The sequence below is a fragment of the Taudactylus pleione genome, unplaced genomic scaffold, assembly GCF_031769625.1.
Source record: "Taudactylus pleione unplaced genomic scaffold, aTauple2 ptg000563l, whole genome shotgun sequence".
NCBI classification, from domain to species: Eukaryota; Metazoa; Chordata; class Amphibia; order Anura; family Myobatrachidae; genus Taudactylus; species Taudactylus pleione.
The window spans coordinates 397,267-469,355 of NW_028284965.1; the positions used below are offsets into that span (position 1 = coordinate 397,267).

Below are 72,089 nucleotides of genomic sequence, written 5' to 3' on the forward strand. Positions count from 1 at the left end.
TAATCACTGTGGAAAGGAAAACATAGTCCAAATGCACACACAGAAGTGTACAGCCAGTATGATTTAGAGCAGATCTCCCAGGGGTATTGCACACACAGATCCATGGACCTACCCTACAGAGGTTACCTGGATATGGTGGGTGGGCCCATAACCTTGGCCAAGATTATGCTAAAAACCTCTATTGATTGCAAAATTTTATTGCATTTATATATTATTAATAATTTGGAGTTGTGCCCCTGAGATTTGTCTGTTTTTGAGCCTGCAATTTGTCTCATCAGGTAGCACCTCTCATTATATATATATTCAGGGTGTGCAGTCCAGAAATCTTTCCCATATACTCCATTTAATGCGCTTTATTGCACACCTGAGGGAAAGGAGACGCCCTCAGTCTGGATTAGCACACCTACCTTATTGGTTTAAAAGCATGGAGTCTTGTGATGAATATGCACACTAGTAATAGGCACAATTCTAGGTAAGTCCTGCAAGTTTTATATACTGTAGTACAACTTTGGTTCATTTTTGGGGAATGGGTCCCCCTGGATTGCCTTTGTTGATCTGTTTCAGGGCACCGCATTATAACACATTTTTCTTTTATAACACATTTTAACCCTTCACTGTTTGTTTATTATATATGTACCTCACTTTTTATTTTCATTCTTTATATTCAGCAGCAGCTGCTCCTAACTATCTCTTTCACACTGCACTTTTCTTACTTTGGTGGTGCCCTGGGATGGCTTAGCTGGGCTAGTTTGGGTGTGTCCTGTGCTCTGGATTTGAATCGTAGTATGCTAGGGACCTACCCTACAGAGGTTACCTGGATATGGTGGGTGGGCCCTTAACCTTGGCCAAGATTATGCTAAAAACCTCTATTGATTGCAAAATTTTATTGCATTTATATATTATTAATAATTTGGAGTTGTGCACCTGAGATTTGTCTGCTTTTGTGCCTGCAATTTGTCTCATCAGGTAGCACCTCCCATTATATATATATTCAGGGTGTGCAGTCCAGAAATATTTCCCATATACTCCATTTAATGTGCTTTATTGCACACCTGAGGTAAAGGAGACGCCCTCAGTCTGGATTAGCACACCTACCTTATTGGTTTAAAAACATGGAGTCTTGTGATGAATATGCACACTAGTAATAGGCACAATTCTAGGTAAGTCCTGCAAGTTTTATATACTGTAGTGCAACTTTGGTTCATTTTTGGGGCGTGGGTCCCCCTGGATTGCCTTTGTTGATCTGTTTCAGGGCACCGCATTATAACACATTTTTCTTTTATAACACATTTTAGCCCTTCACTGTTTGTTTATTATATATGTACCTCACTTTTTATTTTCATTCTTTATATGCAGCAGCAGCTGCTTCTAACTATCTATTTCACACTGCACTTTTCTTACTATGGCGGTGCCCTGGGGTTGCTTAGCTGGGCTAGTTTGGGGGTGTCCTGCGCTCTGGTTTTCTGTGTATGTCAGGTATTGCTGTTAGCAGGATTTCTGTGTATGCCAGGTATTGCTGTTAAAAGGATTTCTGGGTATGCCAGGTATTGCTGTTAGCGGGATTTCTGGGTATGCCAGGTATTGCTGTTAGCAGGATTTCTGGGTATGCCAGGTATTGCTGTTAGCAGGATTTCTGGGTATGCCAGGCATTGTTTTTTGCAGGATTTCTGGATATGCCAGGTATTGCTGTAAACAGGATTTCTAGATTTGCCAGTTAATGCTGTTAGCAGGATGACTGGTCTGAGAACCAGCAGGTTTTCCAGATGCCCCAGGGGTTTCTGCCAGCAGGAGCCTGGGATACACTAGTACATAGAGAGACAGATATAGCACAATCTGTACACCATGGGAAGTAACAAGATGTTCAGGCCGAGAATGCTATCATATACCATGGGTCTGGCAGGAATTGGTGGATATGGTCAGGTGGTCTGGTAGTAGCACTCTGAGTGGTGGAGGGCACAACATGCAGAGGGAGCAATCATCTCTTCAGTACTGAGATTCAGAACTACACCTGCAATTTCAATCAAGGCTAGCAGTGTTCACAGACAGAGGAGGGCCCAGGTGAATAATCACTGTGGAAAGGAAAACACAGTCCAAATGCACATACAGAAGTGTTACAGCCAGTATGATTTAGAGCAGATCTCCCAGGTGTGTTACACACACAGATCCATGGAGCAGCTGGCAGAGGTAAGTCTCAAGGTGAAAGGTAAAAACTAGCCAGGGTTGTGACATTCTGCTTAGAAATAAGATAAGAAGCTGGAGGTTACATCTAGATTTTGTTCTTGGTTGTGCACAGCCTGGCATTGGAATGTGCATGCAGTGCTATCCTTGAGATTGCTTCTCAGAGATAGCTAGCAAGTGGGTGAGAGTCTCTAATCTAAGCATTTCTATACATTTCTTGTCTCTTGCAAGTCATTTAGCTGACAGTGAATAGGTTCATAAATGAAATGTAGCACTAAATAGTACAAGATGGCGGCCGATATAACAAGATGGCAGCCAGACATACAGAACATAAGTTAACTTTATTACTGCCCAATATTTAATTAAAAATCTTGGTTAGCACATCAATCAGGCGATGTGTGGGTATATCCTCGGTGATACCCCATACTCGGAGGTTGTTTCAATGCCCTCTGTTATCCAGATCATCCATTTTCTGTTGCAAACGGAGCATACCTCTGGCTTGAGCATGGACTGTGCCCCGAAGGCTTTGTATATCCTCAGCTATAGACTTCCTGTTCTCTTCCAGAGATACCAATCTGGTTGACAAATGTGAGATGTCAACCCAGGGGCGGATTGGGCCACCGGGAAATCGGGACAGTTCCCGCTGGGCTGGTGCTGACCCAGAGGAGCCATAGGCCTCCCTCTCACAATCATGGATGAAGATAGGATGGATCATCCCTGTCGTTATTATGTGGTCAGTAACAAAATCTGCCATGATCTCGGAAGTGGAATTTTGAACAATCCAAAACAAAAAATTCATCAGAGAAATTCTGCTACTTTGTTTCCTTACATGGCTGTGTATAGCCACTTCTGTCGCTGTATAAGTTACTGTCTTCAGCCAATTCAAACCTACTCTTTGGGGATAATCCATTTGCAGGCAGGATATGTAAAATATCCCGAGGCGCTGGGTTTTTCCTGCAGCTGCTCGGTTTTCATGTTCAATAAAGGGACTGAAAATAAGATGCAGTGATTTCTATAGAAAGCACAGCATCTTTTTTTTCTACAGAGCACGTCTGATTTCTTCTAAAATCATTAACTAGGAAAAATCAGCAGGATTTGCTCTGAAACACCGACGGAACCATTGAGAACTAATTAAGAATTTAGAAGTTTCCAATTAGCTAATTACTCACCTTCTGAAGCTGGGTGAGTATGTGAGTGTGTGAGCCAGCCCTTGCACCACCCAGCAGCCCCCTCCCCATGTTAACAGTAGCAGTGGAGACTACCGCAGTATGTGAGTATTTTTTTTATTTAATTTTTATTATGTGCTCCAGGGTTTTCAGCTCTGAAAATCCAGCAACCACTTTTTAAGATTGGATACCGCTGGTATCAGGAGCACACACACCAGCAGTAATCCAAAATTGGGCACAAGGGGCTAAACCTCACCCCCATTTGAAAATGCACCGTACTCCTATTCCCTACTGCTAGTCACACTGACTCATTTGATATTCTAAATCAGTGTTGGCTAACCTTGACACTCCAGCTGTTGTGGAACTATATATCCCAGCATGCCCTACCACAGTTTTAGCATGCCCTAATAGCAAAACTGTAGCAGTGCATGCTGGGTTATGCAGTTCCATAACAGCTGGAGTGTCAAGGTTAGCCAACACTGTTCTAAATGATGAATGAAGTCTGTTATAAAAGAGGTCAAAGGGAAGACTTGCCAAATAGCAAACTAGGATGGAGGACTTTGGCATTTACAAATAGTTCCAGTTGTTTGGTTTTAGTACAAAGCAACAGGATCAATGTCCCCTTTTCCAAGCACCACTTTCAGTAGACTGGATGCAGCTCAACAGAGGGGCTATTTAGTAACATGTGACAATCCTTTTATTAGGCTTGTGAGAATAGAGTTTGCATTAAATCACTCATGGTAATGTTATAACGTAATTTTAATGCTATTTCAACAGTAATGTCATGTAACAGATATAGCAGTAATGTACAGGTGACTAACAATCTGGCAATTTGCAAGGTAATGTTCCCGAAGCAAGTATCTAGGGGGTAGTTTTACTAAAGTGAGAGTTTTTTTAGAAATGGAGATGTTGCCCATAGCAGCCAATCAGATTTTACTTAACAAAATGAACTAGCACCTTTTAGAAAATAATAGCTAGAATCAGATTGGTTGCTATGGGCAACATCTCCACTTCTAAAAACTCTGATTTTAGTAAATTTACCCCTAGGTCTCTAGTCCCAAACGATATAGTCTTCCACTAGAATTCTAAGAATAGTTTTTCTCCAACTTACCTCTAACATCGGTCTCTTTCATTTAAAAGGAAAATCCAGGTTGACTTTGCCTTTTAAAATGACTCCTACTATAAAACATTGGGCAGTCTCTTGCTAATGTCTGCAGTCCACAGGCTATTACATATACCCTAGGGTCTATAAAAGTATTTGAATGTGTTGCTAATACAACACATTCATTCACGAGGTACGAGGTATGGGGGAGCAGTGAATTCTTTCTTCAAAAGAATAATTTAAGGAACAATAGTATGGGGAAAGGGAGCATACAGCTCTTCAATAAAGAACGGTAAGCTACACTTACTAAAGCTTGAAGCAAAATCCTTATGCCATCTAAGGTTGGCATACAGTGCAGAAATTAGGGAAGGACATTGATATCCAAAATACTGCTAATAAAAATAAAAATATCCCAAACCACTATAGAATGATAGTTTAGTTGTATCGACTCACTCAATACATCATGTGGATTGATTTTCCTGCAATGATATATTATTCCCATCATAGCTCTCATCTCAGAGCAGCAACCCCTTGCCCTGAATCTGCTGTAGACTGGAACTACGCAGAAGCAGATATCTGTACTTAGAAATATCAATATTATTTTAAAGATACATATAATGTATCATTTTGGATATACCGATACTGTATCGGTCCAGCATATTGATATGATGCTGCCGAATGGCCATCCCTCGCAGAAATCTTGCTGACGTGAAGTGAAAAGCAGTGAAAAATTACTACTTCCTGCTTTCATCCATCATAGATTATAGCTCTTCCCTAAATCTTTAACCAGTGGCCATTGCCAATTAAATATGTATGAACTGCAGTATACAGATGAATCCATATAGGTGTCATTGTCTATGGATATACATAAAGATTACTAGGGAACCTCAATAACAGGATACGGTCATAATCACGACCATGGGGATTCCGGTGCTTAGAATGCCAGTGCCGGAATCCCGACACCTGTCTGAATCCCGGAGCCAGCATCCCGAACCGCCGGAATCAAATTGGTAAGTAGCAGGGTTAGGGTTAGGCACTAGGGGGAGGATTAGGCACTAAGGAGGAAAGGTTAGGTTTAGGATGAGGGGGAGGTGAGGATAGGTTTAGGCACTAAGGAGGAAAGGATAGGATTAGGATGCGGGGAAGGGGAGTTTGGTGAAGGCACTAGGGGGGAGGTTAGGTTTAGGCACCAGAGAGGGAGGAGTAGGGTAGGGAGAGGGGGAGGGTAAGGATACAAACCAACAGGTGTTGATATCCTAACACTGTGGGGATGCCAGCACCGGGATTCTAACCGCCGGGATCCTGAGTACCATTTGTGTAGGTAACAGGTAGTGGCGGCAGAATTTTTTTTTGCATGTCCCAGACATTATTGGGGTGCATTGTAGGCTGAGTCTGCGATCTCATACGCAGATAAAGTGGTTCTGATGTCTCAGCTTATGTGGAATCATAGGACTACTCTGATGGACAATTATTGAATGATTTGTGACAACGGGTCCATATTTGTACTCAGTTGCCTGGGTCTGCGAATCACATTTCCAGCCAGGTACAGCTACAGCATATTTTCATACACCAGCACCGGAAGCATCTAGTACAATAACAAATGACCTTCTTACATAGTCTGATAGAGGTTTATTCTGGTTATTGAGGCTGATAGGGAATGTATCTTGTTCAACTGAAAGGCAAAGATCTCCTCTTACAAAATTTAATTTTGCATAAGAATTTACTCTTTATTAGAGATGTGCGCTGACCTCCGTGTTTTGGTTTTTGATCTGGATTCATCTTTGTGTTTTGGTTTTGGATCTGGATTATTAAAAAAAAAAAGATAAAAAGTTTTTAAAAAAAGCTAAAATCATGTAATTATTGTAATCCATAACCCCAAATTCTGAATTAAATCCGAATTCCGAACCACTGGAAGTTCAGAACTGCGACTCGGATTTATCCGGATCTCCTCAGGAGATTTGAACTGCGACTCGGTTCATGAAATTTGGGTGGATTCGGATTTCTGGAGAACAAAATTACACATTTCTACTCTTTAAACTTTTTGTATCTACGCTTAGTAAGTTACAATATTTACAGCTATTTTTGTTTTTCACAGGTTCTCCTGTGCAATATATAGCTATTCGTGGTTGTGGCGCTACACATACTAGCGGAAGTTTTGGCCTGCGCAGCAGTACATCTTTTTCCTTTATTCTTGCTATTGCAGTAGCTAAAATTGTGTATTTTTGAACAGTCATTTCACATCCATCCTCATGTTCTGTATCTAAAACATAACAAAGTCCTAAACATTTAAAAATAAAAAGATTTAAAATATTTTTGTCCGTTGTATTTTTTAAATGGAAGTGATTATTTTATTGAAATTATACTAATACATTAGAATAAAAGAATGAATTAATTAGAGTTATCTTTTAATTACCCAGCTGTAGGGCCTGATTATGAATCTCACAGAAAGTAAGAACAATTGTGTATGTCTGCTCAGCCAGATTTATAACTATACGCTAATGCCAGCATCTGTATGTCGTTAAACGGAAGGCTCGCCGGTTGCTATTTTTTAGCCCGCAGTCTCAGACGTCATCATTATCAGCAAGATTCTGGGTGCAAAAAATCAGCCTGAAAAAGTCCAAATAGTGTAATATATTAACAAAAACATATCAGGACATAGTAAGTGTGTGCTCATATGTTTCTATTATTGTGTGGAGTCAGATATTTTTGGTACTTTGGTGATTTGCTACTTTATAGATTATTATTTAACAAATATGGGTCATACCTTCCTTAACCCAGGCAATCCTCATCTGTAATGGGCTAAATTTGAAAATAATTCTTAAGGTGCATACACACAAAACGATTTTTTTAACGATTATCGATAACAATATCATTTATCGTTCAATCGATGAAAAAATCGTTCACTTTCTGAGTTAAAGCGATGAATGATTATCGTTCATGCGAGTTCACGTTTGTAGTTTGTAGTTCAGTCAGACTGACCAACTCAACGATTTTCAGAAAGGGAATATGCAAAAATCGTATGTAGTTCAAAAAAATCGTTCATTACATTTAGTAAATGAACGATTTTAGTAAACGATTTTCGTTAATTTTTTCCTTAAAAAATTAACTAAAATCATTTACTAAAATTGTTCATTTCCTAAATCGTTGTGTGTGTATGCAGATTAAAAGATAAGTTTGGAAAGAACATATTGAAGATAAGACACCTGCTCAGATCCTGATTGGCTGTGTTTTATATTAAAGATAAAGCATAGCTCCTGATTGGCTGACTGGATACTAACTAGCTGAACAGTCTAAAGCAAATAAGTCAAGCGCTTCCTATGAACGTGACTAAGCAGCTTCCTTATAAACAAATAAATGTTTTACTATATCTCATGAAAGTGATATAAGTGCTTTCTTTTTATGAGATATAGCTGAACATGGGTTCAAACCAGGGACTAGAGAAAAGAAAAGTATTAAGCTAGGGACACTTTTTCTTTTTAATTTGAAGGTAGCATTTATTTATTTTTAAAGTAATGGCGTTGCTATTTTACCTTTATTAATTTATCTGCACTATTTTATTTTTATAATATTTATTCTTTTAAAAGTCGGATCTACTTGTTATTAGTAATACTTTTAGGATGAGGTTTTATGGGACTATTATTCATTTTATAGGGAGGCACAGTATTTATTAAATTTACCCTGGTACTCAGAGACCATGAGTAACATAAAGGGCCAAATGGTATTCAATATAGGGTCCAGTCACCTCTAGATGGATGGTGAATATAAGGGGGATTTTTATTAATTTTATTTAGTATGAAAAGCCCGATAGCAGATGGTGACAATATTTGAACTCAACTCTTATTACTTAGTACTAGCCGTTGCCCGTGGCTTTGCCGACAATGAAATCGCTGCTTCCAACATTTTTTTATTTGAGATGTTCTAGTTGTATTGTTTTGCATAGGGGCCCTGTCGTGGGAGTGGCCCATGTGACCAGCAGCACTATACAGACTGGTGGCAGTAGCACCTTCACCCACCACTCACACCAAAGTCACTGTGTGCCCTGTGCACAGACTGCTATGTAGCCTATCCTATTCACCTACCTCTCACATCAATGTCACTGTGTGCCCTGTGCACAGACTGCTATGTAACCTCTCCTATTCACACACCACTCACACCAATGTCACTGTGTGCCCTGTGCACAGACTGCTATGTATCATATCCTATTCACCCACCACTCACACCAATGTCACTGTGTGCCCTGTGCACAGGCAGCTATGTAACCAATCCTATTCACTCACCACTCACATCAATGTCACTGTGTGCCCTATGCACAGACAGCTATGCAGCCTATCCTATTCATCCACCACTCACACCAATGTCACTGTGTACTCTGTGCACAGACTGCTATGTAGCCTATCCTATTCACTCACCACTCACATCAATGTCACTGTGTTCCCTGTGCACAGACTGCTATGTAGCCTATCCTATTCACCTACCTCTCACATCAATGTCACTGTGTGCCCTGTGCACAGACAGCTATGTAACCTCTCCTATTCATCCACCACTCACACCAATGTCACTGTGTGCCCTGTGCACAGACTGCTATGTAGCCTATCCTATTCACCTACCTCTCACATCAATGTCACTGTGTGCCCTGTGCACAGACAGCTATGTAACCTCTCCTATTCACCCACCACTCACACCAATGTCACTGTGTGCCCTGTGCACAGACTGCTATGTAGCCTATCCTATTCCCCCACCACTCACACCAATTTCACTGTGTGCCCTGTGCACAGACTGCTATGTAGCCTATCCTATTCACCTACCTCTCACATCAATGTCACTGTGTGCCCTGTGCACAGACTGCTATGTAACCTCTCCTATTCACCCACCACTCACACCAATGTCACTGTGTGCTCTGTGCACATACTGCTATGTAGCCTCTCCTATTCACCCATAATGATACTGAATTTGAACCTCTATACGCTCCTACCTATACCTTCTAAAGCCTGCCTATAAAACTCTAAGATTGACACTTATTTGCGTACGCAGTCATACAGTAAATAAAGACTTTAGACCTTGAACATGTGTTTCCAAAGCAGAAAGTTTTATTCAAGTAAAAGTACAGTCAGTTACATGCTGTGATCTAAGTACAATTTAGCGCAAAGAATTATACAGGCCCAAGATACAGTTATACATACGCATGCACTCTGGACCAGATACCGGCATCAGCAAGAAACCTCCGTCAATCAGCATTCAGCAAGAAGACTCCAGACTGGGGTCACAACACACACATTTATACCCTCTCAGAAACAGACAACACAATAGAGAAGTATGTTGCTAATCCCATTGGTTCCCATGGCGAGTGCATATGTTACAGGGCATTTAACAGGTCGATTCAAATAGACACAGTCCGACCTCCGACAGCCTTTTGACTCCATTTTTCCCGCCTCATGCAAACATTCACAAAAATACATTTTGGTGTTTTAAGTCTCTTTGGTCCATAAGTTGAGAATGCATGTTGCGATCTTCACACTGATGATACCGGAATGCTGTTGAGAAAGTGCAGATCAGTATAAAATCAAACATGGCTTACTTATCATGTATTAAACCTCAGCTACCAAATAACCTTTATTTCACAGCAATTATAATATATGAATAAAACTTGGATCTTATACTTTAAACTATGGAACCTTTTATGAAAGTGTGCTTTATGGAAGTATTTAGGAACATGGGTAAAGACGCTAGTTAACTTCAGGCAGATGCGTGCGCATTAAGCTAATAACAAGCATTTTCATACTGAGCCTTATGCATTCGCTAATATGCGACATGTTAGCGCAACTGTGTGTATTAATGTGTGTATGAGGTATGATAAAAGATGCAATCGCTTAATACTAATAGTGGCATCGCCATATGTACATAAGTGTCAGTTTAGCTAAAATGGCACTGGGCGGCCATTCGCAAAATGGCGCCTTGCCGATCTCATTTCCAAAATGGTGTCTTGCGGCCATTCGTAAGATGGCATCATTTTGATCTTATTTTAAGCTGATCTTGTCTAAGCCAATTATCCAGCTTCGACACCCACCACTCACACCAATGTCACTGTGTGCCATGTGTACAGACTGCTATGTAGCCTATCCTATTCACCCACCACTCACACCAATGTCACTGTGTGCCCTGCGCACAGACTGCTATGTAACCTATCCTATTCACCCACCACTCACACCAATGTCACTGTGTGCCCTGTGCACAGACAGATATGTAACCTTTCCTATTCACTCACCACTCACATCAATGTCACTGTGTGCCCTGTGCACAGTCTGCTATGTAGCCTATCATATTCACCCACCACTCACACCAATGTCACTGTGTGCCCTGTGCACAGACTGCTATGTAACCTATTCTATTCACCCACCACTCACACCAATGTCACTGTGTGCCCTGTGCACAGTCTGCTATGTAACCTCTCCTATTCACCCACCACTCACACCAATGTCACTGTGTGCCATGTGCACAGACTGCTATGTAGTTTATCCTACTCAAGTGAATATGGGCACAAAGCACCTCCCCCCCAACGCTTACCAGCCACGCACATGGTGCCACACCTATCTCTTGCATTGTTGATGTCAATGCATTTTGTTTTTTGTTATTGCTCAGCTTTAACTTGACGGATCGAGGTAAAACATAATGAAGGTTATTTCAAGGGGTTTCCAATACAAAATGATGTAGTTTCAGGTTCAGTAGTTTTTTTTGCCAACTTGGAATGACAAACAGACACAACATTCTTATTATATCAGTATAGATAATGACTTCTATTAATTGCATTAAATAACTGAGATGGTGATTTACAAAGAATTTTTAAAACCCTTTTAATGCTGTTTTTTTTCCCTAGTGACTTTGTACTTATTACAGCTAGCGGTTTGTAACTTGCCATAAAAATCTTTAAAAAAATTTATAATTTTTTTGCAATTTGCAGGTAATTGCTTTTCCCCCTGAAGATGCAAAAGATACTTAGCAAGCCATAAGTTGCATTTGCAGAAATATAACAAAAATGTTTTTGTGCTGTACTGCCATCTAATGAATATTTTATGTACTAACTCTAGCTTTTGATTGCAGGAACTTATACTGTATGTTGGAAATAGTAACAGAAGACCAACAGATTACATTTTGCCATGCACCCTGTCTGTCAACCCAACTCAATGGGGTAAATTTGTTGGATTTGGGCATTTTCTGTGATATCCCTCTATTTGGCAAATCAGAGAGTTACTAAAAGTAAACTTGCACTGTAATTGTATATCAAACAAGTCTTTAGATGCCAATAGACTTCATTAGACCATAGGGCCAAACATCATATACAGTAGTTTACATAGAAATGAGTAGAAATCATGGATTCACTAAAAATCATGTTGTCAAAAATGATCAAAATCCCAGAGAAATTGCAGCACAATAGAAGAACTCAATAGACAACCAAATCAGTGGCGTGTTTGGATGTGAGAAGCTTCTCTATTCACTGAGGATTAATAATAATCAGGGGCGGATTGGCCGTAGACTTCAGCGGGAACTTTCCCGGTGGGCCGACAGCTCAGGGGGCTTCTAGCTGCAGATTTTGTGCTTTTATACATATATACATAGTAAATGTTTTCCCCTGGCCCTGATGATTCGGCACTGGCTTACAGATGCACTTCCGTAGTGCTGGCTCCTCCCCAGGGACCACCCACCAATAGGAGGATCCAGGAGGGTGGCACACAGGCACATGCTGAGTCCCCTGTCATTTCTGGCTCTCCTTGCAGTACGCTACAGCCTGCCGTGCCCCACAGGCCAGCAACAACGCAGGGAGAGGTGGTCCGGCCTGGGTGGAGGAGGGTGGACCCTTCCTTTACCTCCCACTTTCTCCCCTCCCTACCCTCCTCTTACCTTCTCCTCTAGACTGCTTGTTGCCAGGGCTATGACGTCAAGATCTAGTGACCGACCCCAGCATGAAAACCAGAGGAGTCTGAAGACTTGGCCTGCCTTCCTAGTTAATGCTCATGTCATGCTGGCTGGTCCGGGTCTCCTCCATCACTCATTAGGCTCACACTTTGCCCCTGCTGTGTCGGCTGTTACTGTGTTATTTATCACAACAGGATTGGTGCCTGGGTAAAAGGTCAGTCCTTCAATAGCAACATCTTTCTCTCTTCTCCCTGTCTCTCTTCTCCCTGTCCTTGTTTCTCTTCTCCCTGTCTCTCTCTCTTCTCCCTGTCTCTCTCTCTCCCCTCCCTGTCTCTCTCTCTCTTCTCCCTGTCTCTCTCTCCTCCCTGTCTCTCTCTCTCTTCTCCCCGTCTCTGTCTCTCTCTTCTCCCTGTCTCTCTCTCTCTTCTCCCTGTCTCTCTCTCTTCTCCCTGTCTCTCTCTCTTCTCCCTGTCTCTCTCTCTTCTCCCTGTCTCTCTCTCTCTTCTCCCTGTCTCTCTCTCTCTTCTCCCTGTCTCTCTTCTCTCTGTCTCTCTTCTCCCTGTCTCTCTCTCTCTTCTCTCTGTCTATCTCTCTCTCTCTTCTCCCTGTCTCTCTCTACTCCCTCTCTCTCTCTTTCTCCTCCATCTCTCTCTCTCAATTTTCTCTGCTCTCTGTCTCTCTCTCTCTTCTCCCTGTCTCTCTCTCTCTGTGTCTCTCTCTCTTTCTCTCTCCTTCCTGTCTCTCTCTCTTCTCCCTGTCTCTCTCTCTCTTTCTTTATTTTTCACCAGTGACTGTATGGAATTACAGATCCCTGCATGCACTTTTATTTCCGTGTGTGTGTGTGTATATATATATATATATATATATAAAATAAGAGGTGAGAACAAGCACCTTATAGTGTAATATTTGATTACAATGCGGCACACTCTCTCAATAATTAGCATGCGTACCATAATAACCTAGAACAACAAGCATTTGGTTATTAGTCCTTTTCCTGGCTTCACTGGGTTGTTTCCCTTAACCATCAAAAGGAAAATGGCAATATACTTCAAACATAGGGTTCAAAAAGAAAGAGAACACTCTCATAGTGTAGTTAATTTCAAAACGATGTTTAATACAAATACACACAATACACATAAAAAAATGAAGAATTACATTTATAAAAGTTCAAACAAGCTTATCTGATAGTAGCTGGTCAAATAGTCTAGGGGTACACCCACGGTCCTCAACGCATTTTGTCCTTTATGCAGTTAAAGCTGGACTTCTTCAGGAGGATTCATATAGCACCCTAAAGCACTGTCTTATATACCTTAAGAATAATTACTAGTGTCCATAGATGGTGTTCCGGTGATCGCCGCCATTTTGTCCATTACTGCGCATGAGCGGGATTAGCCAACACTCGCGTGTGTCTTGGAGGTATAGGACACCATGTGTAGACCACGGCACAATCTTGTATTTACCCGCGCATGTGCGGTAACACAGTGCCGGGGACATAGTGTTTAGACACGGGGATCAGCGCTATTTCACTGCATCTAAGCTGTGGGCATTACTAGTTTTAACGCATCGTGCCCAGTGCTCACACCGTTTGGAGCTTGTTGTTTATGTATATTTTAGGCTACCATGGCAACTTGACAGGGGCTGTAGCACTACCCCTATGTACACTATTACTGGTGTATTGCTGTTCTAAATTGTCCCACCTACAGTGGCCATTTTGTTGAAGTACCTCCATTTATATAATAGCGGTGTTGTATAATCCCACTCATGCGCGGTAACGGACAAAATGGCAGCGATCACTGGAAACACCATCTATGGACACTATCAATTATTCTTAAGATATATAAGACAGTGCTTGAGGGTGCTATATGAATCCTCCTGAAGAAGTCCAGCTTTAACTGCATAAAGGACGAAATGCATTGAAGACTGTGGGTGTACCCCTAGACTCTTTGTCCAGCTACTATCAGATAAGCTTTTTTCAACTTTTATAAATGTAATTCTTCATGTTTTTGTGTGTATTTAGTGTATTTGTATTAAACATCGTTTTGAAATATACAACACTATGAGAGTGTTCTCTCTCTTTTTGAACCCTATGTCGGGGTGTATTGCCATTTACCTTTGGATGATTAAGGGAAACAATGCGGCGAAGCCAGGAAAAGGACTCATAACCAAATGCTTGTTGTTCTGGGTTATTACAGTACGCATGCTAATTATTGAGAGAGTGTGCTGCATTGTAATCAAATACTACACTATAAAGGTGCTTGTTCTCACCTCTTGTTTTTCATAAAATCTGGGATCATGCAACTACTGGTTCTTCTGGAGAACATACAGCTGCCACTGCAAAAACAGGATTATTGTTGAATAGTTGCTCATATTTTTATAAAACAACCGCATTTACACAGAAATATACGGGACTGAGCGTTATTTCAGTACCATACTGTAATATATATATATATATATATATATATATATACAGAAGATAAGAGGCAGCACTCGGAGACTAGTACAAATGGTGTACTAGTCTCCAAGTGCCGATTCTCATCCTCTGTTAGCGATATTGAGGGTGCTGACCCTCTAGGAGGGCACTGGAGCAGGATACATTGGATATACATCTAAGGGCTGCAGTCTCCCCGTACAGCCCCTCCTGGTGCGCCAGGTCCTTTGCTACTCTGCTAGCACTGTGCATCTTTTTTGCATATTCTTTGATGGAAATGTGTCTTAACCGCAATGCAGTGTGACTAGGATGCACCAGGAGACTTTGCTGATTAATTTAAAATGCGCCACTTGTATACCTGTGTGCAAATCGCTCTCTGAATCTTCATCTGAAGTGCTACAATGCGTCAGCTGGGGCTTTTTCCATGGCAAGTTCCGTTGTGGTCGTATACAGACTCAGTTGCCCACAGATATACAAATGTAGCATTTAAAATTAATCAGAAAAGTCTCCTGGTGCATCCAGTATATAGCTTTGCGACTAATATGCATTTTTGCAAAGCCACAGATGCTTAAAAGATGCCAGTCGCTGATCTTCTTCAGGATATTGACATCAGCCTTTTGCCAGGTGGTGGGATTCCGGCTTCAGTATTTCAGCAGCCGGCATCTTGTCCACTGGCAATATAACTACATTCCCCATGTACAATCGAAACCTTCAGTGTTTTAGAGCTTCATAAAGTTGAAATCCATGCACAATATTGCTCTGTAAAAGTCCCTCAGGAACTATTGTAGCAGTTATTTATCATCTAATTTTAAAATCACCAATGGCACGATGCAGGGGTGATACTTGCTCTAGCTATAGAGGTACTCACTGAGAATTAAGAAACTAACTTTATTATGGGTTATTGGAAACGTCCATCAAACAATATATTACTATTTATGACCTACACTGAGTTGTCTTTCACAGCATTACACCAAAATCTTATAGATTATTCTTTCATTTTAACAAGTGAAATACCTGCAAAAGTCATTCCATTGACATAAACATGATATCAAATATAATTGGCAACCTTCTTACTTGACCTATTTGGATATCAGTATCCCGTCTAATTTCATTGACTGTAATCAGGGATGTAGCTAGAACTAGTCTAGCCTAGTCTAGAACTAGTCTAGCTCCCACCCTCCACACACTTCTTACCTCCTGACTACAATGGGCAGCTTTTTATTTCTTAGTAGTGTGATGCTGCAGCACATATGCTGTCCCAGGATTCCAGCTGTCTCTGCTTCTCCTCACTGATGCTGGTAGGCATGGCATGGCCATGGTCCAGCAATGTCCTAGCAGGTTCAGCACAGCCATGCATCCTCCCAGAATCAGTGTGGACTGAGCACAGTTGTATGAGAAAAGGAACTGGGGATGAGAAAGTTGCTCTTGGTCAGTCAGGTCAGATACTGTAGTGTAAAGACAGCAGAGCAAGACATATCAGGTAGTCCACCAGCCCTCCTGTTATGAGTTATGAGGGTTATAAGCAGGGCAAGGTGAGGGGGCTGCACCTTGTAGGATTAAGTCAGTACCCACACCTTGTCCTGCCCCTTCCCCCATCCTGTTCCCTCACTATACACATCTGTCTGCATTATTTACAGATACCCAAACACACACCCCCACCCTCTATGTTGTCCGTTGTCCACATGGATGTTCATGTGTCTTCCATGTGTTGTTGTCCATGTACATTACAAATTAATACTCTCATCCATAAGCTGGCTTATATATATATATATATATATATATATATATATTTCATTATAGGTAATTGTACTAATGTTCCATTCTCACATATTGTGCATAGTTGCTTATCCTGTATTTATTGTAAATATCAACAAAAATATGGATACTTTTTAGTCACATTGACAGGGATCAGTTAAGCATTAGACAGGTTAGTGCTAGGAAGCACAGCACTGTGCATTTTGCAGGTAACACAGGATGTGTGTCATGAGCAGACATTCAAAGCAAAGAATGTCCTCTGGTAACTTGACAATTGTTTGGAAAAACACTCACACTGATAAAGAGATACAATGAGCATATACCCAATACAGACAAACTGATTGGAGAATTGTCTGATAACAGAGAGCAGACAATTACAAAGACACTCACTGGGTACTTATTTAGTGACAACATTGCATATTTTGTCATTGGTAAGCAAACTCAAACCCCAGAGTGTTTCTTGACAAAATCTTATCAATCAATGTATTTGAAACAACTGAAAGATGCACAGTTACCAACGGCAAGGCAGAAACTCTCATGTTGATTGCTGGAGAGATCAATGCAGATAAATTGCTTGTGCATAACAGAGAGGCACAGAAACAGGCTTTAATATATTGAATATAGTACTCACAGGAAAAGGGACGCTTGAGCGGTATACATCAGACACTTGCTGGACTTGTTAAATTTAAGCCAATATAGAAAGAGATAACAGAACCATCTACATTGGATTTCTCTGCAAGCAAAGCTACAAAGTGACAGGATTGATTTGAAGATGGGGAGAAGAATGATTATGCCACATTGACAGATGAAGATCAAGTGTGGATTTCCGCTGCAGTGCTGCAGCAATCTTTTCAGACTGTCCTACATCAGACAGCAGGAAGACAAGTCATTAAGACAATAAACCCAGTAAATATCTGCACTGAAACTGGACAATTGTCAAGATTATAGGTACTTTTGCTGACATGGGACATGCTGACACATGCCTATCACTAATATGGTATGCAAGACCCACAAAGACCACACTGATGGTGCTGTGATGCAGGATACAAGTACTGTAATGAACTGCCAAGCCATGAAAGAGTTGAAGATTTATTACAGAAAGATCAAATCAAAGGGATTGCCTTAATTTAGATCATGGTTGTCATTACACACACGGGACTTCCCGGTGCGGCAGTTACAAAGACCGCGGACTCAGAGTGAGCATCTGGGAAGATCATTCTCCTGACACAGAGGTACAGTCTATGCAGCCCCAGTTTATTGCTCCATCTATAGCATCTACACAGGTCCTTGCAATACTAACTGAATTAACAGCTGAAAAGTGAGTCTATTACTGACAATATCATCAATTCTGCTCATTGCTGACCGTTTAACTAATTTTCGAGTCTAGATACAACTTGATACAATCTACAGTGCTTAGCATTTCCATTATGGACCATTTTACTACAAAATATTGGATGCACACCATTGTGTTTAATTGCATCATACACAACAAAACGGCATCCTGTGGAACATATATATATATTTATATATATATATATATATATATATATATATATATATATATATATATATATTATATATATAAAGCAGATACTGACACAAGCTTTTTTAAGTGGCATCACACTTCATAAGGAATACTAATTACAGCAGATTCTAAATACTGAATACAATTTATGGTGGCCAGATTTACAAGTCTTTGGCTGTTACAACAATTGAGAACTGTTGAGGGAGAACTAATCATTTTTATTCACAATTTTTTGTGCTTTATTGTTTTCCAAATTAGCCAGATGTGGCTATATTAAACTATTTGCTTTTACCTTTTAAGGGCTTGTATCTGCTTTGTTTGAAATGTAACATGTCTACACAAAGAAAGACACATTGTTGACAAAAAATGAAACATTGTGTTATATTATAAACTAGAGATGAGCGGGTTCGGATCTCAGAGATCCAAACCCATCCAAATTTTAAGATCCTGGGCAAGAACCGAACGTGCATTCAGTTCCCCCACCGGCCCAGGATCTCAAACCAACGCAAAACCATAGAGACGAAATCTCGCAGCTCGCGAGCTTTCATCTCTGTGTATATAAGGGACCATGCGGCAGCCACCATTTCACTCTGGCTGTGGAGACTGAACAGGGAGGGTGGGTAGTGTAGGGCTGGGAGAGGTAGTACTTACCTGTGCTAGTGCTGTGCTGGTGCTGTGCTGTCTGCTGTGTCCTGGGCTGGTACACTGCTGATCCATCTGGTGCTGTCACTGCTATGCTGTCTGTTGTGTCCATCTGGGCTCGTGCTAATCCATCTGGGCTGGTGCTGTGCTGTCTGCTGCGTCCATCTGGGCACAAATTCTTTTTATTTTTTTCCTGTGTGTCCAAGTTAGGCTTAGCCGCACAAGATACAGCAACACGACCTAGTGTTGCCTGACTCCAGTCATCAACAGTCTGTGCTCTTGGCCCAAGTTCTTGACCACCCAAAAAATAAAACAAATAGTGTCTTGTTTTGTCTCATTTTTTTCTGTGAGTGTGTGCATGTTAGGCTTAGCCACACAAGAACAAGATACAGCCAGCAATGCAAGTTGCAGCCTAGTGCTGCCTAACTCCAGTCATCATCAATCTGTGCTCTTGGCCCTAGTTCACAAATAGTGTATTTTTTGTCTCATTTTTTTCTGTGTGTCTGTGCGTGTTAGGCAGTGGCATATCTATAATGGGTGCAGTGTGTGCAGGGTACACGGGCTCCCAGGTCCAGGTGGGCCCCGCACCACACACCCTGCACCCATATTATTTTAAACGTACTAGTTCCTGGAGATTACTAATGCTCTGGTGGCTGGCCAGCCACGTCAGTCAGCTGCTGGCCACTAGAAGGGAGGGGAGGGCACACGGGCTCTCTCCTCTCTTAAGATGCCCTGGTGTTAGACTTAGCCGCACAAAATACTGCCAGCAATGCAAATTGCAACCTAGTGCTGCCCAACTCCAGTCATCATCAATCTGTGCTCTGGACCCGAAAAAAAATAAAACAAATAGTGTCTTTTTTTGTCTAATTTTTTTCTGTGTGTGTGCGTTTTAGGCTTAGCCTTACAAGATACAGCAACGCAGCCTAGTGCTGCCAGTCATCATCAATCTGTGCTCTGAGCCCAAGTACTGGACCCCCCAAAAAAAGAAGTGTCTTTTGTCTATTTATTTTCTGTGTGTGTGTGTGTGTGTTAGGCATAGCTGCACAAAATACAGCCAGCAATGCAAGTTGCAACCTAGTGCTGCTCGACTCCAGTCGACATCAATCTGTGTTCTGGGCCCAAGTTCTGGACTGCAAAAATAACACAAATAGTGTATTTTGTATATTTTTTTTCTGTGTGTGCACGGCTGCACGTGTGTGAATTTTGTAACCGCACCTTAGCTACACTATTGGTTCTTGTGACACTGCTTCAAGACTGCAGAAAATATGGAGTACTGTCACATAACAGGAGAGCATGGCCAAGAACCACATGTTGTAGCTGCCGCCAGCAGTCATCATGATAATGCAAGTCCGACAACTTCCTTATCCTCTATCAAGGCCCATGCCCCAGGGCTTAAGTCATGCCATGGATATGGTAAAGCTACTTTTACTGTAGAAAAGAAAAAAAATTGAAAGGCAAGCCTTTAGATAAACAAAAAATTGGCAATATGGCCATGGCCTTTATTTATGTTGACTTCTTGTTCTGATAGCCCTTCTGCTTGTAGTAGTAGTAGTGGTGGTACCATTAAAAAACTGAAAGTTGTTAAGAAGAGTAAGACAGCTTTGGAAAAACAAGCTGTGTGTCCTGAGAAATCAAAATCACAAGTCTCCGAGGAGAGTGCAAGTGTGTCCACGGTTGCCATGTGTGAGCCAGACCTAAGTACTAGTGTACTGGAGGATCCTCCAACATTTGTGTGCTCTCTGTAAATGTGGGGAAGGGCAGTCAACATCTTGCAGACATAGTCAGTGAGGATGCTTCTGTGGAGTTGCACATGGAGGAGGAGGATGTTGATAATGAAGATGTTGGTGATGAGGATGTTGATAGGATGTCCTTTGTGTAATTAAGGCAACAGCTGTTGCCCATGGATTGAAAAAGCACATTGTTGTCATATCAGGGCAAAAGACAAAAAAATCCACTTCTCACGTGTGGAATTATTTCCACCCCAATCTGAACAACAGTTGTCAAGCCATATGTAACCATTGCCAAGCAAGAGTGAGTAGAGGGAGGGACCTAAACCACATAGGAACTTCCTCCTTGTTACGTCACTTGGAGCGCATTCATCAAATATCAAAGTGTATGCCACCAAGTTCCAAAACTCAAAACGTAACAAGTCCATTCTCACCTACCTGCTCCCTCTCTATGGGATCCAAGTGCTTTCAATCTCCACCACAAACACCTGCATCATCAACATCCTCATTCCTCATCGGGAGTAGTCCTGCTGCATCCAAAGTTGTTATTTGAAGCATGATTGACTCCTCTCCTATCCGTGATTCATCAGATGGATCCTTGATGACTACGCCTGTTGCTGCTGCTGTTGCTGTGAGTGGATCTTCATCCCAGAAGGGGACCAGGAGGAAGACTACTTGTAGTGTATCCTCCAAAATACAATTAACTGTCAAACAATCATTTGCAAGAGCAAACAAGTATGACAGCAATCACCCAGTTGCACAGCGGATTACAGACGCCATAACAGCTATGCTGGTATTAGATGTGTGTCCATGATCTGCCATTACTGCAGTGGGTTTTCAACAGTTAATTGAGGTCCTGTGATCTCACTAACAGATCCTTTCTAGATTCCACTTTGCTAGAACAGCAATTCCAAGTCTGTACAATGATATTAAAAAAAACCTTATTAATGTCCACAGAAATGCCAATGTACCCACTGTCCATTTGACCACTGATATGTGGACAAGTGGGACAGGGCAAACTAAGGATTACATGACAGTGACAGCCCACTGGGTAGGAGTATTGCCTACAAAAGCAACAAGAGCAGCAAAATCTTCCAAAAGACAGCTGATACAGAGGCAGGCTACTCTTTGTATAACTGGTTTCACTAAGAGGCATACCGTTTAGAACCTCTTAGAAAACCTCAGGGAAATCATTGCTAAATGGCTTACCCCACTTGAACCCTCCTCGGGATTTGAGATTTTGGACAATGCCACCAATATTTTGAGAGCATTACATGTGGGTGCATTCCAACACGTCCCATATTTTGCTCACACAATTAATTTGGTGGTGCAACATTTTTTTTAAAATGACAGGGGCATACAGGAGGTCCTCTCGATGGCCTGCAGAATATCTGGGCACTTTAGACATCTTGCAACCACTTGTCGAAGATTGCATGACCAGCAGGTACTGTAAAATTTGCCCTGCCATCAGCTGAAGCAAGTGGTAGTAACTCGGTGGAATTCTACCCTCTATATGCTTCAGCAGATCGAGTAACAGCAAAAAGGCCATCCAGGGCTATACAATGGTATATGACATAGGCCATGGAAGTGGAATGCACCTTACTCAAGTGCAGTGTAGAATAATTTCTGTGTTGTGCACGGTTCTCAAACCCTTTGAACTTACCACACGTGAAGTTAGTTCAGACACTGCCAGCTTGAGTCAGGTCATTCCACTCATCAGACTTTTGCAAAAACAGCTGGAGAAACTGAAGGAGGAACTGATATGGAGCGATTGTTGGACTGGTGGATCAAGCCCTTGATTCACTTCACCAGGATCCAAGAGTCATCAATCTATTGAAACCTTAAAAACATATTTTGGCGACCAATATGGATCCTAGGTTTAAGTCCTACCTTGTGAGTTTTTTTCCAACAGACCGAAATCTAAAACTATGCAAAGAGCTGTTGGTAAAAAAAATTGTCAGCTGCAGCCGCTCGTGAAACGCCATCATTTCCTCCTTCAGTTTCTGCAGCTGCCAGGAAAAACTAAATTTTCCTTACAGAATGCCTGCTGGTCTTGCAGATTGTTCACCAAAAAATTACATCTGGTCGGGTCTAAGACAATTGCCTACTAGTGACATGTCTTCTACCGTGACTATGTGTGATACGGTCTCCATTCACAGAATGGTGGAGGACTATTTTAGAGATAACATCCTAATAGACATGTCAGACAGTCCCTTTCAGTACTGGCAGGAAAAAAAGGCAATTTGGAGTCCCATACACAAACTGGCTTTGCATTGCTTAAGTTGCCCACCCTCCAGTGTGCACTCTGAAAGAGTTTTCAGTGCAGCTGGCAACCTTGTCAGTGATTGGCATGGGAGGTTACTTCCTCAAAATGTGGAAAAGATGATGTTCATTAAAATGAATTACAAATTCCACGAGGAACACCTCTACCAACAATTACATCAAAATGTGGTGGATTCCAGCAGGGATGAATTAATATTGTGTGAAGAAGAGGATGTACACACTGATGGGGATGACGTGGACGAGGATGATGACAACTTGTAATGTAAAGCCAGTTTGTGTATGGGATCATTTTCATTTCCATGTCCAATGCAAATTGGCGGCTTGTTTTATGGGGGTTTAAACAAACCAATAATTTCAGCCACAATTGACAGTCCTTGTTGCTGAAATGATTGGTTTGTTAAACTGTGAATGTCCTGTTTCGTATACAACATAAGGGTGGGTGGGAGGGCCCAAGGACTATTCCATCTTGCACCTTTTTCCTTTCCATTATGTGCTGTTTGGGGCATTGCTGCCTGACATGGTTGGTTTGGGAACCAGTAATTTGTTTTTAAAATAATTTATTATCAATTTAACAGCCAGGGGCTGCACCAATGAATTGTTTTTAAATTTATTTATTATCAATTTTACTGCCAGCGGCTGCACCAATTAATTGTTTTATAAATATTTTTTTAGCAATTTTACAGCCAGGGGCAGCACCAACTATCAACTATCAATTCTTCTATCCTCAAGGGTATCCCAACCGTCATCTTTCCACAGTCCGCAACCCTATTAATAATTATATCAAACAGATTTGAGCCAGGAAGCTGGATGCAACCTTTTGGCCCTTTAACTAGATGAAAAAATCTATCTTGTGAGCTGTGAGGTGATCAAAGTTGACTGGAAATGAGTGGAAATAAATGACATTGAGGTTATTAATAGTTTAGGAACAAAAAAGGCCCATTTTATGTGATTGTAGCTGTTTTTTTTATTTTTTAAGAAAAAATCCAGATTCAGAACCAAAACCCAAAAAACAAAACACAGAGGTGAGGTTTTGGTAAAACCAATCCAGATCCAAAACCAGAGAAGATCCAGATCCAAAACCAAAACACGGGGGTCGATGCACATCCCATATATATATATATATATATATATATATATATATTATATATATGTATACATATATATATATATATATATATATATATATTTATATATATGTAAGAACAAGTGACCAGGCAGCACTCCATGGACTTAAATAGATAGACGTAGGATCAAATAGTAAGAGCAATGTTTCAGATGTTTTAATTCATCTTTCTTCAAGACCTGAAGAAAGATGAATTAAAACATCTGAAACGTTGCTCTTACTATTTGATCCTACGTCTATTTATTTAAGTCCGTGGAGTGCTGCCTGGTCACTTGTTCTTTCTTAAGCCTGCACGCATGTGTCGGTTTCCCTGGATTTTTTGCACCCCGGCTGTTGGAATCCTTAGAGGAGTGCCGGTCAACAAAATCATATATATATATATATATATATATATTTTAATGCTTGTGATAAACTTGAGAACTACTTAACACACAGACACCAATCCTTTCTCCCCACCTGGAAGCCTATATCACATGACGTTTCGGTCCATAATCACACCTTTTTTAAGAAACTCAGCATATCAGCATACATTTCATAGGAACAAGTTCAGCTCACCAAATACTACTAGGTATATACTATATATTATAAAATAAAAGTAATTTGGGCACTATACTGGCGTATAACAATATGTGAAATGAACCAATAATACAAATAGAAAACACCCCATATGGGTATAAGTATTTGGAAAGTCTGTGTTTTGTGCCTAGAAATATCCACTCATATTGGACGAGCAAAGCTCCATTATTTTAATGGGAATCCAAAATCCATAAACCAGAAAAATAGACATACAGCTTATCTGTGAATCAGCATACAGCAAAGACAAGCTGTGTTTTACTACTGTATCTCTATTGCACAAGCATTTATTTACAATATTGAAGCTCTGAAATTGTAAACTGTATTACACTATGTACAGTATGTATTTTTATGTTTTTATGGATTCCCATGAAAACTGTGAAAAACACTACTGATGTCAGTGACCTTATGAGGATCTTCACAAAAGACATGAGATAAGCTGTCAGAATTTTACGCACATAGTACGGGTTCACGCCACGCCCTCTTCGCACAATTTTGGTGTTGTTTTCACAGTAATTGCACTAGGAAGTGCTCTAGTTTTTTATTATTTTTCATATATATATATCTTATAAAAGTAAAACCAAGTGGTTTATTGAATATGTAGCAATGCAAATACCAGCTTTGGGCTGATGCTACATTTTAAACTCTGTTTTCTTGGGGTCAATCATTTTTTGGGGTCAATCCAATTAAGTGCAAGTTGGCTTGTGCTAGCATTTTTTATTGCAACTCCCAATTTTCCAGGAGAATTTCACAGGTTTTTTAAACACCCCCCCCTAAGGATATAATAAAGGTAGGGAAAATCTTTATTTTATGAGAATTCCCCCTCCCCCCCTTAATGACTAATTAGGCTTTTGGAAGTTTTCAATTAGCTTAATTGGCCCAATAACGACATCATATTTTTAGTTGTTAAAAAAAATATCCTCAAATTAGCCCAAAATCAACTTTTTCATTAGTTTAGACACATCATATTTAAAGTATTTTTTAAATGAAAAAGTGCCCTGAAATTACCGCAAAATCAACTTTTTCTAATTTTGACTGTTTAGTTTGTTTGTGATTAAATGAAAAAACTTTGCTTTTTATCAGTCTATTTATTTTTTAAAAAGCACAATTCAGCCATTTGACACTATTTAAAAATCTGCATCACTTTCCTTATGCCCACTAAGAGTCTATGGTTCTGTTAACAAAATTGTCAAATTTTTAGGGTCCAGGACAGTGTTCCCTATTTTTCATGTAATTCTCCCAGATCGCATTCTGCAGAAAAATAACACACACTTGCGCCGATTACCACGAATAGACGTTTCTAATCGAATCTCGCATTCGTGCAGTATTTGCGAGTTTCATCAAACAAACAAACTCACTTTTGCAAACTTGTACCTAATTGAATTGACCCATTTGTGCTTTACAGAGGCTAAGGGACTCCAGGCTCAGATCTCTGCACAGGAGCATGTTGCTAAGCTAAAATTGCCACCACATTCTAAAGCCCCATACACACTGGGTGATGTTTTTTAACGATTTGAACAATAACAACATCTTTGAACAATTTATCGTTCAAATCGTCCAGTGTGTAGGCACTATTCAATGAACGATGCAAGCTCCCGTGGGTCGTTAACGATATCCCCAGTCATTTGTGCCTGCAGTAGAATCTGGAGTTTTCGTTAATGATTCCATGCTGCCAAATGCAGCATGGCGCCACCCCCTGCCATCGCCGGCATCAGCAAGTGTGTATGCAATTACTGATGCCGGCACCACCGCTGGGTCCGCTGCATCCAACATCGCTGGGTACCAACATCGTCTAGTGTGTACCTGGCTTTAGTTTCATTTCTACAGAATCAGTTCAGGAAAACTCTTATCTACAATTTCATCTAACGTATAGAATTTGGCGTATTGCCAGGTATTGCAGCCCCACCTTCCTCCAGATCTATATAATAACAGGACCTGGCTGGTTATCCTGCAGTAGACTGATGCCTCTATTCATCACTCTCAGGTCATGATGGGATCACTCCTCGGATTACTGTGTGTCCTCTCAGCTCTCACAGCAACTGGTGAGTCTGTGTACAATCCATACCGGGAAAAATCACCTGTTATATCTCCTGGTTTACTGTAGAAATGGGTTTAGTATTATATAATAATATAGGAACAAAAGTCCTAAATTGTTTTAAAGTGAGAGACTGTCAGGGCGGTACCAGGGGTGTGACAAACCCTTTCTATGACACCTTATAAACTTACTGTCTGTTATTATACTGCTATACTTATTGCACCCCATAAAATAAATATGTATGCTTGAGACATGTTTTCAGGATTTGCCTTAGGAAATTAAAAGAAAATATTATACTATGATGGGATACCCGAGTTATGGTAATTATTCAGAATAAAGTGGTAAACTATGAAGCTAGCAATATATAAAAGAAAAAAGATGTTTCTTGGTTGGGGCACTCGCCTACATTTGTTAGCAGATCATCAGTATAAAACTTCACTTTTAATGACAATAGGTGAAAAATGCTATCTCAAAGAGAATAATTACAAAACACAAACAGACACACAAATATTGTACTAAAAAGTAATTGTTATAAATAACTTGGAACAAGCACAAAGTCTCACTTGCTGAAAAAATACAATAACAGGTTTGTACACAAATTATCACAGTGTGTGAAATGTAACCAACACCTAGTAAAGTTATTCAGGTAGAAATCCAACCTCTGGATTTTTATACCATGATAAAATAAAATCACAGGCCCTCATTCAGACCCACTCGCTATTTGCGGTCGTTCGTTCTAAAACAAGGGGTGGCTATTCAAATGATCCGTTCGCAAATTGCAGTCTGTTCACACCTCTAAGTCTGAACGAGCGAGCAAAACATACGCTCGTTTATTTGTTAAAAACGCCCCCTGGCCGCTCGCACCATACGTCATGTCCGCTATTTATTAGATTAATCGAGTACATCGACCAGCGTATGAACTGCTCGCTATTCTTGTGGTTGGTTTTTGCTACCACAATCTTGCGAGCAGTTCTGGCTATAAAATAACCCAGTGACGTGGTCAATGGCGCTGCTGTATTAATTATGCACACCCATAAAACGCCCGTTTTGACCTTTAAGCACGCCTGCGTTCGGATCTCCACTCCCCATTTTCAAGCACCTTCCCCTGTTACCACCCACATACGCCTCATTCTGTCACTCAAAATAGCAGGCATTCGCTATATTGCGAGCACATGAATTTCGGCCGCACTGACTGGTTCGCGCATGCGTATAACGATCCGTACGCATGCGCAGATGTGCGAACATCGCTCAGAATGAGCGTACTGCTGCTAGCGAGTGGCTCTGAATGAGGGCCACAATTTGTAAGTATTAATTATTGTGATATTTCAGGATATTAATCAACCCCAAACAGAATTATTAGGGTATTAATCCAGCATTGATGTTAAAAAAAACAGTAGTAATTGTACTAGATTATTCCAATTTAGTGATCTAGGGGCCTGTTTACCGTACCAAGCAGATTTTTTACATAACAGTATACTGAAACTGCAGTTCCTGTATAATTTTATGTAGTGTAGCTATGTACTAAAAGCACAATGCAGGAGGTTTCACAGAAATCTCTGGCAAAGTGCTAATCAGCTTTGCAGATCACAGTCCCCATTATTATCAATGGGGACTATGATCTGCCCCTATGTACTAAACTCCAAACATCGAAGCTTTTCGGAGTTTAGCAGCGGTAGTTTACACCATCTTAAGATCTTAAGATGGTGCAAACTACTGCTAGCCTATGGGGGCTCCAGGGGCAGAAGAGAGATCTTTCGGTCTCTCCCCCGCAGCCCCTAGCCGGACCCGCAAGCTGACAGATAAGTCTTTCATTTCAGTGAAAAACTACTCCTAAAGCCGGGGAAATAACTTGTGGGGCCAGCGTTTTCTGCAACCGCTGTCCCTGCAAGTTCTCCTTGGTACATAGCCGGGATATTTTAATTAAAAGTGAAAATATTCCCAGAGAGATGGATACATCATAATCACGGCAGTGCCGCGATTATTAGTACAAAGGCCCTCTAGGCCCAAATTAATTGATGTTTAAAGAGCAGGAATTGGTTGGCACCACTTAATTATCTCAGTGTAAGAATACAAGTAGCAAATATTGTTGTAATATCAGACAAATTGTTATAATAATTTGTACAGTATATCCTAATGTGACAATAAATGCAAAGATAATGATACAAGTTATTTGTGTATGATTCATGCCCCTCAGTCAGCAGGAATATTCATTTAAAGATGAACAATCTCTGGTAAAAATGGACACAATGGGCAAAATGTAATAGGGTCTGAGTTTTCTATGCGAGACAAACCTCGCATATTTTAAGGTCCGAGTTTGCCCCACAACTCAGCAAATGTAATAGCCATGCGAACTTGTGAGTTTGAGGCTATTACATTTAGCGAGTGTGTGTGAGTTACTCATATGAAAACACAGACCTTGTAATGTGACTTGCATTACAAGGTCTATGTTATACAGAAGCCTTCACAGATCAGTATGATCTGTGAAAATTCTGTGTGTAAAAAATTAGTAAAATGTAAAAAAAAAAAAAACAAACAAGAATGTGGGTTTCCCCCTTAAAAGCCTGTCATGGTTCTTATAGTACAGGGGTAAAATGCATAGGGTTCCCCTGTATTTTAAGAACCAGTACCAGCCTCTGTTGAGCCGGTCCCAGTTGAGAAATACGGGGGGTACTTTATGTAGGGGTCCCCTGTATTTTCATCAATCAGCACAAGGCTCAGTGAGCCAGTCCTGGTTTTGGAAATATGGGGGGACAAAATGAGTAGAAGTCCTCCGAATTCTCCGCAACTAACACTGGACTCTTTCTACTGGGGGTGTAATGCCACAGCCAGGGGACCCTTTCACCGGGTCCCCATTCCAAAGCATTATCACCTAACCGCTATTTAGCCCAGGCTGGGGATCCCTGGGATTGTGGGAAACCCCCAATAAAGGGGCTCCCCTTCTCCGGGGCACCCCAGGCCTGGGCTTATCACCCAAGGGTGTCGGGGATTGCCCTGGGCTGTGGGTACCTGGTTGATTGGGCATTAGGGGCCAATTGGTACCTCTAGTTTACCTGCAAATAACTACAAGATACAATCCGTGAAAGTAGAACTTTATTAAAACATTAATGCACATGAAACAAAAAGTTTTATTGTCAGTTATTATTTATGTATTGTTTTATGTTTTATGAATGTATTGTGAGTTATGTATGCGAGTTCTTGGCATACAGTAAACCGGAGCTATATTCCTGGTATACGACTGTTTACCTGGCCAATAAAGTTGATTCTGATTCTGATGCACACTCACATTCAGTTACACTCATACATACTCACCTATAATCCCTATAGCCATTCCTGTCATTGTCCAGTAGCATCTACGACACCTGTAAATAAAAAAGAAAATCCATACTCACCTATTCCTAGTGTAGATCACATCCTCTTCAAAAACATCAGTTACTCTGAACTTTGTTATTTTCAGCATTTACCACATCTGCCTCATACAGTCAATTTATGTTCTGCATTTGCTACCTTGGACTTTTTCTGATGTGGGTATCCAGTCTGGTTCCATCCAGTCCAGTCAGTATACCTGTGGGCCTGATTCTGACCCGCTCGCGAGCGCTGTACGCTCGCAAGTGGGTCGATGGTGCCGAAGTGCGCATGCGCACAACGGAGGTAGCTCCGTCGTGCGCATGCGCGAGACCCGGCGAGCGATGAGGAATCCGTTGCTCGGGGTCTCGCACCAAAGGGGGCGTGCTGTCGATGGTGAGTGACAGCACGCCCCCTTTGGTCGGCGTGCCGTGCCGGTGCATGGCTGCCAGACGGAGGCATTCCCATGGGAAAGCCTACCATCTGGGGCCGGCCCCACTGACATCAGTAGTGATGTCAGTGGGAGTGATATTGGCTCTGATAGAGCCAAAATCACTCCAGAGCTTGCGGCAGCGAGACCCTACAGCAGGGTGTTGTCGCAAGCCCGATGGTTGCAATGGTCTTGACCATCCCGGCCATCATCATGGACGCTCGCTATAGCTGTGGGTGGTAACCTATGCGAGCATCCATGAGGCCGCTCCAAAAACAGGTAGGAGGGCCTTGATTCAGAGCGTTCGGCTCTGAATCAGGCCCTGTGTTCACAGACTGCCTGTTATTATCCTCATTCTGAACATCAGCAAACCTTATTCTGCGCTTGATTCAGACCCGGTTGCTAAGCTGCGAACGTTCGCTAGGGGCGATTATCGCACATCTGCGCATGCATATGCATCAAAGTACGTATGCGCAAACCAGTCACTGCGGCCGGAAATCGTGCGCTCATAGTACACAGACTGGACGCTACTTTGAGTGACAGATATCATCGTTTGTGGGTGGTGACAGGGGAAGGTGCTTGTGAACGGGGGAGTGGATGTGCGAATGTTGGCGTGTCTGAGCATCAAAACAGAGTTTTATGGGTGTGTATAATTAGCAAAGTAGCATCATTGAACACGTCACTTGGTTGTTTTTTAGCCTGAACTGATCGCAGCGCTTGCGGTGGGGTAGGGACTACCTCATGCGCTGTGTGCAGCTCCGATGGATCTCGATGTTCCCGATTAATCACACACTTCCTGGAGATGATGTGTGCTAAGAAAGACAGGTGGACGGCTTTATACTCCTGCGTACGCTCGCTTCCATCGCCCTCTAAGATATAGAGGGTGTCCTTAAGCCAGACAGTGCGATCGCGGGATTTGGCAGCGAGAGAGCACAGCTTAGCAACCGGGTCTGAATCAGGCCCTCTGTCCAATTCTAGTGATTGTCTATCTGCATTGTTCAGTTCAAACCTGACAATTCCTGTGTAAACCTTTGGTGCTAATAAATCATCAATTTATTTCACCTGTTTGCAGTATTAACCTAAATTCACATAACTTATGAGAACGTACTTTGAAAACCTTGGGGATCGTAACAGTTACACAGTAGCACAGGCCTACAGCAAGGTGGTCCTAGCCAGTGTCAGACTGGGACATGGGCCCACCAGGGGAATGCAATCACAGGGGCCCACTAAGGGGTGTGGCCAGTCTCCAGAAGGGTTGGCTAGGAAGGGGTATTATAGTATGGATGGTGCAACCAATGGTGGCATATAAGGATGCACCAATCAGTATCACAGCGTGCTAAAAGTGGGTATTGCACACTCAGCTACACGGATGTACACAAGGGAAGGAGTTTGTAGTTTTATTTAACAACTGGGGAAGGCGATAGCAATAAGGACATATATGACAGCTGGGAATGGTGGTAGTAGTATTGACATACATTATAAAGGTGGGGTAAAAATAGTAGTAGTAGAGACTGGGTATAAGTGGTGTGGCTGATGGTGTTAGTCGTAGAAGGGGCTAGGTGGGGTAGTAGTAGGGACACAGAGGTCATCTGGATTTAGCACAGGTTGATGGGATAGAAGCACAGAATGACATGTGACCCCCTCTCCCCTCCTGAATACACAAATCCCCATTACACCCATAATAATGACTGGCTATTGGGCAGCTTCTGTGAATTCTCCCTGTCTGCAAAAGCTCATGCTGGGAGCAAGGGTGTATTCAACTGTGTTTAAATATACTTGCAAAGTGTCATGTAGTGCCTGACTCACTGCAGAGAGTAGCCAAAGCCATCATACCCAGCAACGACAGTCTCTTGAGACTTTTAACAGTACTGGCCCCCCACCCTCCCTAGCCACTGGCACCCAGCTGCCATGTTACCCGGTCCTGTCAGCCATGCCATCAGCCTCCAATATAATGCTTACCATTTATTGGCTTCAACTCCATGTCCCATCTTCTGATCATCTGGTGAGCTTGGTAGTCAGCTGATATACCTGTTGGTGTGGCAGATGTGGTGAATGAACTGTGCAGAGGGCTTGGCACCACCCACCCGTGGCAGTGGGAGGGACCTTCGGGAGTGGGCGGTGCTATAAGTCGGGGGGCAGCCCTCAGATTAGAGCTGAGGTGACACTTCATTCAACAGCCAGAGTCAGCTAGCACCAATATATTACTGTTAGTGCAGCTGTTTCCTGGATGGCTGGGTTGTGAATGTAGTGAGGCAGTCCTGGCCCTGCCCACCCATGGAAGTGGGTGGAGCTACAAGTGGGGTGGGGGAGTGAGGGACAAACCTCAGAGCAGAGTAGAGGTGAGTGACACTTCATTCACCGGTGGGCGGCAACTTGCACCATGCAACCTGCCGGCTTGGTTGCGAAAGATGTGAGGCATGCTTGGCCCCACCAACCCATGAGAGTGGGCAGAGCTACAAGTACGGGGGGGCCCTGAATCCCTGGTAGTCCAGTCCGAGCCTGGTCCTTGCGTGTCTAAAAAGAATAACAGCATAAGTGCAGTGGAAAAAAAAGAGTACCTGGGGGAGTTCCTGATAACTGCAACTTCCCTCTATTTGTGGAATCCAGAAGTGAATAGCGGTAAGTGTGCTGTGGCTGGAGCCTGACCACACATCATTAAAATGGCTGCCACAGGACTGAAGGGATTACCTCATGCCATGGCTCCATTTTTAAAGGACCTTTAGGTGCAGTGCTCCGCCTACTGCGAATGTATATGTAATGTGTTTGAACATGTTACTGTATATTCAAAGTGCTGTGCGCAGCTGTGGAAATTTACTTTTATATGTATAGCCTATGCACTTATAAGGAATGTATAAGTTATTTTGTTTTAGTAGGCTGTAATATTTGGAATCAAATGGCTTTTGAAACATTCTCACCTCCTAGTGATGTGTTAATTATCCTGACGTAGTGGCCAAACCCTTCGTTTACAGCACTTTCATTGAAATGCAGGCTAGGAAGGCTCCGGTGTGTCTCTGGGTAAAATACCCAGCAAGTTTGAGGAAAACAATTTGTTTGTGTTTAAGAAGCTCTTATTGGATTGAACTTCCTAAGAACTGGAGGTGTTAAGACAGGGAAAGCCAAACTGTTTTTATGCATTGTTCCTCGTATTTGAAAGAATTAATGTCATTTATCAGTACCGGTGAAATGTTATATTTACCGTTTCAGAAACAGTCTATACTAAGTTTGTGTGTTTTAGGAAAGCCAAAGGTGGTAACGAGGAAATTTTGTTAATTTCTGTGAAATGTAATATGTGTTTATTTATGTTTTGTGAGATAGCATGATTGGCTAATAGGAACCCATGGCGGACTTTCCCCCTGTGGTGATGTGTATTGGAGTGGCATAAAAGAAGGGCATTGTACATGTGATGTGTACATCTTTGTATATCTTTGTGGACATCAAGAAACTGCTGTAACATCATCTATATGCTATAAGCTAAGGAAAGGGCCATATTAAGGGGGGGGGCGACAGGGGCTGTCGTCCCTGGGCCCTCACACACGGAGGGGCCCCCACTAGCAGCGGTGCACTATCTGCGCCCGCTGCTAGTGTCCCCTCTGCTAGTGTAGTGTAGACCGCGCAGTGAGCGCGGCCACACTACACAGTGACATACACACAGTCGCCGGCGGCAGCTGTGTGTATGTTACAGCAGCCGATGAGAGTCACACAGACTCTCATTGGCTGCTTCCTCAACTGAGGGAGCCAGCCAGAGCTCACTCATGAGCTCTGACTGCCGGCTCCCCCCCGCAGCTGGTGATGATGGGAGAGACGTCATGACGCTACAGGGGACACTGAATAGGGGAGGGGGCCGCTACAGAGGTCACTGCATAGGGGGGGCAGCTACAGGGGACACTGCATAGGGGGGTAAAGCTACAGGGGACACTGCATGGGGGGCAGCTACAGGGGACACTGCATAGGGGAGGGGGCCGCTACAGAGGTCATTGCATAGGGGGGCACCTACAGGGGACACTGCATAGGGGGGGGCAGCTACAGGGGACACTGCATGGGGGGGCAGCTACAGTGGACACTGCATAGGGGAGGGAGCTGCTACAGAGGACACTGCATAGGGGAGGGGGCTGCTACAAAGGTCACTGCATAGGGGAGGGGGCCGCTACAGAGGTCACTGCAAAGGGGGGGCAGCTACAGGGGACACTGTATAGGGGGGCAGCTACAGCGGACACTGCATAGGGGGGGCAGTTACAGGGGACACTGCATAGGGGAGGGGGCCGCTACAAAGGTCACTGCATAGGGGAGGGGGCCGCTAAAGAGGTCACTGCATAGGGGGGCAGCTACAGGGGACACTGCATAGGGGGGGCAGCTACAGGGTACACTGCATAGGGGGGACAGCTACAGGGGACACTGTATAGGGGAGGGGGCCACTACAGAGGTCACTGCATAGGGGGGGCAGCTACAGGGGACACTGCATAGGGGAGGGGGCCGCTACAGAGGGCACTGCATAGGTGGGGGGCAGCTACAGGGGACACTGCATAGGGGAGGGGGCTGCTACAGAGGGCACTGCATAGGGGGGCCACTATTGGGTTCACTGTTTAGGGGGGCCGCTTCATGGGGGCACTGGGGGGGCCTTTTCTAGGGTCAATGCATAGTGGGGACAACTACTGGCCCTACTGTATAGGGGGGGACAACTACTGGGGGCACTGTATTGGGGGGGACTACTACTGGGGGCAATGCATATGGGGGGACTACTACTGGAGGCAATAGGGGGGGACCACTACCAGGTCTGGGGGCACTACTGGAGGCACTGTATAGGGGGACCACTACTGGGGGCATTATATAAGGGGCACTGCATAGGAGGACCACTACTGGGGGCACTGCATAAGGGGCATTACTACAGTGGGTACTGCATAGGGGGAACCATTACTGGGGACACTGCATAGGGAGGGACCACTACTTTGTCTGGGGGCACTGTATAGGGGAACCACTACTGGGGGCATTATATAAGGGGCACTGCATAGGGGGACCATTACTGGGGGCACTGCATAAGGGGCATTACTACAGTGGACACAGCATAGGGGGGACCATTACTGGGGGAACTGCATAGGAGGGACCACTACTTTGCTGGGGGCACTGTATAGGGGGACCACTACTGGGGGCATTATATAAGGGGCACTGCATAGGGGGACCATTACTGGGGGCACTGCATAAGGGGCATTACTACAGTGGACACAGCATAGGGGGGACCATTACTGGGGGCACTGCATAGGGGGGGACCACTACTTTGTCTGGGGGCACTGTATAGGGCGACCACTACTGGGGGCATTATATAAGGGGCACTGCATAGGGGAGACAATTACTGGGGGCACTGCATAGGGGGGGAGCACTACTGGGTCTGGGGGCAATATATAAGGGGGGCACTATATAACAGGCACTGCATAAGGGGCATTACTACAGTGGGCACTGCATAAGGGGCACTGATACTGGGGACATTACATAAGGGCCCCCCACAAGTTTGTTGTCCAGGGGCCCCCACAGACCTTAATCCCGCCCTGGCTAAGGGGAAGGGTCTTTTTTAAGACTGTGAGCAATAAACATTTTGCCTTTACTACTATTGCATCTCAATCCTGCGACCAACAAAACAAGCGCCAAACGCTATTCCGTTCTCCGGCTGTTCTGGGTGGAGCTCAGCATCTCCAAGTTTAAGCCCTCTGCCAGGTGCCATGCAGAGGCTGGTCCATTGTGAGAGATCAGGAGGAATTAGCTGACACCAATCAGGAGCTGAGGGCCTGATTCAGAGCCGAACGCTCTGACCAGAGCGCTCGCTCTGAATCAAAGCCCTCTTACCTGAAAATGGAGCGGCCTCATGGACGCTCGCATAGCTGTGGGTTACCACCCACAGCTATAGCGAGCGTCCATGATGATGGTTGCGATGGTCAAGACCATCGCGACCATCGGGCTTGCGATGAGACCCTGTGGTAGGGTCTCGCTGCCGTAAGCTCAGGAGTGATTTTGGCTCTATCAGAGCCAAAATCACTCCCACTGACATCACTGCTGATGTCAGTAGGGCCGGGCTCAGACGGTAGGCGTTCCCATGGGAACGCCTCCGTCTGGCAGCCACACCCCGGCACGCCCACCAAAGGGGGAGTGTTGTCAGTTACCATCGACAGCACGCCCCCTTTGGTGAGAGACCCCGAGCGACAAATTCCTCGTTGCTCGCCGGGTCTCGCGCATGGGCACAACGGAGCTCCCACCGTCGTGCGCATGCGCACTTCGGCACCATCGACCCGCTTGCGAGCGTCCTGCGCTCGCGAGTGGGTCTGAATCAGGCCCTGAGTACATAAGAAGCGGTTCCAAATGCCTATTGTAGGGTTTGATGGTGGCAGCATCATTACACGCCCACAAGACCCTGAGTGCTGTCCCAACTGTTATGAATATGTAACATATGTGTGCACATGTCTCTATAATTATCCAAAAATATCCCATTAACACTAATGTCACAGAATCTATAAGTAAATAATGTTGTCTTCCAGTATCCCTATTCTGCACTTCATCTTGTTCCATTTTTATTTTCCTATTGCAGGTTTTTCTCTCACATGCAGGGTATGTACAGGCACCTCTTATTCCTCCTGCTCTGGAACAACCGTGACGTGCGCCGAAGGCTATGTTTGTGGCAGTATCCGTACAACAGCTACAGCAAGTACGTTATACAGAGCCTGTCATTTAAAAAATATATATTTATTGCACTTCCCTGTTTATAAAAGTGAATAAATCTTGTGAATGTGACATGTGCTTTCACTTATTAAGCTGCAAACATATGGCTCATTGTTACAAGTTATCTCAGTACAACTTTGTGTCATTGCTTTATCCACTTAGTATTTCCAGAGAAGGGCAAGGACTGATGGACTTTACCATGCAGGATAAAAGACAATGGGTCTGATTCAGAGCCGGACGCTATTTGCGCTCGCTCGTTCAGAAAAAGGGGGTGGCTATTTAAATGAACCATTCGCTCTTTGCGGTCTGTTCACGCCTCTATGTCTGAACGAGCGAACAAAACATGCGGTCGTATTTTGGAAAAAGACACCCCCTGGCCATTTCATACATCATGTCCGCTATTTAATATATTATACGAGTACATCGAACAGCGTATGAACTGCTCGCTATTCTTGTGGTTGGTTTTTCCTACCGCAATCATGCGAGCTGTTCTGACTATAAAACAACCAAGTGACGTGGTCGCTGCCGCTGCTTTATTAATTATGCACACCCATAAAACGCCCGTTTTGACCTTTAAGCACGCCTGCGTTCTGATCTCCACTCCCCGTTTTCAAGCACCTTCCCCTGTTACCACCCACAAACGCCTCACTCTGTCACTCAAAATAGCAGGCATTCGCTATTTATTGAGCACACAATTTTCAGCCGCACCGACTGGTTCGCGCATGCGTATTACAATCTGTACGCATGCGCAGATGTGCGAACATCGCTCGGAACGAGCGAGCGGCCGCTTACGAGCAGCTCTGAATGAAGCCCAATGTTAGGATTATCTGATGCATTACACCATTGTACATTTCATCCTTCTGGGACTTAGGGGTCTATTTACTAAGCCCTGGATTGAGATAAAGTGACTGGATAAAAAGTACCAGCCAATCAGCTCCAAACTGAAATGTTACAGGCTGTGTTTGAAAAATGACAATTAGGAGCTGATTGGCTGGTACTTTTTCTCCATCCAACACATAGGGGTAAATTTACTAAGCTGAGAGTTTTTAGAAGGGGAAAGTTGCCCATAGCAACCAATCAAATTCTACATAACATTTAACTAGCACCTTCTAGAACTGGGGTGGGGAACCTTTTTTATGCCGAGGTCCATTTTGATATATATAACATTATTTGCGGGCCTGGTTTAGGCCATGCCCCCTCCGTGTGATGTCACATGGGGGCGGGGCCACAATAGCAGGTGATTACAGCAATGCCCGGAGCATCCTGAGGATGCTCCAGGGAGCTGTAGGCAGCGGTGGGACCGTCTGATGCATCCTAAGGATGCTCCAGGTGGCACTGCTGCATAGATGCTGGCTGCAGTGTGCCATTCTAGGCACCCTGCTAGCCAAATGAGGCTAGCAGAAAAAAGCTCTGAGGGCCTGACCAAATGATACAGAGGGCCTTATAAGGCCCCCGGGCAGGAGGTTCCCCATCCCTGTTCTAGAAGATAATAGTTAGAATCTGATTGGTTGCTATGGGCAACATCTCCACTTCTAAAAACTCTCAATTTAGTAAATTTACCCCTTAGTAAATAGACCCGCAAGTGAGGGGACAGTTGGAGAGTACATAGAAAAAGTAAGTTACAACATTTCCTGAATACGAAAGGTAAATGTACTGAATGTGAGACTTGGCAATGGGTTAGCTACAGTATGGGTTACTGTTTATTATATGAATACACAGTCTGGGGTGTATTTACTAAATGTCAATTTTAATCGATTTTAATCGATTTAAAATCAATAAAAAAATCGATCAATGTCGATGCTGTGTTTCTGGGGCTTTATCACACATTTACTAATACTTAAAAAATTTAAATATTGTCTGTTAGTAAATGATTTTAATAGATTTTCAATCGATTTTAAATCGATTAAAATCGACCTTTAGAAAATATTGCCATAATAATTGCAATTTGTAGATTAACTGTTCATAGATTATGGTAAAGAGGTAAAAAGAAGAACTACATTTTATTTGAGAGAGATAAACAGCAACGAAAGTGATTTGCTGGGACCCTGTTAATAAGGGCATCTGGATTCTAGTGAATAAACCCCAACAAAGTGCTGTTACTGGGAAGGTAGGAGGGCTGGTACATTTTTAAGGATGAAGGTGGGAAACACCTTTCAGAATATTTATTCACGATAATGTAAGGGGTTTATTACTTTAGCCCTATTTAAAAATATATAATTTATTTATTTTCTTTCTCCATTCTTTTTGTACAGATGGACAGACAGTCAGTGACACTTTTGTGATGTCTTGTGTAACTAGCAGTCAATGTGATACACCTGGTAATATCAGAACTCCCAATAGCAATATAAAGATGGGCACTTCCTGTTGTGATACTAATAACTGTACTCCATCGCCACCTACATGTAAGTGTTTCAATTACACTCCTTTGTTTTTATACTATGTTACTGATTCAGAGGCACACGCATTCCGTACAGAGGGCCTAATTCAGAGCGGCTCGCAAAAAGCGAGTGCTCGCTCTGAATCAGGGCGGCCACATGTTTTTTTAAAACCGGCCTCCTGGCCACTCGCATAGCTGTAGGTGACTACCCACAGCTTTTGCAAGCGGCCAGGTTATGGTCGCGATGGTTGCGACCATCGGGCTTGCGACGAGACTCTTGTGGTAGGGTCTAGTTCCCGCAAGCCCCAGTGAGCTTCTGGCTCTAATAGAGCAAAGGAGCTCACTACTGACATCACTCATGATGCCAGTGGGGCCGCCCACAAATGGCAGGCGTTCCTTTGGGAATGCCTCTGATTGGCCAGCCACACCCCCCCTGACCCGCCTACCAAACGGGGCGAGCTGCCCCTTTTGGATGCGAGCGCCGGAGTGAGTGATTTCTCGCTCGCTCCGGGGCTCGCCACCAACCCGCTTGCGAGCGCATAGCACTTGCGAGCGGGTCTGAATCAGGCCCACAGTGCTGATGCTCATGTAGTTGGTCGATTTTTTGCAGATGCTCATGAGCGAAAATTTCTGAAATCCACCACGGCACATGTGCCACACAGAGAGTATGTATAAAGGCGCTGTTGTGATCTGGACAGACGGTATCAGAAATGGGGCAGAAATGTGATGGGTGCTCCTGGGTGGTGATTAGAATGTGGCTAACGCAAAAACTGTCCATCACATGGGCGTGTAATGGGAGCATCCTGGGCATGCCAAAGAAAGTGCCTGCGTTCACAGACGCACAGCGCAGCCATAGGAGGGACACTGTCAGATGCTGGAGCAAGTGTGGATGGATGCGAGTAACAGTGTACCGATTGTGGTGTCTAAAAAACATTGGCGGTTTTACAGCATGCAGAGTGGGCATCTCAGTGCTTACTCATTCAGACGCAGACTACTACACCAGGGGAAGGGCTGATACTCGCATTTGCAAATTATCGCAGCCACGACTCTGCAAACAAATGCAAGAGTTATATAAAACCTGATACATAAATATGTGTGTATATATCAGCCACAATGGTCTGGCACTCACATAAAATAATAGCTGTGCCCGGTGCCTCCAAAGACATCCATAAACACAAAAACTCAAGTGCGGCACACAGGGCTAAGAGAACGATCGAAGTATATTCAACACTACCAGTGGTAGTGTTGTATATTCTTTGAACGTTCTCTTAGCCTTGAGTGCCGCACTTGAGTTTTGGTATATATATATATATATATATATATATATATATACTGTATATACAGCATACTGTATATATATATATATATATATATATATATATATATATACAGGGTGGGGCATAAAGATCTCCCACATTTTGAAGGGGTATAAAAAATGAACGAAGCTATCTAGAATAAAACTGATTTTATTTCTAAAAAGTACACAAACAATAGCTTTTTTTAACGGGTTTTAAAAATATATCAGACAAATGGCGGCCATCGTTGGCAACACATTGCTGAAGTCGTTCACAGTTACTGTTACACCACCTTTCTCAAAAAAATCCGTGCCACAAAGTCGGCAAATGCACACCAGTTACGCGAGGAGAGTGGAGTGGTCGTTTGTCGAGTTCATGAGGGTTATGCTCGGCCCAGTAGCAGAAATTCTGCTTGATTACAGCTCCATTGATATGGAAATGAGCCTCATCGGTACACAGAAGTACTGCTGCAGCGGGAACCTGTTCAAGAATTTGCTCACTTAAGGCTCTGCGGTTGGCATGATCACTCAGTTAATTCTTGAGCCAACATCATTTTGTAAGGATGCAGTTTTAGATCGGCATGCAGAATCCTCCTCAAACTCCGACTTGATATCCCTAGTGCTATGGCATGCTTTGGCGATTGGAGAATGGATGCTGTTACTGCTGCCACATTTTCTGGAGTTCTAACGGTTCTAAGTTTGCCAGGTGATTTTCTTTTTAGTGTGGATCCAGGTGCCAGAAGTTTAGAAATCCAAAGCAAAATAGTTTTCCGATCTGGTACAGATGCATTTGGACCGAGTGCGAAGCATGTACGGAGCGCTCTCTGCATCGCTATCACAGAACGGTTGTTTCATAATACACTTGAACAACAAAGCCACAATGTTCACCGGTCCAAACCATGATGGGTACTGAAAATGATAGAGCCTAACCTACCGAATGAGACCTGCCCTGTCCCGCTGCCCCTACTACAACCCGTATAGTGCCACCACCAAATGTGGGAGATCTTTAAGCCCCACCCTGTATATATATATATATTAGAGATGAGAGGGTTCGGATTTACTCAATTCTTTTCGCCTCTTTACCGCAAGTACGGATTAGTTCAGATTTATTTTATTGGCTATCCAAAACACGTGATAGCCGATAGCCAATAAAATGCCGTTTTGAGATCCGAGTAAATCTGAGTAAATCCCAACCCGCCCATCTCTAAATATATATATATATATATATATATATATATATATGTATATATATATTCCATAGACAGACAAACTTAGTTTCACATGTCTCATTAAGGTTTCTTACACATCCTTCAAGATCCAATCCCACTGCCACCGTTGCCATGCCACCACCGCCTCCTGCTTCAACCACCACCTCGTCCCACCAAAACCACTGCCATGCTCTCCACCGCCACTTGCTCTTGCATCCCAAGCAGGATGTGGTAAAAGTCATCTTGTGTTTCTTAAGTGAAGACACTTTGGCCTGATTCAGACCCGGTCGCAAGCGCTGAGCGCTCACAATCTGGTCGATGGTGGCCCACAGCGCATGCGCATGATGGAGCTGGCTCCGTCATGCGCATGCACGAGACCCGGCTAGCGATGGGCACTCCGTCGCTCTGGGTCTCGCACCAAAGGGGGCGAGCTGTTAATGTTGAGTGACAGCTCGCCCCATTTGGTGGACGGGCCGGGGGGGTGGCTGCCCAAACGGAGGCATTCCCATGAGAACGCCTGCCGTTTGGGGGCGGCCCCACTGACATCACAAGTGATGTCAGTGGAGAGCTTCCGGCTCTGTTAGAGCCGAAAGCTCTCTGGGGCTTGCGATGGGCAAGACCCTACCACAATGGTCTCGTCGCAAGCCCGATGGTCGCGATGGTCTTGACCATAACGACCATCATCCTGGCCGCTCGCAATAGCTGTGGGTGGTCACCCACAGCTATGAGAGCGGCCAAGAGGCCGCTCCAAAAAAAAAAAAGCCTGGCCCTGATTCAGAGCGAGCGGCTCTGACTCAGGCCCTTTGAGTACACCCCTGCAGGTGGCTTCTTGACATGCGCAACAAATTGCAATTCCCTCTCTTTAAATTGGAGCATAATTCTTTTAGTTATTAAAAAACTGTAAAACCCAAAAAGGCCCTACAGATATACCCAGCTATATTGTTGCTTCTGGTGCAGCAAATCGCGTCACGCATAGCGTGAGAGGATGCGCGAACTGCGTACATGACCACGCCTCCATAGGAATGCATGGTGCAATCGCAGTGTGTGTCATAGTGAAGCATATGCAGGCACGGGGAATCGCATGGCGCGATGCGTGCGCACGTTTGTGGCATGATCAGCTGCTTCTGTACACTGGAAAAAGATCTAACAAAAAATCCTAAATCTTAAATTATGTCTTATCCTGAGTTACTGGATGCCTTTACAAAAATACCTCAATAAAGCTGAAAAGTGCCAGTTTTGACCAAATAGAGGGCCTTATTCACTATGTATCGCTATTGCGATCCCGGCTGTGATTACACACGCAATTCTGCTGTAAAAATATGCTAATGACTGCAATCACAAAGCCATCAGAAAGCCAGCATAGAGACGCCCACTACCACTCTCTAACATCTGTAATATCTTGCAATCCTGCGTATCCATCGGGAACATCGGGTAACATCGGACCCTCACGCACAATTGCACAGGTCTGACCTTACTCAGAAATTATTAAACTCGTCGCACGCGGTGAGTACACAAGCTGCGTATGCCGTCACAGAGGCTAATTTATGCACCCCCAAGTAACAGTGTTCAAACGGACAGATACGCCTGTGTTTCTCCGACCACTCCCCCGTCACCACCCCCAAACGCTGACATCCCATCTCTCCATCTGTGATGGCTTTATTTCTGTGTGCATGATCGCACAGCGATCTTAATGCTAACTTACACACACGCACTGCGAAGTATATGTATGCACAGTACACACCACTGGCCAAATGGGGGCGCTGTTGCAGTTGTGATCCGTATTGAATCAGGCTCAGGAATTAGAAGGAAAACACTGAAATTCCAAATTTCTAATTTTTTTGCCCTGAAAATTGTATGCAGCACAGACTAACAGTTCTACGCATCTATGCCAAATGTCAGCTCAGTACCTCCAATAACTTTTGAGCTGTAGCCCCTCAAACACTATGCCCCCCTCTCAGAAAATTCCTATGGGAGAATTCCATTTATTGAAGTCATCCTTAATATAAGAGCATGACCGTACCCTAATAATATAGTACTGTAGGTTACTTTGGATGCCAAGAAGACCAATTAATTATACATTTCTGTATATGAAATGAAATAATTGTAGCAGTAAGACATACTTATTACATGTTTTTATCTTCATATTTTATAGTACCCAGTGACAGCTCTCAGATGACCGCACTGATTTGTCGGACCTGTATTTCGGATACATCTGACTGGTGTTACACTGCGGACACCATGCAATGTACTGAAAATGAAAATATGTGTCTTCTCCAACGTACTGTTATTTCTGGTAATTATACATTTAGGAAGAGTAGAATAAAATTGTCATTATATGGTCATTTACCAAATCTGCCAGGATCTTGGAAGAATTTCACATAATAATATATTATTTTACAATCCAACATGTTGCAATATCATTCGGTGATTAATGTAATAACAGCATTACATCTAACAGGCATAATACATATGACATTAATAATAAAAGCAACTAGAAGTTTAAACACTGTTTACCGTAGGTCTGATAAATCTCTCCCTAGGTAACAAAGTCCTGCATCTGGAATGGAACAGTTTTATATAAAACAAAAATGATTAAGGGGGAGATTCACTTTCCAGAGCTTAGTACATCTCCCCTAAAGTCTTTAATAAGACCAGGGCTATAAAAAAATGTGAATGTGTTGCTTAATACTGATAGGCACAAGGTGCGAGGTATGGGGGTGCAGTGTATCCTCTCATTTCTTCACAAAGCTATTTTACAGGATTTTGCTATTAAAATTACAAAAGTATGGGGAAAGTGAGCATTCATTTGTACAATATAGAATGGAAAGCTACTATTTCCAAGGCCTGAAGCAAAATCTGTATGCCATCTCAGGATAGCATACAGTGCACAAATTAAGGATGGTCATCAATATTTGACATTAGGTCTCCAAACACTTGTTATTTCCCATACTTACAGATTAATTGGGTACAGGGTCCTGGTGGTCGGGATGCCAGCGGTCTCAATACCAACAGCAGCATCCTGACAGTCAGAATCCCAACACAACTAGGTAAGTACCCTAAATCCTGACCTTCATGCTAACACTAACTCTTCTACACTGTAGTCTATCCCCCCCCCCACAGCCTAACCAAATCCTTCCAACCCCTCAGGATAACCCTTAACCCCTCCACAGCCTAATCCTAACCCTCACCCTAGTGCCTATCCCTAACCTGTAAACCTAACCCTCTCCCTAACCCCAATACTAACCATCTGGATGCCAGCATTCGGGATACTGATGCTGGTAGATCCCCTTACACATCACTTGCCACCTTATATTGAAACCACAGACTCTACTGATAAGCACGCAATAACAACACAACATTATCTACAACGAAAATGTATAAAAGTATGGAAGAAAGCAAAAGAACACACAAAGGTACACAGGTGCCCTTAAAAATGTACAGTATGTTTGAAAATCCTCACTATTCCGATAAAAATTTTACAGAATCTTACAGAACAAACAGGACTATGCATACCATGCATTATATATATATATATATATAGAAAGTGATAGCAGCGGCACTCCTTAGTAATAAATCAATAAACAGATGAAGTTCTAAACTTCTTTACTTCAACGTTTCAATCTTTTGGATTTTCGTCTTCCTGACGAAAATCCAAAAGATTGAAACGTTGAAGTAAAGAAGTTTAGAACTTCATCTGTTTATTGATTTATTACTAAGGAGTGCCGCTGCTATCACTTTCTACATTATAGTTTTTTGTTACTTGCGGAGGGCACCCGAAAATCACTGACTGAGGAGGAGTGCCAAGCTTTATGCCATTTATATATATATATATATATATATATATATATATATATAGATACAAAAAAAAGAAACCAGCAAATTCAACGTAGTCAAATATAGAAAAAAGGTTTATATCCACATAAAGTGTATGAATAGATTTTCAGTGCATCCAATTATCAGTGCATATTCCAGAGAAGGCATGAAATGACCGGGTCTGTTAATTGGATGCACTGAAAATCTATTGAAGCACTTTATGTATTTGACTACCTTGGATGTGCTGGTTTCTTTTTTTTGTATGCTCATACATTTATGTGCCTTGCACTCCAGACTTTATTTATAAGATGCGTGCTGCCGGTCTCATTGGAGATATATATATATATTAGGGATGAGCGGGTTCGGTTCCCTGAGAACCGAACCCACCCGAACTTCGGGGATCCGGGGTGATCCGAGCCCAAGCTCGGATCTCCCTGTCTGCCCCGGATCCCTCTCCCGAGGCAAAACCTCGAGATCTGCTGTCGGATCTCGAGGTTTTGCCTCGAGCGGCCATTTAAAAAAAAATGCCTTTGCCTTTAATGGGCAAAGTGCTGATTGGCTGACAGAGCCGTCTGTCACGGCTCTCAGCCAATCAGCATTATGGTGCTCATTTGCATGTAGCACGGACTCGTGAGATCCGTGCTACATGCATCTGTGTGATTGACAGTGACACAGAGCACAGATGGGTCAGTGAGACCCGTCTGTGCTGCTGTGCATTTCAATGACACAGATGCACGCACGGACCAGGAGATCCGTGCTACTTGCATCTGTGTCATTGACACAGAGCACTAACGGGTCCGTGAGACCCGTCTGTGCTGCTGTGGTAAAAAAAAAAAAAAAAAACCTGTGTAAAAAGAGAAAAAAATGGCGTGCCCCCCCCAAAAAAAAGAGCAACCAGCCCCGGGCATTAGTGACCCAGTGCTGGGTGTGCTTAAATACAGGGGACAAACGACATAGGGGTCCCCTGTACTTAAACACAACCAGCACCGGGCTAGTCAGAACCAGAGCTGGTTGCCAAAATACGGGGGACAAACGACGTAGGGGTCCCCCGTATTCTGCGCAACCAGCTCTGGGCTCTGATCCGGTCCTGGTTCTGGAAATACAGGGGAAAAAAATTAGTAGGGTTCCCCTGTATGTTCCAGAACCAGCACTGGACTTTTTCTAGCGGGGGGCTGATGCCACAGCCAGGGGAGCCCTTTCACCGGGCCCCCCAGCCGCAGCATCAGCCCTGACCGCTAGTCAGCCCAGGCCGGGGATCCCTGGAGAGCTGGGGACCCCCCCAATAAAGGGGTCACCCTCTCCAGGGCACCCCAGGCCCAGGCTGATAGCCCGGGGCTATCCCCGCCACCCCTGGTGGCGGTGGGTGGCGGGTTGATTGTGTGGTGTGGTGTAAATAAAGAATATCAAACATTGTCTTTACAAGTAGAACTGCAAGTCCCAGCAAGCCTGCCCCGCATGCTGGTACTTGGAGAACCACAAGTACCAGCATGCAGGGCATTAAGGGCCCACTAGTACCTGTAGTTCACCTGTAAAAAAATGTTTAAAAAAAACACAGGACACACACACCGTGACAGTATAAGTTTATTAAACATACATACACACACACACACACACATGTACACATACTCACCTATGTAACCCTGTAGCATCGGTCCACTTGTCCGGTAAAGTATCCCTAGGGGACCTGTGAAAAAAAACATACTCACCATCTCCTATGCGAGGTTCTGTCCTCTTCGTTCCAAAGTAGGCATCCCCGGACTTGGCAAAAAAAAAAAACGAAAACGCGATCCACGAACTTAGTACCGTTCTATAGAACGGTACTTCCCGAATGAGAGCTTAGCGGCGGGGTATCACCATGGAAACCCCGCTGCTAAGCGTTCATTGGCTGAGAGAGGCCATCTCCCGTCTCTCTCAGCCAATGAACGGCTCCCTCCATTGTAGTCAATGCTGGGAGCCGCAAGGTTATTAAAGTTTACCCTGCGGTTCCCACCATTGACTACAATGGAGGGAGCCGTTCATTGGCTGAGAGACGGGAGATGACCTCTCACAGCCAATGAACGCTTAGCAGCGGGGTTTCCATGGTGATACCCCGCCGCTAAGCTCTCATTCGGGAAGTACCGTTCTATAGAACGGTACTAAGTTCGTGGATCGCGTTTTCGTTTTTTTTTTTTGCCAAGTCCGGGGATGCCTACTTTGGAACGAAGAGGACAGAACCTCGCATAGGAGATGGTGAGTATGTTTTTTTTCACAGGTCCCCTAGGGATACTTTACCGGACAAGTGGACCGATGCTACAGGTTACATAGGTGAGTATGTGTACATGTGTGTGTGTGTGTGTGTATGTATGTTTAATAAACTTATACTGTCACGGTGTGTGTGTCCTGTGTTTTTTTAAACATTTTTTTTACAGGTGAACTACAGGTACTAGTGGGCCCTTAATGCCCTGCATGCTGGTACTTGTGGTTCTCCAAGTACCAGCATGCGGGGCAGGCTAGCTGGGACTTGCAGTTCTACTTGTAAAGACAATGTTTGATATTCTTTATTTACACCACACCACACAATCAACCCGCCACCCACCGCCACCAGGGGTGGCGGGGATAGCCCCGGGCTATCAGCCTGGGCCTGGGGTGCCCTGGAGAGGGTGACCCCTTTATTGGGGGGGTCCCCAGCTCTCCAGGGATCCCCGGCCTGGGCTGACTAGCGGTCAGGGTTGATGCTGCGGCTGGGGGGCCCGGTGAAAGGGCTCCCCTGGCTGTGGCATCAGCCCCCCGCTAGAAAAAGTCCAGTGCTGGTTCTGGAACATACAGGGGAACCCTACTCATTTTTTGTCCCCTATATTTCCAGAACCAGGACCGGATCAGAGCCCAGAGCTGGTTGCGCAGAATACAGGGGACCCCTACGTCGTTTGTCCCCCGTATTTTGGCAACCAGCGCTGGTTCTGACTAGCCCGGTGCTGGTTGTGCTTAAGTACAGGGGACCCCTACGTCGTTTGTCCCCTGTATTTAAGCACACCCAGCACTGGGTTACTAATGCCCGGGGCTGGTTGCTCTTTTTTGGGGGGGTGCACGCCATTTTTTTCTTTTTTTACACAGGTTTTTTTTTTTTTTTTTACCACAGCAGCACAGACGGGTCTCACGGACCTGTCATTGCTCTGTGCCAATCACACAGATCCATGTAGCACGGATCTCCCGGGTTCGTGCTACATGCAAATGGACACCATAACGCTGATTGGCTTCCTGTCTGCCACTGCAGTGCCACTCCTAGATGGGCCACGTGTTTGTGCCGCCCCCTTGTGTCGCTTAGCATAGTCATCCAGCTTCCTCGGTACAACCTTTTGGCCTAAAAACAATATTGTGAGGTGTGAGGTGTTCAGAATAGAGTGGAAATGAGTGGAAATTAATGTTATTGGGGTTATTAATAGCGTAGGAACAAAAAAAGGCCCATTTATGTGATTTTAGCGTTTTTTTTTTATTTTTTAAGAAAAAATCCAGATCCAAAACACAAAACCCAGAACCCAAAACACGGAAGGGTGGTTTTGGCAAAACCAATCCAGATCCAAAACACGAAGAAAGATCCAGATCCAAAACCAAAACACAAAACACGAAAAGTGTCCGGTGCACACCCCTAATATATATATATATTATATATATCAGAGTACTGATCTCAGCGCTCAACCCTATTCAAGGTGTAAGTTCAGTCTGTTTAAAGTAGGCACTTCCAATCTTCAACCACTATATATCCCAATTCCGGGGACGGCTGCCCGGAGTTTCCCAGATAAGCCTCTTGTTGTACGGTCCTCAGAAATTATAGAAAAAATAGAAATGGAAACAAGCGCACAATAGTGTAAATCTTAAAACAAGTGGTAGAACGCACCACATATATAAGTTCTGCATACCGAGATGCTCTATTTACAGAGCATGTAGTAGATCAAATAAAGACTCTTATAGGAATATCCCTTCTGTATCTTCAAAAGTTCAATGTATGAGATGTCACAGACAGTGGCGTAACTAGGGCAGGGCGAGTGGGGTGCGTGCCCTGGGCGCCATGGGACCAGCGGAGCACGAGGGGGTGCCGCCGGCCACGGTACCGGCCTGCCCGCCCTAGTTAGCCAGTGTAGCGCCGACCGCAATGAGTGCGGTCAGCGCTACACATTTAAACAGGATCGGCACTAGGCTTCCAGCGCTGGTCCTGTGCTGCACAGCTGAGCACGTTCCCATCCCCCTGATGGCTTGCCCTATAGCGCTAGGACGCAGGCTCAGGCTGTGCATAACACACGCATCGCCGACAGCGCTGGCGGCGATGTGTGTGTTAAAGAGCAGCCAATGGCTGCTATGGTATATATAAGTTAGTATGAGATTGTGAATACTTATATGTAAACAAGGTTAAATCATGTGTATAATCTGTCAAAATCTAGAATGTTTCCGCTCTCCTATATCTCCGTTCTACATGGCTTAGTATAATATAAGCCAATAGACTCCCATAAGATGGCGCCCACCGCTACAATATGGTGGACTCCTAGAAAATGGCCGCTGACAAAGTGAGACTGGATTAGTCACGCTCACTAGAGGATGCATATATGAAAACATGCGCAGACTGGAGAGTGTCCGGACTCCTGCTAAGAGAAGAGAACCCGGTGCTCAGTCTGCAAACACCGCGAGCTTGCAGCGAATCTCGCGCATGTGCAGTGAGGTACAATATGGCGGCGCCCGCCGGACTTCTGTCCAAACCTTGTATGGGCCCATTGTAATTAAGGAGTGAGGTATAAAAGAGGGGTACATTCTACATTACACTACATCCTGATGAAGTCCAGCTATTTTAGCATGAGAGACGAAACGAGTTGAGGGAAGAGTGACTCTCACAAGTCTTTTTAATGTAATTGTGCATATTTTTTTGTGTTATGTATGTGGAATTAATTGTGTGTAATACTACACCATGAGAGCACTCTGTGTTTTTCCACATGTTGCCTGAGATCTGTGACACCTCATAAATTGAACTTTTGAAGATACAGAAGGGATATTCCAATAAGAGTCTCTATTTGATCTACTACATGCTCTGTAAATAGAGCATCACGGTACGCAGAACTTATATATGTGGTGCGTTCTACCGTTTGTTTTAAGATTTACACTATTGTGCGCTTGTTTCCATTTCTATTTTTTACATATATATATATATATATATATATATTCAAGCATTCGGCACTAGACTTACATATGTCTAAATTTCGTCGGTGCCTTCCTCCAAAAAATATAAGCATATGTACAATAGGCGGCACTCACTGAATGCCGCCTATTGTACATACGCTTATATATACTGTGTATATATATATATATATATATGTGTGTGTGTAAATATATATATATATATATATATATATATAGATATAAAATATATATACATGTGTGTCTTTCCACATCAATTTTCCCACATCTTTTGGAAGTAGCCTCCTAAACCAATCACTCACTGTACTGAACACTCACTCCAAGTATACAATAGAGGTTGGACATCTTAGATAACGCAAAGTTAGTTTGCACAAGGGGCTCCAAATTTATTTTTCTCCTCCCAGTATTCAAAGGGATTGTTGGCCTGATTCAGCTTCAGACAGAATTGCAAAGCTGCTCACAATTAGCTTTGCAATTCTGTCTATGCTGATAAAGTAATGCAGAGGAGGCTTAACACCTCCTGCTGCATTACGTATCTGAGCTGCATTGTCCTGAACAGCATCGCGTACTCTGCAGAACGTCGGCCGGCTAAGGTGACCCATGGGGTCATACAACTGGAGGCAACAGATGCCAGGAAGAGGCCAGGAAAGCTCCCCCCAATGGCAGTGACACATTCAGGAAATGGAGACCATCACTGCCCCATTCCTGCCTACAAATGGCAGCAGACTGTCAATCACTGACAGTCTGCTGCCAGTTTGGGTATAGGATCGCAGACCCCTTCTGCTCATGCACAGAATGGTTCATGCATGCACTGCTGAATAAGGCCCTATGTGACATGCTAATTTGTACATTATCATTAAAATAATCCTCTAACATTTTATTGCTGCTAATTGTCTCAGATTGAGTCATGGTAGAATAGTCAACTCTTTTAAACCTGAACAGATGTCATAATATTTCACTCTTGTGCATTGAGTTAACTCATCATTATCACCAATGGGGCTCCAGGAAATGGTACATTTATCATGGCAGCAGCATTTGCAGGAGAAACTGAAGCAGGAGAAGTCATTGTGTCATGTGCCAATTGAGCTGACAACTTGCTCGCTAGGAGCTCATTGCATTTCTTAAGATCTGTGTCAGTTGGAAAGGAAGACATTAGTATTCTTTAATCACAGGATAAAGCATGGTTACCAAAAAGTACTAATCCAATTGCAAGATGTTGCAAATCCTTTAGTCTTGGTGAAGCAATTAAAAAAAGTGGGGCCTGACTCAGAGATATACGCAATGCTGAGTTTTATGGAGATTGCGTGATTGTTTGCCATTGTGCGTGCATGTCAGCTGCACTGTGCATGTGCAGTGATTGTTTTGCGATTATTCCTGCACAAAGGATCCATTCACAAAGTGAGTTACAGGAGTCACAAGGGTGGCTAGCCAAGCGCAGGCATGTCAGGCCATTTAAATGATTTTTCATGGATGTGCATAAATTAGACATTGCGATATCCTGTGCAGCATCAGAGCTCTCTGTGTGTCAGAAGAGCTGCAGTGTTTGTGGCTGGTCAGACTTGCTGCATATGCTGCCTGGCTGCCCAATGTGCATCAATGTTACTAATGTTTATGCTGTATGTCATCAGATAGATATGAGAAGGCAGCTGTGGGCATCAATATGCTCAACTATGCTTTGGAAGACATTAGCATATTTTAGCAACTGTGATCCATGAGAGAATGCATCTGTGTTTGTATTAGCATACATCTCTTAATCAGGCTCCAGAGCTACAAGTCCAACATACTTAGCAGATTCACTTAGTTTCATCTCCTCCTTAAGATTCTCTAGCTGCTTTTAGAATAGTTTATTTAAGGGTGTGACCTGACTCAAGCTGGCAGTATCTGAACACACTTCACAGGTAACAATTATAAATGGTTTCAGTAGGCTAACTAAATAATAAAATGGAGAGTATTCTCCACTGTGCTGGATTAAGATAACATGCCCCCTCTCCCTAATTCATAGCTTGACATGTATGCCTGGATGACTTTTTGCTGTTAATCCAGTTGCTAAAGCTTATAAAGGGTGGAATTCCACCTGTTTGCTCGGTTTTGCTTAAATTGGTGGCATAGCAAATTGAACTGTACTTGTAGCTGCTGCAATCTTCTACATGCTGTTGCTGAATGCCAAAAATGTGCAGACATTTTTCAGGTCAAAGTCAGCATCTCCTACATACATCTGTTAGTTTTTAAGAAATTCTGAACCACCAAGTTTGTTGTGTGTGCAAAAATAGTACATTTTGAAAATCACCCAGTTGTAATGCACAATGGGCCTGATTCAGAGCCGCTCGTAAGCGGCCGCTCGTTTGTTCCGAGCGATGTTTGCCAAACTGCGCATGCATATGGATCATAATACGCATGCGCGAACCAGTCAGTGCGGCCAAAAATCATTTGTTCGCTAAATCGCGTATGCCTGCTAATATGAGTGACAGGAGGAGGTATTTGTGGGTGGTAACAGGGGAAGGTGCTTGTAAACAGGGAGTGGAGATCCAAACGCAGGCATGCTTAAAGGTCAAAACGGGCGTTTTATGGGTGTGCATAATTAATACAGCAGCGTCATTCGACACGTCACTGGGTTATTTTATAGTCAGAACTTCTCGCAAGATTGTGGTAGGAAACACCAACCACAAGAATAGCGAGCAGTTCATACGCTGGTCGATGTACTCGATTAATCTAATAAATAGCGGACATGACGTAGGATGCGAGCGGCCAGGGGGCGTAGTTATCCAAAAAACGACCGCAAGTTTTGTTCGCTCGTTCAGACATAGAGGCGTGAACAGACCGCAAAGAGCGAACGGTTCATTTGAATAGCCACCCCCTTTTCCTGAACGACCGTCCGCAAATTGCATCTGGCTCTGAATCAGGCCCAATGTTCCTAGCGTTATCGGAAATGATAAATCTCAAGGAGAGTCATAGCAAGGTAAGCCATTTTGCTGTCACATCCCTGAGATTTTCAAATAGACTGACACCAGTATGCCTCTTAGTGAATCCAGTGATATACTATAGAGAGTAGCCTGCTTGTGAATGAGCTGGCACTGTGTGTTAGATACTGCTGCTGCTGAAGGCAATACACCCACACACCCACACAGTGAGCTATCGGTCATGTAATCTTTAGGTTGACCAGTACTGCTTATGCACATATCTGTAGTTAAGTGGGTAGTGGTTATGATGACATTTTCTGGGCCAAGAATAATTTTTTTAATGTCCTTGTACAGCTGAGGAATTGTTGTTCTGTTAAAATGGAATCGAAATGGAATTTGGTAGTGTAGACACATAACCTCAAGTTGTCTAAAACCAGATGTATTGATTTGAGGATATTGGAAGCAGATCTAATAATAACACAGACATTGTGGCTTCAATGATCTGCTGTGCACCAGCATGCCAGCTTTCATACTTGGTTTCTCTTGCAAATGATTGTTTCATAATCAATTGTTGTTTGAAACTATTAGTCTTCTTGGTCCCCTTCTGTGATGGAGCTTCACCTCCAGCAGTGGCAGCAGCCATAGTGCACAAAAATGATTCTTGGAATCTTGTATAGAGGCAGAGTTAGTTATCTTTGGCAAATTGGATGAAGATGGACTACCTCTAATCATTAATGAGGAGATTGATGATAAAGGTGTTGGCGGTGGAGATTGCATAGGCTGGCTTCTATCCATGCTGCTGGCAGCTAATGCTGGACTGCTAGTTTTTTTTACTGCTGTCTGCCACAGTATGATTATTTTAAGTGCTGAGCTACTCACGAGCCTGCCAGGCACTCTGCTAAGACTCCTGGGGTGGTTGCTGTAAGATTAGACAGTGGAGTGAAATGCTAATAATGCACACAGTTTAATGTCAAAGTTTATTATGCAAACACAGAGGGCTGACTAACTTCATATTTCATCTATGTGCCTGTTGGAAAGTGATATTACACAGCACTTTGCAATAAATGAGAGTGTGACAGTGTGTGTGTGAAGCCAACCCCTAGGCAAAAGCCTAATCCTGGTCAAACTACACCACTATGCCAAATCTGGTAGAGCTAGGTACAAAACTCTGGCCATGCTTAAATGGCAAACAGACACAAAAACTTTCACACTTATTTATATGTACTGTATATATTCAGAGAGAGAGAGAGAGACACAAGGGGCATCCAGTACAAAGTAATTTACATTCTTATTTCGCTCACCCGAAGAGCAAAGGTCAACTAATTGTCTATAGGCCTTTTCTCTTTACATACAGTCAGGTGCATAAATATTGGGACATTGACAGAATTTTCATATTTTGGCCTCTATTCACCACCACAATGGCTTTGAAATGAAACAAACAAGATGTGCTTTAACTGCAGACTTTCAGATTTAATTTGAGGGTAATTACATCCAAATCAGGTGAGCGGTGTAGGAATTACAACGGTTTCTATATGTGCCTCCCACTTTTTAATGGGCCAAAAGTAATGGGACTATCAACTCAAAAACTATTTCATGGACAGGTGTGGGCTATTCCCTCGTTATTTCATTATCAATTAAGCAGGTAAAAGGTCTGGAGTTGATTCTAGGTGTGACATTTGCATTTGGAATCAGTTGCTGTCGACTCTCAATATGAGATCCAAAGAGCTGTCACTATCAGTGAAGCAAGCCATCATTAGGCTGAAAAATCAAAACAAACCCATCAGAGAGATAGCAAAAACATTAGGTGTGGCCAAATCAACTGTTTGTAAGGCTGCCAATAGAACTGGTTCCCTTGTATTTATTGATGATGCGACTGCTGACAAAAGCAGCAGAATGAATTTTGAAGCGTTTCGGGCAATATTATATGCTCATATTTAGTCAAATGCTTCAGAACTCATTGGACGGCGCTTCACAGTGCAGATGGACAATGACCCGAAGCATACTGCAAAAGCAACCAAAGAGTTTTTTAAGGCTAAAAAGTGGAATGTTATGCAATGGCCAAGTCAATCCCATGACCTGAATCCGATTGAGCATGCATTTCACTTGATGAAGACAAAACTGAAGGGAAAATGCCCCAAGAACTAGCAGGAATTGAAGACATTTGCAGTAGAGGCCTGGCAGAGCATCACAAGGGATGAAACCCAGCATCTGGTGATGTCTATGCGTTCCAGACTTCAGGCTGTAATTGCCTGCAAAGGATTTGCAACAAAGTATTAAAAAGTGAAAGTTAGATTTAGGATTGTTTAGTTTGTCCCATTACTTTTGGCCCCTTAAAAAGTGGGAGGCACAAATAGAAACCGTTGTAATTCCTACACTGTTCTCCTGATTTGGATGTAATTAAATAATTAAATATGAAAATTCTGACAATGTCCCAATATTTATGCACCTGACTGTATATAGTATCTACCCTAAGTTACAGAACTTCATCACTGATATTGATGTTGTGTATTTACAGGTTCTACAAGTCAATCTGCTGCTATTCGGGGTTGTGGCACTAAAAGTTTCTGTGACTTAGGCTCCCAGTCTGTGTCAGATGGTACCAATACAGTGAAAGTGTCATTTACATGCACTAGCGGAAGTTTTGGCCTGCGCAGCAGTGAATTATTTGCCTCTGTTCTTGCTATTGCAGTAGCTAAATTTTTTTATTTTTGAACAGTCATTTCTCATCCATCTTCATGTTCTGTCTGTACAACATTACAAAGTGCTTAAACATTTAAAAATAAAAAGTTTCAAAATATTTTGTAATTTTTTTATGTTCATAGGAGTGATAATAATTACAATGAAGTGAATAATACATTAGAATAAAATAATGATTTAAATAGAGTTACTGTATTTTCTAAGTGTGAGGTCTGATTATGAATTGCATGGAAAGGAACCACAATTGCAGATGTTGCAGCCAGATTTATTTCCATATGCTAATGCCATCATCTGTATGTTGTCATATGGAGGACTCATGACTACTACATTATATTTATGAGTGTGTGTATGTGGAAGGTAATGGATACTGACCTATATTGGAGCACAGATGTATGGCATATATATTGGCTAATGGATGGTTGGCATAATGTACAGCTATATGGCATATAACAAATTTGGGGCACATGTGTGGCTTATATACTAGGGGCATTGTTTGGCATAATTCATGGCTATGTGGCATACAATCACTTTCTTGCACAGCTCTGTGGCATTTTTATTGGGGGCACAAATGTGTGGCATATTATGTATTGGAGGCATTAATGTGCATCATAATTATGCATTGGGGATGCAGATGTATGGCATATAATGACTTGTGGAACATAACATTATGAATTGGGGCAGGGTTATGAGGCACAATATGATTTGGGTCTCTACTGTGTAGCATATTATAAATTAGCGTCACTAATATGTGGCATAGTATGAATTGGAGGGACCAGGGGTGGTGGGTGAAATGTCGCCTAGGGTACCCAGACTCCTTGCACCGGCCCTGGTCATCATTAGTATTCAGACTTACATCCAGCCCATTCTGGGTGCAAAAAATCTGTCTGAAATAGGAGTCTCCTCTCCATCTAAACTGCTTAAAACTAGGGATGTCCCCCAGTAGCAGTGCCCCCATTAGCATGTCCCCAGTAGTATGCCCCCCAGTAGCAATGCCCCCAGTAGTATGCCCCACAGTAGTATGCCCCCCAGTAGTATGCCCCCCAGTAGTATGCCCCCTGTAGCAGGCCCCAAGTAGTAGTGCCCCCATTAGCATGCCCCCCAGTAGCAGTGCCCCCATAAGCATGCCCCCCAGTAGTATGCCCCCCAGTAGCAGTGCCCCCATTAGCATGCCCCCATTAGCGCCCACTTAAAAACACACAAATAAATAAATAAACTTACCTGAATCCCTGCTCCTGCCGCCATCCGCCTGCTCTGCTGCTCTATTACACGCGGAGGGAGCCGGAAGATGGAGCTCATGAGTGAGCTCCAACTGGCTCCCTCCATGCAGCAGCCAATGAGAGTCTGTGTGACTCTCATTGGCTGCTATTACAAACACACAGCTGCCGCTGTTGGCAGTGTGTTTGTGTCTGTGTAGGGCATACCGCTATCACAGCGTTCTGCCCTGCACTACACGCGAGAATCCGACATCAGGAGGCCGCCGTTCGGCCCTGAACGGGGATCTGAGTCAGGCGGGGACCACCCAAACAGCGTTCAGGTGGACTCGGATCCCCAATGTTCGGAGTGGTTCAGATTCCACAGAATCCAAACCGCTCATCTCTACTTAAAACAGTGGCGTGTGGTGAGGTCAGTGACTGGTGAGGTAATGGCTAGTATCAGATATATATATATATATATATATATATGTATATACCATATACACACCTATAATATATGGACCCAAAAGAGATACCTTAACTCCACCATTCAATTGGCATAATAACATACATTCCCCCGTATCTCAACAGAGTCTACAGCACAGGAATAATCAAAGCCAACAGCACAATAACTAGAAATGCATCCACCTGTATCTAAACAACTCAGGATTTATTGATTTCTGCAATAGGTTGCTATACTGGGATCGGTATGAATGACCGCCGAACATATGTCCGACAGTTTAAATCCCAACAGCGAAAGACCGGCAGCCCTGAAAATCCCAAAGGTAATTATTTTAACTATTGCTAACCCTCCCCCCCTTAACCCTAACCCTCCTTTAGGGGTGCCTAACCCTATCCTCACCCTAGTGCCTAACCCTAACCCCCCCTGCAAATGCCTAAACCTAACCCCCCCTTCCCCTACCCTAACCCTCCCTGGGGGTGCCTAACCCTAATTGCCTCCGGTAGCCCTGAAACCTAACCCGCCCCCTCCGCAGCTGTCTGCGGCTGGCACCTGGCTTATCTTCGTTCGGTATGCCAGGCTTCAGGCTCCCAGCAGAGGTCTAATGACCGGCGTCGGGATTTTGATGCCTGTCATTAGTACCCTCCCGGAATTTGACAGTCGGGAAGCCGCCGGTTGCCATTTCGACGGTCGGCATCCTGATTGCATACCGTTATACTCATGTAAAGAATCGAATTTATTCGAGTTAAGACCTAACAGTAAAACATATTTAAATATGTTGTTCATATTAAGTTAACAGAAGACTTGGACAACAAAACAGACACTTGGTGAGTAGTGATAATGAGTGCATTGGATGTATTAAACTAAACACTCACATGCTGCATGCCTGGGCCCTGCAGACTGACACTGACACTCTCCCAGTCAGTCACTGTCAGTGCTGGATATACAGTATATATATATTTATATATATATATATAAAAATATAAATATATGTATATAATCTCAAAAGTCCAGAACACCAGACGACCGGCACATCCTTTTCATATGCAAAAAGTAATTTTAATCCATAAATGTGGCCCGGCCCGACAGCTGTTTCGGTACCCTCCGGTACCTTCTTCCAAGGGCACTGCCACATACACTAAGGCCTCATGTCTTATAGCACCCTGATAGTCTGCACCTGAAGGCAAATGGCGTCAATCAACAGCACTCACCTGCAAATGATCTCCTCACCTGGAACCTCCGGAAACTATCTGCCGCCAATAGTGTATTTTTATCGGTTACCTTAGTGTAAACCGATGTTTTAAATAGACCATTAGCTTTTTCAATCATAACATCAAGATAGTTAATGTTTACTTTACTGAAGTTTAGTGTAAACCTTATCGTGCTATTAATGGCATTCAAACAATCTACCATTTCAAGGAGATGCATCTTCCGGATTTGCTTGAATGTTTTTTGTCATTATTGTCTTATGTGTGTATGTTTGTCTTTGTAGCACCTTTATGGCCAGACCTGAACTCATTGGCGTAAACGTAATGCACTAATGATATTTTAATATTGATACTGTGTACTTATATATGGCACAGAGCAATCGGAACATAATTTCCGGTTGCTGGAACGCAAGCACTGGTGGAATGCACGCGTCACTTCCGGTTTTCCGCTGGACGCGTGGTTCCACTTTCCGGAGGTTCCAGGTGAGGAGATCATTTGCAGGTGAGTGCTGTTGATTGACGCCGTTTGCCTTCAGGTGCGGACTATCAGGGTGCTATAAGACATGAGGCCTTAGTGTATGTGGCAGTGCCCTTGGAAGAAGGTACCGGAGGGTACCGAAACAGCTGTCGGGCCGGGCAACATTTTAATGCTACAACGAAGGTTCAACTAATGATGAGTATCATGCTGGAATTGCTATATTTGACTGCATACAGCATTTTTTGGCTTACATGAACGGACGTAGTTAGCTATTGGGCTATGTACCTTTTGATGGTTTTTATGGATTAAAATTACCTTTTGCATATGAAAAGGATGTGCCGGTCGTCTGGTGTTCTGGAGTTTTGAGATTATTAATATTTATGATCTGGCACCCTATGATTCTTTTTTTTAAATAAGGAAGAGTGTGCGGGATTTGCTGATCTTTGTCTATATATGTCTATATATATATATATATATATATATATATATATAGGGAAGACAATCAGCATGTATGGGTATACTTGTTCAAAGACAAATCGGTTGAGGGTGTCTTCCTCATGGATGAGTGGGCCAAGAGAATGGCATGAACGCATTCCCCAGACCATAACCCTGCCACCACCAGCTTGTGTTCTTCCAGCAATGGCTGTAGGGTGTTTGTTCTCCGATGTTTCTCGCCTGACACGCCAGAGACCATCCGTTCATTGAAGCAGAAAACGTGAATCTGCGAGGTCCAATTCTGATACAAGCGTGACAACTGAAGTCTTTTCTGCTGATGCACCTTCGTTAGCATAGGTGTAGTGACCTATATATTACTACATATGTTGTTGGTAGGGGTGAGCGGGTTCGGATTTCTGAAATCCGAACCCCCCCGAGCCCCCCCGATCCGAGTCCGATCCGAATCAGGCTCGACTTTTCCCGCCTGACTCGGATCTGAAATCGAGGCAAAACGTCATCATCCCGCCTTCCGAGTCTTGCGGGTTTTGGATCCTATATAAGGTACCCACGTCGGCGCCATTTTCTCACTCGGCTGTGGACAGTGAAGAGGGAGGGTGGGAGTTAGGGCTGTGTAGTGTAGTGTAGTGTAGTGCTGCTGTTGTCCACTACTTCAAAGTCCATAGGGGCTGGCTGTGTTGTGCTGTGCTGCTGTTGTTAATAGGGGCTGTGTCCACTACTTCAAAGTCCATAGGGGCTGGCTGGACTGTGTTGTGCAGTCAGTTCTCCATAGGGGCTGTGTCCACTCCAAAGTCCTGTGCAGTGTCCCAGTCCTAAAGAGGTGCTGTAGTGTTGTCCAGGGGGTGCTCTGTCCATCAGGGGTGCTCCCCCCAAGTGCTAAAAAATAATATATTTTCTGTGTTTGTGAATTGTGTGTGCAGTAGCCGCACGTGCATCAACAAAGTAGTGCCAAGCGTGCGCCTGTGTCATGTGTCATAAGTAAAGGGCCGGCTGGCTTGACCGTTAAAGGGTGCTGTAACCCCCGAAAGTACACTCCAGTCCAAACCAAAAAAAAATTATTTTCTGTGTTTGTGAATTGTGTGCGCAGTAGCCGCACGTGCATCAACAAAGTAGTGCCAAGCGTGCGCCTGTGTCATAAGTAAAGGGCCAGCTGGCTTGACCGTTAAGGGTGCTGTAACCCCCGAAAGTACACTCCAGTCCAAACCAAAAAAAAAATTATTTTCTGTGTTTGTGAATTGTGTGCGCAGTAGCCGCACGTGCATCAACAAAGTAGTGCCAAGCGTGCGCCTGTGTCATAAGTAAAGGGCCGGCTGGCTTGACCGTTAAGGGTGCTGTAACCCCCGAAAGTACACTCCAGTCCAAACCAAAAAAAAAATTATTTTCTGTGTTTGTGAATTGTGTGCGCAGTAGCCGCACGTGCATCAACAAAGTAGTGCCAAGCGTGCGCCTGTGTCATAAGTAAAGGGCCGGCTGGCTTTACCGTTAAAGGGTGCTGTAACCCCCAAAGTACACTCCAGTCCAAACCAAAAAAAAAATTATTTTCTGTGTTTGTGAATTGTGTGCGCAGTAGCCGCACGTGCATCAACAAAGTAGTGCCAAGCGTGCGCCTGTGTCATAAGTAAAGGGCCGGCTGGCTTGACCGTTAAAGGGTGCTGTAACCCCCGAAAGTACACTCCAGTCCAAACCAAAAAAAAATTATTTTCTGTGTTTGTGAATTGTGTGCGCAGTAGCCGCACGTGCATCAACAAAGTAGTGCCAAGCGTGCGCCTGTGTCATAAGTAAAGGGCCGGCTGGCTTGACCGTTAAAGGGTGCTGTAACCCCCGAAAGTACACTCCAGTCCAAACCAAAAAAAAATTATTTTCTGTGTTTGTGAATTGTGTGCGCAGTAGCCGCACGTGCATCAACAAAGTAGTGCCAAGCGTGCGCCTGTGTCATAAGTAAAGGGCCGGCTGGCTTGACCGTTAAGGGTGCTGTAACCCCCGAAAGTACACTCCAGTCCAAACCAAAAAAAAATTATTTTCTGTGTTTGTGAATTGTGTGCGCAGTAGCCGCACGTGCATCAACAAAGTAGTGCCAAGAGTGCGCCTGTGTCATAAGTAAAGGGCCGGCTGGCTTGACCGTTAAAGGGTGCTGTAACCCCCGAAAGTACACTCCAGTCCAAACCAAAAAAAAATTATTTTCTGTGTTTGTGAATTGTGTGCGCAGTAGCCGCACGTGCATCAACAAAGTAGTGCCAAGCGTGCGCCTGTGTCATAAGTAAAGGGCCGGCTGGCTTGACCATTAAAGGGTGCTGTAACCTACAAAGTACACTCCAGTCCAAACCAAAAAAAAAATTATTTTCTGTGTTTAGCCGCACGTATATATCAAATCGATATATCATAAATGGAGGACCAAACTTTCTCCGATAAAAATAAAATAGAGAAAGATCAAGAACCACTTCCTCCTAGTGCTGAAGCTGCTGCCACTAGTCATGACATAGACGATAACATGCCATCAACGTCGTCTGCCAAGGCCGATGCCCAATGTCATAGTAGAGGGCACATACAATCCCAAATGGCAAAGTTTAGGAAAATGACCTTGAAAAAGACATTTAAATCAGCTGAAGAGAAACGTAAACTTGCCAATATGCCATTTACGACACGGAGTGGCAAGGAACGGCTAAGGTCGATCCCTAGTATGTTCATGACTAGTGGTTCAGCTTCACATGACGATGGAAGCCCTCCTCCCACTAAAAAAATCCAAAGAGTTAAGCTGGCAAAAGCACAGCGAAGAACTGTGCTTTCTAAGAAGATATCACAAATCCCCAAGGAGAGTCCAAGTGTGGTGGTGGTTGCGATGCCTGACCTTCCCAGCACTGGACGGGAAGAGGTGGCTCTTTCCACCATTTGCACGCCCCCTGCAAGTGCTGAAAGGAGCACCCACAGTCCACTTGCTGATATGCAAATTGAAGATGTCACTGTTGAAGTACAACAGGATGAGGATACTGGTGTAGCTGGCGCTGAGGAGGAAGTTGGCGAGGAGGATTCTGATGGTGATGTGGTTTGTTTAAATCAGGCTCCGGGGGAGACAGTTGTTGTCCGTGGGATGAAAAAGCCCATCACGGTCATGCCTGGGCAGAAGACCAAACATTCCACCTCTTTGGTCTGGCAATATTTCTATCCAAATCCGGACAACAACTGTCTTGCCATATGTACCATATGTAAAGGTGAAATAAGTAGGGGTAGGGACGTCAACCACCTAGGAACATCCTCCCTTATACGGCACCTGCAGCGCGTTCATAAAAAGTTACTGTCAAGTTCAGAAACTTTGGCTAAGACCGTAAGCAGTCCAGGGACACCTAAATCCCGTTGTCCTGTTGTATCCAAGCGCCTGCAAACCACACCGTCAACTCCCTCCTCGTCAATTTCCTCCTTAGTCAGGATCGGAAGTAGTCCTGCAGGCCATGTCACTGGCATGACTGACTCTCCTATCCGGGATTCCTCTGGAGGATCCTGCATTGCTACGCCTACTGCTGCCGCTGCTGCTGTTGCTGCTGCTGGGAGTCGTTCATCATCCCAGAGAGGAAGTAGGAACACCACTACTTTTACTAAACAATTGACCCTCCAACAGTCCTTAGCGAGGAGGATGAAGTACGACAGCAGTCATCCTGAAGCAAAACGTATAACTGAGGCCTTGACTGCTATGTTGGTGTTAGACGTGCGTCCGGTATCCGCCATTAGTGCAGTGGGATTTAGACAATTGATGGAGGTAGTGTGTCCCCGGTTCCAAATCCCGTCTAGATTCCACTTCACTAGGCAGGCGATACCGAGACTGTACAGAAACGTCAGAAAAAGTGTCCTCAGTGTCCTGAAAAATGCCGTTGTACACAATGTCCACTTAACCACGGACATGTGGACAAGTGGAACAGGGCAGACTAAGGACTATATGACTGTGACAGCCCACTGGGTAGATGTATCACCTTACGCAGCAACAGCAGCAGCGTCACCAGTAGCAGCATCTCAGAAACGCCAGCTCGTTACAAGGCAGGCTACGCTGTGTATCACCGGTTTCAGTAAGAGGCACACCGCCGACAACCTCTTAGAGAAACTGAGGGAAATCATCGCCCAGTGGCTTACCCCACTTAGACTCTCCTGGGGATTTGTGATATCTGACAACGCCACCAATATTGTGCGGGCATTACATCTGGGCAAATTCCAGCACGTCCCATGTTTTGCTCACACAATAAACTTGGTGGTGCAGAATTTTCTGAAAAGCGACAGGGGCATGCAGGAGACGCTTTGGGTGGCCCGAAAAATTTCTGGCCACTTTCGCCATTCAGCGACTGCGTGCCGAAGACTGGAGCGCCAGCAAACACTCTTGAACCTGCCCCGCCATCACCTGAAGCAAGAGGTTGTGACGCGGTGGAACTCAACCCTCTATATGCTTCAGAGGATGGAGGAGCAGCAAAAGGCAATACAAGCCTATACATCCACCTATGACATAGGCAAAGGAGGGGGTATGCACCTGACTCAAGCGCAGTGGAGAATGATTTCCGTGTTGTGCAAGGTTCTCCAGCCCTTCGAACTTGCCACACGTGAAGTCAGTTCAGACACTGCCAGCTTGAGTCAGGTCATTCCCCTCATCAGGCTTTTGCAGAAGCAGCTGGAGAAAGTGAAGGAGGAGCTAAGACGGAGCGATTCCGCTCGGCATGTGGGACTTGTGGATGAAGCCCTTCATTCGCTTTGCCAGGATTCCAGGGTGGTCAATCTGTTGAAATCAGACCACTACGTTTTGGCCACCGTGCTCGATCCTAGGTTTAAAGCCTATGTGGTGTCTCTCTTTCCGGCCGACACAAGCCTGCAGAGGTGCAAAGACCTGCTGGTGAACACACTGTCAGCTGAAGCGGAACGTGACACGTCAACGGCTCCTTCTTCATTTTCTCCTGCAACTGGGGCTGCCAGGAAAAAACTTAGGTATCCTAAGCAACCCGCTGGCGGTGATGCAGGGCAGGCAGGACCAAGTTTGGACATCTGGTCCGGACTGAAGGACCTGGCAACAATTTCTGACATGTCTACTGTCACTGCATATGATACAGTCACCATTGACAGAATGGTGGAGGATTACATCGGTGACAGCATCCAAGTAGGCATGGCAGACAGTCCATACCTGTACTGGCAGGAAAAAGAGGCAATTTGGAGGCCCCTGTACAAACTGGCTCTATTTTACCTGAGTTGCCCCCCCTCCAGTGTGTACTCCGAAAGAGTGTTTAGTGCAGCCGGGAACCTTGTCAGCGAAAGGCGTAGGAGGTTGCTTCCACAGAATGTGGAGAAGATGATGTTCATCAAAATGAATTATCAGCTCTTCCAGGGAGACCAGCCTCCAGAAGGTACAGAGGGACCTGTGGTGGTGGATTCAAGTGGGGACGAGTTAATACTTTGTGAGGATGAGGATGTACACACTGAAGAGGGTGAGGAATCGGTGGATGAGGAGGATGAGGATGACATCTTGCCTCCATAGAGCCAGTTTGTGCAGGGACACATTAATTGCCAGCTTGTTTTGTGGGGGCCCAAACGAACCAATCATTTCAGCCACAGTTGTGTGGCAGACCCTGGCGCTGAAATGATTGGTTTGTTAAAGTGTGCATGTCCTGTTTATACAACATAAGGGTGGGTGGGAGGGCCCAAGGACAATTCCATCTTGCACCTCTTTTTTTTCTTTGCATTATGTACAGTTTGGGGCCTAGTTTTTCAAACTGCCATCCTGTCTGCCACTGCAGTTTCACGCCTAGATGGGTCACGTGTTTGTGCCGCCCACTCGTGTCGCTTAGCATAGTCATCCAGCTACCTCGGTGCAACGTTTTGGACATAAAAACACTATTGTGAGGTGTGAGGTGTTCAGAATAGACTGGAAATGAGTGGAAATTAAGGTTATTGAGGTTAATAATAGCATAGGAGCAGAAAAACCTACAAATTCTGTGATTTTAGCTGTTTTTATGCTTTTTTTAAAAAAAATACAGATCCAAAACACAAAACCCAGAACCCAAAACACGGAAGGGTGGTTTTGGCAAAACCAATCCAGATCCAAAACACGAAGAAAGATCCAGATCCAAAACCAAAACACAAAACACGAAAAGTGGCCGGTGCACACCCCTAGTTGTTGGTGTAATTGATTTACACTATATGCTTTTGTTTGTTATTCATGTTTTTATGTAATGTGAAGCCATAAATAAAATACAAATTTTTGGTCATTGAGGACATCTGTGAGATCATTCTGGATGTACAGATAAGCCATATTTAATTTAAATTTGGTACAGGTCCACCTTATACATTTATTCACTATAGGTGGTTATGAAATTTATTGCAGTAGGAGCCGCACCTTGTCTTTTATGTAATATATATCTGTATAATGAAGCTGTACAATAGTTGAGAAACTGAATGATTGCATAAGAAAAGAGGTGTTTTAAACCTCTAGGATGGGGGCTGGCATGTATGCAAATCACTTGGTTATGTAGCCTATAGCAAACGGGGCCAGGTTTTTAATAGAGGTATTATATAAGGGGCTAGAAGTGTGGGCCACAGCCTCTTTGTTTCCAGGTTTCCCACCCTCCCTCCCCTTTTTTGTTGTTTCTGTATTGGATTTGGCCTTAGGTGGTGAGAAAGAATGGCAGTTCACCAGTCCGGGTGCAATTATTCAGTTGAGGTGCGCTCCCTTTGCTGACTGGTAGTTGGCTGTACCAACCTAACGGGGGGCAGTATCATCACCATAACGGGTGGGTAGTCAAGGTCAGTGGCGGGCTGGGCTGGGGGGAAGGGTGCCATGTGCCCCCCGGGCCGCAGCATCATGCGGGCCGTGGGCAGCGGGCAGTCTGTGTCACTGTGACACAGACTGCACCACGTGTGTAGCGCTGACTGGATGGAGTTCGGTCAGCGCTACACCGCACAAACACACATCCACCGGAGCCGGCAGCTGTGTGTTTGCTGTAATCAGCAGCCGCTGAGAGTCTGTCAGACTCTCATCGGCTGCTGCTGCTCCCACTGCGGGAGCCATCTTCCGGCTCCTGCTGTGGGTAATGGGAGAGACATCATCATGACGACATCTCTCCCATAATGCAAAGCGGCCGGAGGAGCCGGTAGAAGCGTCCGGACCAGGAGCGGGAGTTTCAGGTAAGTGTTTTTTTATTTTTTTATTAAGTCTCTCTCTGCTGGGGGGGAATACTGGGGGCACTACCAGGGGGGGATTACTATGGGGGCACTACCAGGGGGGGGTTACTATGGGGGCACTACCAGGGGGGTGGATTACTACTGGGGGCACTACAAGGGGGGGACTACTACTACTGGGGGCACTACAAGGGGGGGACTACTAATACTGGGGAAACTACAAGGGGGGACTACTACTACTGTGGGCACTACAAGGGGGGGCTACTACTTGGGGCACTACAAAGGGGGGGACTACTACTACTGGGGGCACTACAAAGGGGGGGACTACTACTACTGGGGGCACTACAAAGGGGGGCTACTACTACTAGGGGCACTACAAGGGGGGGCTACTACAGGGGGCACTACAAGGGGGTACTACTACTACTGGGGGCAATACAAGGGGGGGACTACTACTAGGGGCACTACAAGGGGAGGGGACTAATACTAGGGGCACTGCATAGGGAGGAGGGGACTACTACTAGGGGCACTACATAGGGGATGGGTCTACCACTGGGGGCACTGCATCGAGGGACCACTATTTAAGGGGCATTGCATAAGGGTTACCACTATTGGGGGCACTGCATGGGGGTGGACTGCTACTGGGGGCACTATATAAGGGGCACTGCATAGGGGGTACCACTATTGGGGGCACTATATAAGGGGCTTACTACTGGGGGCACAAGGGGCACTGCACAGGGGGGATCACTACTGGGGGCACTACTGGAGGCCTGCATAAGGGTGTTCATTCCTGTGGCACATGGGGGCACTGCATATGGGCACTACAACAGGGGGCTGCCCCTAATCTTTATTTTTACCTTACATTAATCCAATATGGACACGCCTCCTCCCTGAAACACTTGAGGGGGGGCGGCGCCGTAGCACGCACATTCTTCGGGCACCCTGGCTACACGCTACTCCTCTGCCAGGGCCACCTCCATGCATTTGCCCCCCAGGCTAAAAGTTGCCAGCCAGCCCCTCGTCAAGGTAGAGGGTGAGTGATACCTTTTTGTTGCTTATATGGTTTATATTGTTATGTTTATGCACTCTGGGCGATATACGCCTGCTATGCCTGTTGTTGTTTGTATGTGGGCATTGCAGAATTGGCTGATTTCTGGCCGTCCTTTCTTTTCCACCATACATCCTTAATTAAATAATAAATAAATATTGCTCCAATAAATAGCCATCAAGCAATCTGCCAAATCTACATCCCAATGTCTTTATTTAGTTAAGTCACCCATTAGTTTTACTATTCCCTTTTGTTAATTTAACTTAATCCTAGAAATAACACACTGACACATGTATATGGAATTAAAGAGGTCACAGCCAGAATTTATTGATCAAATTGGAATTTGGAAATAGGTGGCAGGAAGAAAGCTGTGCTCCGAAGTCACAGCCCGATGGATACCAATAATAAATAATATGGGGGATCCCCACCCTGTGCAGACTGACCTGAGGCAGTACCATCCCCTCTTAATTGGCACAGCCTCGTCCCTTCCCTTGGACAGGGACCAGGTCCCCCGTTTGGGCGATGACCAAGTTGTCGCTCTCAAAGGAAAGATGACCCTCTTTGAACATTACAGGAAACTGCACAGGTCATTGATAAACAGCTCCAGACCCACGCCTGTGAGGTGTACCCCACCAGGCCTATAAAAGCTCTCCTCCTCGTAACGCAAACGCGGGTGCCATATGACGCGGCCACCAAAGCCAAGGCCAAAACAGTCAAATGCCATATTGACCTTCTAACAAACCATCCAATGCCATGCTACCCTGGGGTCACCACCAAAAATGCCGTGGGACAATGTCCAACCATGCTATGCTGACATTGGGCCAACAATAAATGACGAGCACCTGCAAGTCAGCCCTAATAGCTAGTATCAGCTCAATGCCCTTGTATGTACCCAAATCGTTTCCCCCCAAGTGTATGACTACCCAGTCAGGGGTCCCAAACTTCTCCTCTGCCGCCAATAAGGTATCCAGCAGGTGCTTCCAGTGCATACCACGGAAGCCCAACCAATGGACATCACTTGCACCTAACAAACGCGGGGCCTGTGATGCCAAGGGGTGTTGACTAGCCCAATAAATGTACGTATGAGGGCAAAGCTGAAAATCCCCTCAAACTCCATAGCAGCAGTAGGCATAAGGCCCCTGGGTTCCCCAACAAACTCAATGGGAGCATAGCTTCTTATGCAACTGATCCCCCTTTAAATAATTTCTATAAGTTGATGACTTCCACCGACCCAACTGTTTTAAAGAGTCAACTGAAGCACCCGCAACTGCTGCGCAAGTTGCTGCCCCTATCCTAAACGAATGTGTCCCAAAATGCTCTGTGGGCAAGCTTAAAGCAATAGGGCAAATATGAAACACCCTCGTAACTGAAACCTGGACAATGGGGTGAGATTAGTATGTATAAGCCACTGCACACCCCCTGGTGGGCGAACATTGTTAAAGCGCCCTGCCAGAGTAACTGAGCAAATTACTTGATCTGAATGTGCCGGAACAGAAATCCAATGCCCTCTGGCTAGCTGATCTATCTTGGACCTATGTATTTTGCATAAGCCGGCTTAACTATCACATTTTTAAACATTAAACCTGACAGCGTGGGAATCTTATTAGCCGCCACCAGCTCACCGATTCCAAATGCCCCAAAATAAGCTAACGAAAAAGAGCCGATTTGTACTCGCTCTGTCACAAACTCTCGGACAGATTGTGGATGCTACCCATATTCAGGGAACTGGTTAGACCTATTCCTGAGGCGCAGAGTCTAATATGCCAGCGATTTTCACCAGGGACCCTCGCAAGAAGGTATGGACTTGGCTGCGTCCGACACACAGGTCGCAGCCCTCAGGTTAGGTTTCCCTATACAGGAGCTGACGAATTTGGTTGGAAAGTAGAGGACTTTAGCATAGTCAACTAGCCGGGTTAGAACCAAACAGACGAGACAGTACCAGGGAGCAGACGTAAATGGGTCACAGGGAATAGCCGAGGTCAGAACCAAACATCAATGCAGAACAAGGGGTCAGGCAGAATCAGAGTCACGAACAAGCCAAGGTCAGAACCAATAGTCAGGATATGCACAGGAACGCTGGAGTATAGTAATGGAGCCTATACTCTGGCACTGGAGTGCTCCCAGGAACTTCCTTTTATAGGTCAGAGTTCAAACCCAGCCCCAATCAATATTCCCTATTCTTGCGCCCGCCCCTTTAAATCCTATGCAGAGTGGCAAGCGCGCTCCTATGGGAGCCACGGCCATTTGCACACAGCCACTGGGGAGGAGGAGAACAGCTGACAGCGGGCGCCGGGGATCTTCCGCCCGCTGTCCCATGCCAGCCCGGACCCGGGCGTCGTCTACCCAGGTAAGAGAGACCTGGAGTTGCCAGCGCTGTGACACTCTCAAAGCCACTCCCGTTACTGCCACAATCAAGTCCCTTAACAGGACCAGGTCAATGGGTCTACACATATCGCTTATGCTAGGATGCTCTTTCGCCCACCCTTTTAGCGACTTGGTCAGCACAAATGATTTTGTGAGATCCGCCATACCGTGCAACTTGGAAAAATAAGCGATACCGGAAAGGGCTGCAGACATAGCCGCCTTGGAACGACCCCCTTCATGCCAGTTCCAGACGAACTCTACCATGCAATCATCCACCGTTTTACCTCCCCTGCACATGGGGGTAAAGAAACCTTGTCAATCTTCCCAAGTTGCCGTAGAGGTCTTCAAGCTGCTAGGGGCCAGTGATTTCAGTGTGAGGCCCTTGATGCCGGCACGATAATCTGCCAGCCAAAGGGGGGCAGGTTAAACAATGAAGACTAGCGGTAGGCGCGAGCGAACTAAACCTGTCCCAATGCAAATGAGATAAGGCGTCTGCTATCTCTTTCGAAACACCCGGAACATGCTGCGCCCTAAACTCAATATTCTTCCGCAAGCAAAGGAGTGTCAACTTCAAGGCCAAAGGCGATTCCGTCCTCTGATTATTGACCGCCTGAACCATGCCCAAGTTATCACACCAGAACTGGATTCACCTATTGCAAAACCTGTGAGCCCACAGTTCAACAGCCACTACAATCGTGAAAAGCTCAAGGAGCAGTATGTTCTTCGTAAGGCCTAGGAATCTTCAAGATTCCGGCCAAGGCTCCGCGCACCATTCCCCTTCCAAAAAGGCACCGAAACCCAAGGAACTGGACACATCCGTAAATAGCTGAAGCTCGGAATTGGCCACAGGGGCCTTGAGCCATTTCCGCACGCTGTTGAAATCTCACAGGAACAGTAACCAAATGCGCAGCTCCTCTCTTAGATCTTGCGATATGTGTATGAGGTGGTGAGGCCTTTTATCTCCTGCCATGGCCCTTTCCTGCCTTCTACAGTAAACCCGACACATGGGTATGACCCTACAGGCGAAGTTAAGGAAGTCTAGCAATGACTGCAGCTGCTTCAGCGAGACTTCTTTGCTAAAACAAATGCTGTCCTTCTCCATAGGCAAGCGACATAAGCCTAGCAAGGTATCTATTTCTATACCCAAATAGGACAAGCGTGTAACCGGACCCTCCATCTTGTCACGAGCAATCAGGATGCCTACTATGGCGAACAAGGCCTGCAAGGAAAAAAGTAAATCCTCGCAAACCTGGGTATCTGCTGGCCCTACTAACAGGAAATCATCGAGGTAGTTGGACACATCAGTATACCCGGTACCCACCTGGATGCACCACTGCAGAAAGGAACTACAACACTTGAAGAAAGAACAAGAGATAGAACAGCCCATCGGTA

At 44.3% G+C, this 72,089-nt stretch overlaps 1 protein-coding gene across 1 annotated transcript; it reads left to right on the forward strand.

The window, feature by feature from the left end:
• The first annotated feature begins 26,374 nt into the window (after positions 1–26,374).
• LOC148481768 (uncharacterized) lies at positions 26,375–56,374 on the forward strand. Its single transcript, XM_088453022.1, has 5 exons — positions 26,375–26,452; positions 36,786–36,902; positions 39,169–39,318; positions 43,948–44,088; positions 56,178–56,374. The coding sequence occupies exons 1-5, from the start codon at positions 26,398–26,400 to the stop codon at positions 56,372–56,374; spliced, it is 660 nt and encodes a 219-aa protein (XP_088309148.1). The 5' UTR covers positions 26,375–26,397.
• Positions 56,375–72,089: the final 15,715 nt, after the last annotated feature.

Coding starts and splice junctions, on each gene's coding strand:
- LOC148481768 (XM_088453022.1), top strand. CDS start 26,398: ATGATGGGATCACTCCTCGGATTACTGTGTGTCCTCTCAGCTCTCACA. Junction 26,453..36,785: donor CTCAGCTCTCACAGCAACTG/GTGAGTCTGTGT, acceptor TTCCTATTGCAG/GTTTTTCTCTCACATGCAGG. Junction 39,319..43,947: donor TACTCCATCGCCACCTACAT/GTAAGTGTTTCA, acceptor CATATTTTATAG/TACCCAGTGACAGCTCTCAG.